Source organism: Urtica dioica, chromosome 5, assembly GCF_054948205.1.
Source record: "Urtica dioica subsp. dioica isolate 48M chromosome 5, U.dioica_male_clone48M_v1_H2, whole genome shotgun sequence".
Lineage (NCBI taxonomy): Eukaryota > Viridiplantae > Streptophyta > Magnoliopsida > Rosales > Urticaceae > Urtica > Urtica dioica.
Window position 1 is genome coordinate 4,185,770 of NC_142760.1, and position 72,089 is coordinate 4,257,858.

Sequence of the window (72,089 nt, forward strand, 5' to 3'; positions counted from 1 at the left end):
ACAACAAATAGAGCATTACCGACGACTTTTTTCGTCGGTAATAACCCCTTAATCGTCGCTAAATCTTTTTAGTGACGATATTAGCTACGATTTTTATCGTTGCTAAATGTTCGTGCCTAAATATATTTAGCGACGAATTAGTCGTCGCTAAATCTTTAGCGGCGACATTAGCGACGATAATGTCGTCTCGAAATGTATAAACGAAAACATTTTTTTAATTTTGTGAAATACATTTAGCGACGATTTAGTCGTCGCTAGTTCGCGCGGAAAAAATTCCCGCGCGAATTAGCGACGGAATATTCGTCGCTAATAATTCACTCATTACTATAATTCGCGACGACTTTGTCGTCGGTAATTATTAATTTTTTTTTATTTTTTTCGTTTATGAAATTCTATAATGAAAAATCAAATAAAAATAAAATTATATTATTGAAATCAACTTATATATAAAATCCAATTATGATTTCGATAAACGAGAAATATGTAAAAATACATGTAAATAATAATTTACTATACACAAAATATCTAATAAAAGACTAGCTGCGACCTTTGGGTCGTCGTCCTTTTTTTCCTCCGCTTCGATGTGAAATGCTCTGCTGGCGCTGATACTCTGCAAGGCTCGGCGGAATAATGTGCTCATCAGCTGACTGACTCGGACCGCCACGGTGGGAGGTCTGGCTACCGTCGGGAGTCGTCTGCTGGCCACCTGTCGTCCTCTGCTGGCCGCCCGTCGGAGTGTGGACGTCGGGCGTCGGAGTGTGGACGCCGGTCGTCGAAGTCTGCTGGTTGTGGGTCGAAGGAGCCTACTGCGAACTTTGCGGAAATTGGGGCATAAATGAGCTCAGGTTAAGGCCGGGCACCTGACTCTGTATTTCCTCGACGAACGAGGCGAGGGTCGACGTGAACACCTCCTGCGAGATATATCCTGGATCCGAAGTCCCAGCCTCCGAACCGTAGACTTCGGCGATTTCAGCCGCCATCCGCGCTCCCTGTGGCACCAAGCGTCTGACGCCGGTCAAGTGATCACTCTGCGAACCCATAATATCGTGGATTGCCTGCTGCTCTAGGACGGCAATATCAACGTTCGCTCCTTGTTGCTCAGCCTCCGCTCGCAACGTGTTGAACCTATCGACTGGTACCAGTCGATCCTGATATAATTAACTAGTTAGTATATATTAATAAAAAAAATAAGACAAAATAAATATAAACTTACATAACGTGCAGAGGCTTCATCAGTCAGCCATTCGGACTTGTCAGACTGATGTTGGCGCTTGTAGTTCGCAAACAAGCTCTCGAAAGCGCCTGTCTCGGCGCTCTTCTGCATGTAAATAAAATTTCAAGTGTTAGATAGTTTTAATGATTTGATGTATCATATAAACATAAAACTTACGTTTTTCATGCGGTGGGTCGAGAACCCAATCGTCCCCTATAGAGTCTTCGTCTTCTTCTTCGCGCGATTCGCCTTGTTCTTCCTTTGTAATTTAAATAAACGTACACGTAAATAATTAATTGTATAATAAAAGAGTAAACACATATTTAACGTAAATGATTTGATTACTCCCATTCGGTGTCGAGTTTAACGGTCCTCGGTTTCATCGACTGCGCCACATGTATGCTGCTCTTGCAGTCGATGTCGAACCATGACCGCAAGGTATGCTTCCAATCGCGAAGACGAGTCTTCGCGTCTCGAATGATTGCTGCATCGACAATCGCCTTCTTTTTCCCGGTTGCGTCACCATCGACTCGAATGCCGTACTTGTCTCGAATCGCTGCTCAGATCTCGGCCTCCTTCGCCGGTCCCACGTTCGCCTTCGTCCACCTTGGGACCGTAGGCGAGATCTTATCTCGGACGACCAACCCGACTTCCTTCACCCCAGGGCGCCGTGCACGCTCAGATCGAATCCCGAGCGTCGGCCCACGCACGGCATGTTCGATATCCTCGTCTTCTTCTTCGACGCCATCGCGTACGGGCGCCGACTTGCAATAATTCGGGAGATGGGATAAGTAGTCATCCCCGCCTCCGCTGCCTCCAGCTCCTGTAGCCGTAGCCATCTGAAATTCAAAACAAACGATCCTACCGAAATTTCGGCAGAACCTCCCCTATAAACTTAACAACCCGGCATCAAACCTTTAACTTTAAAACCTGCATAGAAACATCCTAAAACTAACAATAAATCGAACCTCAATGGTTCGATTATTAAAATACATAATCCATAACCAACTAATTAAATTCACATTTTTATTCATTTTTAAATCTGTAACCAACTAATTAATTTCACATTTTTATTCATTTCTAAATCCATAACCAACTAATTAATTTCACATTTTTATTCATTTTTAAATCCATAACCAATTAATTAATTTATTCATTTGTAACAAAAATTAAATATAATTTCAATTAATCCTAACAAAATTACATTTCTTAATTTAGTAATCTCTAATTTACTAATCCAAACAAAATTTCATTTCATAATATAAATATTTATATCTCTAATCCTAATTTATATTTTTATATATATATATATATATATATAAATAATTATACTTATACATAATTTAAATATTTATGTAAATATATATATATATATATATATATATATATAGACATATATACATACCTGTATATATCGTGACCGGAGGACTTCGGCATCGTCGGCGGAACGGCGGACTTCGGCGTCGTCGGCGGAACGACGGAGGACGGCGGCGGGACTCGGGTGACCTGCAAATGGGGAGAGAGAGACGTGAGGACCGGAGGAGAGAGAGCAATGAAAGGGAGAGAGAGAGAGAGAAGTGAAAGTGAGAGAGAGAGAGAGGGATAGGGAGATAAACTTACAAAAAATGGAGGAGGAGCGGCGGAGGACGGCGCAGCTTCACACGCGCGGCCGGAGAGAGAAAGCCGTGAGGGGAGAGAGAGAGGTTAGGAGAGAGAGAGAGACGTGAGGAGAGGATCGGTGGAGGACAGCGGCGGCGGAGGACAACTGAGGCGGAGGACAGCGGCGGCAGAGGGGATAAAATCGGTTTTTAATTTGGGGATTTAGGTCGAACAAAAATGGGGGAAACTGGTCGCGCGATCTGGTATTTAAAAACATTTACCGACGATTTTATCGTCGCTAAATGTTTAAATTTTGTACCTAAATGAACTTAGCTTTTCAGTTCATAACCAGGCATTTAGCGACGAATATATCGTCGCTAATATTTTTCCTATACATTTAGCGACGATAATATCGTCGCTAAATCCATTCGTTTTAATTAAATTGGAGGGATTTTTCCCTATTTAAAATTCGTTAAAATTCGAAATCATTTAGCGACGATATTATCGTCGCTAAATGTATAGCGACGACACAAAATAAATAGCGACGATAATATCGTCGCTAAATGATTTCGTTTTAATTAAATTGGAGGGATTTTTCGCTCTTTAAAATTCGAAATTCATTCTAAATTATTAGCGACGATATTATCTTCTCTAAATGAATTCAAAACAATTTAGCGACGATAATATCGTCGCTAAATATTTTCCCGCGAACTTAGCGACGACAATAAATAAGTAGCGACGATATTATCGTCGCTAATAATCCTTGCCGCCAAACTTTAAAAGTTTTGGCACCAAATAATTAGCGACGACAATATCGTCGCTAAAAGTATATTTATCGACGATATATTAGCGACGATTAAGTCGTCGCTAATAGTTTCGTAGCTAAATGTCATATTTCTTGTAGTGCCATTTATTAATCGTGTTTGAAGTTTAGATCTAAATCTGACTGTTTATTTTCTTACAGATCCATAACCATTTAAATTAAACAATTTAATTGTCGTGATAAATGATTTATTTAATGATGTTGTAATCGTGTTTAAACATTCAGACTCAATTAATTTCGATTAATCAAAACCATAGTAGTCAAAAAAGAAAAAAAAAATACTCTTAACAAAATATAAGTAAAATAATCTTCACACAAAGATTAGGCCAAATATCAAAGAGAACTTAATGGAAAGTGAGGTTGTCCTAGTAAGACAAAAATCGGTCTTAAAAGTTGCTTTGTGTATGATAGCTTTTTGGGTGTGTCATAGCTTTGTCATCTCCAATGGCTTGAAGAACAACATTATCACATGTACTACCATGCATAGTCCTAGAATAGAACATCCCTTTAGTGTATGAATGTGTAAAGTTTTGGGTGTGTTTCAATAAGGAAATAAAAAAAATAGAAGAGAGTGAGAGAGATAGACATGCACGGTTTCTTCGAGCCCTCTAACTTCATCACAAAATTTCTAGTCTATAGAGAGAACCAGTGAGTTAGAATGGAGAGAAACAATTAAAAGAATATAGAGTTCATTAGAATTCTTTCTAGAGATCAAAGTGAAGTATAATTATTGCCCTTTCTTTAAGTCTAAGATGTTAGCAATTTCCCGTCTTAATTCTTTATGATTATAGTTCCTTAGTATGCTCTTGTTCTAGTTTTATTTCTATGTTCCTATCAAACTCTAGAAACTAGGACATTACAATGCATGCATGAAATGTTTAATTTTCAAATCCGCCTTTTTATTTTATGTAATTTTGACAAATAGTTTTTATCACTTCTAAATACTCTACATATGTCTTCTTTTATACTTTGTTTTTATAAGTATTTACGTGTTTTATTTTGTTTATAAAAATCGTCTAAATGCACATTGCTCGGGAGATATTCTTAGGACCTGAGAAGTGATGTCATGCTATAGAGTATTTTTTTTTAACAGGTTGTTTTAATAGTTTTAATTTAAAAATAATTTTGTAATATATCTATTATGTCTTTTAAATATTCCAAAAAGAAAATTAAGAAAAGAAGTTTTAAATAGTTCTAACGAGTACTTTCAAGTGTGCCAAAATTGTTTTCTCATCCGGACAGATTTGTTCAATGGATTTCAAAATAATTCTGGGAACATTTTGCAGATTGTAAAATTAAATTTAATATGTCATTTTAAAGGTCCATATATTATTATTGTTTAAAAAGAATAACTGAATTCCAAGTCATGAACTATTTGTAATTAACAAAAGTGTGACTATAGATCATTCTGAAAGTAATTTTTCCTACAACGTTTTTACAAACTTTCAAATTATATTTTCGATATGCATCCTATTTTCCCGAGTCTTAGATCGTTCTTATAGATTTAATATTCTTATAGGTCTTTTATCCCTTAAACTTGAATTCGTAAGGATAGATTATAGATAGTCATAAGTTGATCTCTTATAGGTTCGAGAAAGAATCGGATTCTTAGCTCGAGTGCTAAGTATCATGAAACCGAGAGGTGAGTTCATCTCACTACAATGTGAATAAGTTCAAAATAATATTATGTATTAATGTTATTTATTTATATGACTTTGTATGATTTATGATTGTACGTATCATATTTATATTTATGTATGTGTGAAATACCAATTTTTTTAGCTTAATTAAAAGGCTAAAATTTTTGTGTTCGAGTGATGTTAGTATTTTTTTTGTTAGTAAAATAGTAGTGAATGATTTGTTTATGTGAAATCCCAAATTTTAAGTTTTATTAAAAAGCTAAAATTTTGGTGTTCGAGTTGTGAAATTCCAATTTTTTTAGCTTAATTAAAAAGCTAAACTTTTTGTGTTCGAGTTACGTTAGTTTTTTTTTAATAAAGTAGTAGTAAATGATTTATTTATGTGGTAATTTTTGAAGTTTTATTTTTATGTGTTCTTTAGAGTGTTTTTGAATTTAATATACTCTTTAGATTATAAAATGTGGATATAATATATATAAGTTATAAATAAGTTATTATATATACTTTATATATATATATATATATATTATAAGAAGTTAAAGTTAACGTAATATATATATATATATATATATATATTATTTTATATTAACATAATATATATTATTCATCTTATATTTATAAATATATATATATATATATATATATATATATATTTATATAAAGGTTATTGAATGTGATCAGCGTGTAGTGTTAGGTTATAATAATAATAATAATAACAATTAATATATTTATATTAGAAGTAGGATTAGGGTTTGGGCTTTTAGGGTTTATTTAAATCCTATTTAAACATCTCCTCCTCTTCTTTTAACGCTTCTTCTCTGCTCTCTCTCCCTCATCTCTCTCTTGGTTTGAAAAATTCGTAGCTCCAATTAGATATGCTTTCTTTTCTCTCTGGTTCGGATTCCCTGAAAACGGTTTCTTAAAACGCTTGTGCTGGTTTCAAAAAATTGTTTTTGCGTTGATTCTTTTTGGAAAAGTTAGTTTTAAGTTTCTTCTATCTAAAGCTGCAATCGAAAAATATTTTTATAAAATACAGAATATTTTTCGATTATTTTCAAATCAGCGCACAGACGTGAGACCTATTCCCGATTTTCAGACTTTAAACGCTTAATTTGGATTCAACAAATTTGGTTTTGCGTTGATTCTTTTTGGAAACTTTAGCTTTAAATGTCTTCTATCTAAACCTTTAATCGAAAATTCTTTTTATCAAATACTGAATATTTTCTGATTATTTTCAAAACGGTGCACAGACAGTTTTTGACAAAATCTTTAAAGTTAGATCTTAGCACTTCTTTTATTTTTAATAAATAGTTAAAATATTATTTTGGTCGTGATGCCTTTACAAAAAGTGCTCAAAATTATATTTTATACGTACTTGTTTTTTTTACAAAAGTTTTTCCAGAGTTTCAGTTTTCTCCGAAACCCTAATAGCCAAGGGTATTTTAGTAATTTCACGTCGGATCTCGTTTCTGAAAATTTCCAGAAACTAAGTCATGTATTAAATCCTTTTCTTACCTGATAAGTAATAGTCAACCTTTTCCGTTTAGGTTCCGAGTCATTAAGAGCATCCTTTTCCTTCGACGGTCTTCGATCGTAATTCCGATATCGAGGTGAGAATAATCTCACTGCAACACGGATTAGTTAAAAAAAAATATATAATACGTATTATGTGATATGAAGTATTTATGTATTGTGTGAATTTTTGTGTGTGCGTGTTTGTTCGGAATGTGCTTGTTATGATATGATATGACGATATGTGAGTTTATGTTATTATCTTATGCTGTGTGTTAGAATATCTATAACACGTCTTATGTTTCTAGCTATGTTATCATGTATGTTTTTATCTTATGTCGCTCATGCTTTTAACGTAATAAACACGATTAATAAGTTAAGTAAGCAAGAGAGTCGTACCGCCTCGAATTACGGAGGTACCTAGAGGAATTTCTCGAGCCGAACTACGGGCTCACATAGAGAGTTCCTCATATGTTTATGTATGTGACGGAGCGTACTATGGGAGGTCACAGCCCCATGGTTCGTTACCAAAGTGTACACTGAAATCGGTACGGCTACTCTAGGGGACCCCCGAACTAAAATACGATAGACTTTTAATAGGGTATCTCATGTCACGGTTAAAATTTAAAGTACTAATAACCGGTTCATGCATTTTTGTTTTATTGCTTATGTTTTGTGAGTTATAGTTATTCTCGCTGAGCGTTAGCTCACTCTATGTATTTACGTCCGTGTTATAGGTAAACAACATATGAACAAGTGAGGAGGGTGGATCAGCGGCGGCGATAGCGAGAGGGTTGGGTTATGGTTGCCGTTTTCTAAAATAAAAAGACTTCCGCTTTGCTTTCAGTTTTGCAATAATCCAAACCCAAGGTTTTATTGTTCATAGTTTAAGTTATGTTTTTCAATTTCGTTAAAGGTTATGACTTTATTTATGGTATTTATTTTACGATGGTATTTTGTTGGTTTTAAATTTCCATTATGCAACTTCGACTTTTTGGTTGTTTTCGTTCATCAAGTTTAAATGAAAATTTATTTTTAGGTTACGAGTTTTCAAACTTTATATTTTAAGTTATGTTTTAAAAAAAAAAATTTACCTCAAATTTTCTTAAGTTTTAAAAAGTAAGATAAGTAAGACGGTCTGAAAAGTCGGGTCGTCACACGAGTGACGTTAGTATTTTTTTTTTTTAATAAAGTAGTAGTGAATGATTTTATATATGTGGTAGTTTTTGAAGTTTTTCTTTTATGTATGCTTTATGTATTTTTTTTAATATACTCTTTAAATTACATATTATGGATATATATATATATATATATATATTGTATTTAAGTTATATATTATTTATATATATATATAGAAGATTAATGTGTTAAGTTATTATACTTATATATATAATTATGTTATATTTTATATTATATAATATAATATAAATAATATAATATTATACTATGTATATATTAGTCAGGTGTTAGTAGTGCACATATATATATATATATATATTTATATATATAATAATTATTATTAATATATTAAGTTTTGAAGTAGGATTATGGTTTGAGCTTTTAAAGTTTGGGTTTTTAGGGTTTAATTAAATCATATATAAGCATTCCATCATTTTTTTTCACGTTTCTTCTCTGCTCTCCCTCCCCCGTCCATCTCTTTGTTTGGAAATTCATAGCTCTAATTAGGTATGCTTTCTTCTCTATCTGGTTCGGATCGATTCCTTCAAAAAGGTTTCTTAAAACGCTTGCCCTGGTTTCAGAAAGTATGGTTTTGCGTTGATTCGTTTTGGAAAAGTTAGAATTAAATATCTTCTATATAAACCTTTAATCGAAAAATATTTTTATAAAATACAGAATATTTTCTGATTATTTTAAAAATGGTGCGCAGACAATTTTTGACAAAAATTTTAAATTTATATTTTAGCACTTCTTTTATTTTTAATAAATAGTTAAAAAATTATTTTGGCCATGGTGCCTTGACAAAAATTGATCAAAATTATTTTTTGTACGTACTGGAATTTTTACAGAAGTTTTCTCATAATTTTAGTTTTTCACCGAAACCCTAATAGTCAGGGGTATTTTGGTAATTTTCACTTTGAAAGTCGTTTCTGAAAATTTCCAGAATCAAAAGTTTGTCTTGAATCCTTTTTCTCAGCTGATCTCGGTAGTCTTTTATCCCGATTAAGTTCCAAGTCTTTTAGAGCGTCCAATTCCTTCAACGGTCTACGATCGTAACTTCCGATATCCAGGTGAGAATAATCTCAGTGCAACACAGATTAGTTCAAAAATATATTAAGTATTATATGATCTGAATTAGTTTATAATATTTTTTGAAATTGTTATTGTTTGATTGTTTGACATATGTGTGTTACGGTATGATATGATATGATAAATTATGAATGATATGTTATGCTATGCTGAGTTTATGATATAATATGGTATGGTATGTTATGCGATGATATGATATGGTATGGTATGTTATGTGATGATATGTTATAAATTAAAATACTTATATCATGTTCTTTTATAGTCATGTTATCATGTATATTTTATGTCATACGTCATTCGTGCATGTAACGAAAATAATAAAAGTGAAAAGATAAAGATAAGCAAGGGAGTCGTACCGCCTCGAGCCACGGATGTCTTAAGGAGAATTTCTCGAGCCGACTTACGGGTCCAAATGAGGAAATTTCTCGGGCCGAGGCCCTAATAAGTTTATAAGATAGAGCGAAGTGTGGGACCTTGCAACCCCATATCTTCGTCTCTAAAGTGTGTACTGAAATAGGTACGACTACCCTAGGGGCACCCCGAACTAAAAGTTGATAGAGTCAAGAAAAGAAAGATCAAGTCACGAATTAGTTTTAAAATACTAATAACCGGTTCATGCATTGCATTACACTTTTTTTGTGAGCTTTATATTATTCTCGCTGAGCGTAAGCTCATCTCTTCGAAAAAAATATACGTCTGTGTTGTAGGTAAACAACTTGCAAGGAACTGAGCAGGGCGGACTAACGGCGTCGATAGCGAGAGGGTTGGGTCATGGTTTCCATTCACGAAATAAGTCTTCCGCTACAAGTTATTAAGTAATAAAGTTTAAAGTTTTGTTTTCGTTATTAAGAAATACGTCTTCCGCTACAAGTCTTTTAGAAATAAACTTTTTTAAAGTTTTTATTTTCAATTATTTCAAAGTTATGAAGTTTCAAAGAGTTTTCTAATTTGGTTGAGATTTAGAATATGGATTATGATTTAGTATTATTGCCGCTATGTTTGGTTTAAAATTGGTTTCAGTTTTGGTTAAGTATTTTTCTAATTAATTTGTTTTAAATGCAATCTTAAGTTTTTCTTATTGTTTTGTTTCTTTTTAAGATCTTTCAAATTTTGGTTCGCCTTTATTCGATGTGTTTTTTTTATAAAAAAAAATTCCTCCAAGTTTTCTAAAGAATGTTATAAAGTTGAAAAAGTAAGATAAGTAAGACGGTCTGAAAATTAAGTCGGGTCGTCACAGTTTATGTGGTATGTATGTTTTAGGGTTTTTTAAAAAAAAAATTAATATACTCTTTATATTACAAAATATGGATATAATATATGTATAAAAGTTATATAAGGTGTGTGTATATATACATACTTTACATATATTATTATATATATATATATATATATATATATATATATATATATAGATTATAGCTATAAATTATAGTTAACGTGTACGATATAAATAGTATATATATATATATATATATATATATATATATATATATACTTATTACTTTATTTTATATAAAGTAATATAATATAAGTTATTATAAATTATATATATAAGTTAGTTATATATATGTAATCAACGTGTATGCATATATACATATATATATATATATATATATATATTAAAGTCAGTTATATATAGTTACGGTATGTATACTTTTATATATATATATATATATAAGTATATACATCGTATTAAAGTTAGTTATGTATAGTTATTTATATATCACCGTGTGTTTTTTTAATAATAATAATAATAATAATAATAATAATAATAATTAATATATTAATATTAGGAGCAGGATTATGGTTTGGGCTTATAGGGTTTGGGGTTTTAGGGTTTAATTAAGTCTTATATAAACATCTCATCCTTTTTTTTTCATGTTTCTTCTCTGCTCTCCCTCCCTCATCCCTCTCTTTGTTTGGAAATTCGTAACTCTAATTATGTATGATTTCTTTTCTATCTGGTTCGGATTCCTTGAAAACAGTTTCTTAAAATGCTTGCCCTGGTTTCAAAAAGTATGTTTTTGCGTTGATTCTTTTTGGAAAAGTTAGGTTTATGTGTTTTCTATCTAAATCTTTAATCGAAAAATATTTTTTTTAATGAAATACAGAATATTTTCCTATTATTTTCAAATCAGTGCGCAAACCTTAGACCTATTCCCGATTTTTAGTCTTTAAACGTTTACTGTGGATTCATAAAAATTGATTTTGCGTTGATTCATTTTGAAAAAGTTAGGTTTAAATGTCTTCTATCTAAACCTTTAATCGAAAAATAATTTTATGAAATACAGAACATTTTCTGATTATTTTAAAAACGGTGCGCAGACAGTTTTTGGCAAAAATTTTAAAGTTAGATTTTAGCACTTCTTTTATTTTTAATAAATAGTTAAAAAAAAAACTTATTTTGGCCGTGGTGCCTTTACAAAAAGTGATAAAAATTATGTTTTATATGTACTGGAATTTTTACAGAAGTTTTCTCAGAGTTTTAGTTTTTCACCGAAACCCTAATAGCCAAGGGTATTTTGGTAATTTCAATTTGAAAGTCGTTTTTCAAATTTCCAGAACCTGAGTTGTCTTTAGAACTTCTTCAACAGTAGCTTAATAATATTCTCCCATCGATTAGGTTCCGAGCCGCGTAGCTTTTCCGACCCGTTTAGTTTTTCCGAGCCGTCCTCGACCAACGGTCGTGATTTCTGAAGCGAAGGTGAGAATAAAATCACTACAACACAGATTTGTTCGAAAATAAGAATTTGTGACTATGCGATCTGTTTTAGTTGTGTTATGTGACTTTATATGTTGATTGTGTTGATATGTGTGATATGTTGATATGTTATTTTTCATGTGCTTATGATGTGTTATGATTCAATTATGCATGTTATCTACAATATGTTCTAATTCTAAGCATGTTATCAAGTATGTCAATAAATTATGTTGTTCTTGCATTTGACGTAATCAAGTAATAAGTTTAATAAGTAAATAAGAGGGTCGTACCGCCTCGATCCAAGGAGGTAACTAGAGGATCTTCTCGACCCGAATCAAGGGCTCACCTAGAGAATTTTCTCACAAGTTTTATCAGACAGATGAGAAGTTCTATGGGAGGTTGCAGCCCTATAGAGCAAGTGAGGAGGGTGGATCAGCGGCGATGATGGCGAGAGGGTTGAGTTAGGGTTGCCGCTTTCGAAAAGAAAACACTTCCGCTTTGCTTTAAGTTTTTTTTCAATAATCCAAACCCGAGGTTTTATTTTTCATGGTTTAAGTTATGCTTTTCAATTCCGATAAAGGTTACGACCTTATTTATGGTGTTTATTTACAATGGTATTTTTGGTTTTATATTTTGATCACGCAGCTTTGATTTATGGTTGTTTTCATTCATCAAGTTTTTAAATGAAAAATTTATTTTTAGGTCATGGTCTTTCAAACTTTATATTTTAAGTTATGTTTAAAAAAAAATTACCTCAAATTTTCTTAAGTTTTTAAAAAAAAAGTAAGATAAGTAAGACGGTCCAAAAAGTCGGGTCGTCACAATATGTCTATGTCTTCTTAAGTTAGCTTATGATATTTTTGAAATTATGAATTATTATGTAGAAAAGAACGTTTAATTTTTGTCACTTTTCTCTAAGAATTATCAAGCAAGTTTTAGACCTATTTTTATTTCATGAATTCTACCATGTAAATAATTTAATAAGTATGCAAGTGAAAACTAAAAGTAGGTGACGTATCGGCCTACGCTAGAGTAGGTTCTTGCAACCCACCTCGTAGACGTTTATGTCTCGATAAGGTGAGTCGTACATGTTCAGTGAGGGCGGTATCAATGTTTGGCCGCATTGTTTACACAAGCATCAGTGCGCACGATACGATACGATCACTAGGGGTCCCCAAAAATCATGAATCAAGTAACATGATATGTATCAGGTTGATAATAAGACTTAATAAAACTTTATAATGTTTATTTATTATTATGTAGAAAAATGTTTTGTGAGCTTTACATGAACTTCACTACTGAGCTTTAGCTCACTGTTTATATATGTATCTTCGCTCACATTGTAGGATCTTCACAAACAAAATTACTTCGAGTTGGGATCGTGGTGGAGACAAGAGTGAAGGGTGGGAATGGATACCGCTATGCTAAAAATATTTTCCGCTACCAAGTTATTGTTATAAATGTGTTAAGTATCTTTCTTTGTATTTAGAACCTCTCGAAGACAAATAATTATTCTAGTTATGAAGAAATATTTTTGTATTTATTTATATTATGATACTCTAGAGTTAAAAGTATTTAGTTGAAAATAAATATTTGTTTTAATTCTAGTTTTTTTTTTTAAAAAAGATTGAAAAGTATAAAGAGATATTTCAAGCTTTTATGATTGGATAGCGACTTAAAAAAATAGGGTCGTTACACCACGTCTTGAGGAGGAGGAGGCATGTTGTTGCCGGGCCGGTTGTGTCAAGATATGGTCTTGGGTATGGCTCATGAACTTCTCATTTTGAGCTTTCATTCGAGCCACGATTGGTTCTTGCTCGGAGCAGTTATCTTGAGGAGGAAGTGAGTGTGGTGGTAGTGGAGCTCTCTTTCTTGTAGGCACGGCGGAGGATGATAATATTGTCAATGATATTGTGGTATTCTCCACAAGTCTCTCGGTTGATCATGGCACGCCTTCGTGTAGTAGTGCTTAGAGGTTTGATAGGTCGGCCAATTGTAATTCATTGTAGGTCTTTAGATGCGCCCTCGAAACAAGAGAGTGAAAACATGATAAGCACAAAAGAAATAAAAGAACTAAAAAAAGCTAAACTAAACTAGTTAATCTAATCTAAAATAAATTTCCCGATAATGGCGCCAAAACCTTGACGGGTGAGTTCCTTAACGTAGAAAATCCTCACACGACGCAAGTGCACGTGTCGTCAAGTAGTACGCCCATGAGCACATATTATTGATCCCAAGATGAACTTGTATATTTTTCGATATTAAATAACTAAGAAATCTAAATGAGTTGCAAAAGAAGGGGTTTTTGATGGTTTTTATTTTTTATTTTTTTTTATTTAAACTTAATTACAATGCAAACTTGAACAAAAGCAATAAAATAAAGACTTGACAAATGATATGTAGAGTGAAGGGGCGCTTGTTGGGTTCTTCGATTCAGTTGGTTCTAAGGATTCTAGCAATGGTATGTGTTTGTGTAAACCTAGTCTAATTCTTTCTTAAATACCCATTAATCTCTCTCGAGTAGAAACATGTCTAATTGGTTGACGAACTTACACCTCTAGGCTTGAGTCCTATTAAAATAAACCATTGCATTTGTCACGGGAATTCAAACAACTACACAAACCCCTTAGTCTTTCTATAGATCTAGGTAGTCGGATAAGAGAACGGGTTGGGCACATTCAATTACCATCTCTCGGTGTCTAAACGGGTCTAGAGACTCACTAACTAGTTTGTCAAGCCAAGCAATGATATTAACCACCCGAATTTCTCTTGATCACCACAAACAAATCACATTCAAGCATAAACCTAGACTAATATACTAACCGAATCAAATCACCCAATCATATCACACCCATCCTATGTGTTTAGCCACTCATGATTATGAATAAACACAACAATATAGAAATGAGCACATGCATAGTCATAAAGAGAGACATATTCATTCACCAAATAAAAATCAAATCCAAATCAACAAGAAATCCAAAGTCTAAATCAAGATCAATTAAATTTATGTCAAATCAACTACACAAAATTCAAGCTAAATGGAAAAGATAAACGAAATGGAGTTCAAGCAAGGAAATGAGAAAGAGTAAGGGATAAAATGATAACACTATGGAGAATATGGTGGTGATGAATAGGTTGGAGAGATTTTCACTATTTCTGACTTTCTTCTTCGTCTTCTTCTTCTCCAAAAGCTTCGATGGCTTCTTTTCCCAACTCTTCTCCTTGCTCTCTCTATCCTCTTCAAATATCAAGTCTAATAAGAGATAATGACAACTAACCTAATAAAGTGTATTTAGTATTTCCACGGGTATTTTCGGATAATTATGAGCCATTAGATGTGATCCAAGGGGCAAGATAAGCTCAAAATCGTGAAAATTAGAATTCTTGTAGCAACATCACACGCGTCGCGTCTCCTTGCGCAACAAATTTGAATTTGTCATAACTCCTTGCTCCGGACTCCGGTTTTGACAAATAAACATGCGTTAGAAAGTTAAGAGAAAGATCTATTAATTTTGGAATAAATGATCTAAAATCGTCAATTATGAATCTCCAAATCTTGGAGAAGAGAGCGGTATGTTTCTTATTTTGCTATAACTTGTTCGAGAAGCCTTGGAATCACCATGAAATTACTCAATTGCCCTCGTAACTTCTAGCTCCTTAATAACCTATAAAATAAAAAGAATCTACAAAAATAAAATCAAAAGTTTAAGAATAAGCCTCGATTCTTACTTGAAAAACATTGATAAATGTGAATGAATCGCACTTATTAAATGCCCCCAAACTTGGATCGTTACTTGTCCTCAAGTAACAAAGCAAAACTAAAAACTCTAACAAAGCTATCAAACACACAAGATAAAAAAGTTATACTATCATGCGTTATGACGATGTAACACAGAGAGAGCACGGGTGACAAACTGAGAGAGAGAGAGAGAGAGAGAGAGAGAGAGAGAGAGAGAGAGTAAACCAAATGAGAATAAAAGAGAAATAAAAAGAAATAAGATAATATCTACTAACAACTATTATCTTCTAGAATACACGTTTACAATAGTTATACAATAATTATTTTGTACAGAATTTAAAAAAATAATTCCGTACAGGATCTCATAGATGATAAAAAAAATAAAGAGAAAATTGAATTATGTAATGAAATCATTGTAATATTTTTTTTATAGTCATTAACTATTACTTATTTAATTAATTAAGTTTTAATTTTAATTTTAAAAGTATGTATATATCTACAGTTTATGTATTTCCATACTTGTATTTACATTTATACAATAATATTAAAAATAAACAACTTCAATAATATTGCATGTGTATATATAATATATTATTACGAAATATATGATATGTATATATGTGATACGATGATAAATCCGTATGTGTTTGTGTGTGAGAGGAGAGATGAGCTCGATAGGTATGAGCTCGCTTAACCTAAAATACATTGTTAATGAATATAGAAATTAACATGTCACTAGTGTTGAAAGAAACTTAAAGAGATTAGTAATAAAATGCAATAATTATTTTATAACACAAGTTATGAATCAAATTAGTGAATGATGTACTGTAGAAAGTGCAAAAAAAAAAGATTAAAAAACTATATGAATTTAAAAAAGTCATAAAATTCCATACAGAATCTCATAGTTGATAAAAAAAAAAAAACATAAAAGAAAAAATTGAATTATGTAATGAAATCATTGTAAAAAAATTTAGTCATTAACTATCATTGATTTAATTAATTAACTATTTATTTTTATTCTAAAAGAATGTATGTATCTACAGTATATATAAATACATCCATAATTGTATTTACATTTATACAATAATATTCAAATTAAAAAGCTACAGTACTACACTACTACAAACTGAGGCTTCAGACACGAAAGGTTTCAGACGCGAGAAGTCGTGTCTATTTAGACGCGACTTTTAGTGTTTCAGACGCGCAAAAGTCGAGTTTGATACAAAATTTCAGCAAAATTTTGACCGGGACATATATCCCGCTTTTTATTAATTTCGTTTGGCAACAGACGCGACGTATCGCGTCAAAAACTTAAAGTCGCGTCTATATTGAATTGGGGAAATAAAAAGGAAAGTAGTTGCGCTGAAAAAAAATTACTCAAGATTCATACGCGATTTCTCGCGTCTGTAGGTAAAAAAGCAATCACAACTGATTACTGAAGTATCCGCTGAAAATTTTATATCCTCTTTTCTCTATTATAAAGAAAAAACACAGTAGTATAACCTCCCCGCGTTAATTTCCAATCTCCCAAGTTTCCCGGTCTATTCTCCCAGAAATTGACAGCCGCTCCCTGCCGCCGTGGATTTTGGTGAGTGATCTCTCGTCCTTTCTCTCTTCCTCTGACACTCTCTCACTCTTTGCTTCCGAACCCAAGTTTTACTCCCAAACCCAGGTGCGGCGATTCCCAAAAATCCAAATTGCGCGATTTTGGCCCCCGCTCCGCCGCTCTTCGAGGTGAGTCGATCTCTCGTTCTTTGTCTGTGTCGCTCACTCCCCCACTCTCTCACTATGTCTCAGAAGTCTCAGGTTAGCCACGTTCAGGTCCACCGCGTCCGTTCCGCCGCTCAAGAATTTGCCAATCGATCGTTATCTCAAGACCCGCCCAGAAATCCGCCAATCCTCACCCAGGTAATGGTTCGGTAAAGTATTGGTTACATAAATGCCTTCTCAATATTTGCCGGAGTGGTATGATACAAATATTCACTTTCTTTACATGCATGCCTTCGTAAAATTTGCAATTTCCTCTGTTGCTATGTTCTGTGCTATGACGGTTTTCTATAATCCTTCACTGAAAAAGTAAAAAGAAATATGGATAAATGTGTGGTGCATTGGCACATCCTCATTCGTTGTGGTCTGAAATTGATTTTGCTCAGAAAACATAAAATTAAATATATCTTTATTACAATGATGAAGTTTTAACAGCGGCAATAACTCGATTCGAGTTTCTGACTTGTGTAATCTGCTCTAGTTTCTCGGGGTGCTATTTGAAGCTCAATACTTGATGGTATTGTCCTCTGATTACTTGTGTGTTGATGGTCTTTGTTGTGTGTTATTTATTTTTTACTTGTGTGCAATTGCCTCTGATTACAATTTTGTGTCAAGTTAGTCATTTTGTTGAGGCATGTGAAAAGATTGATTATCAGTGCAGGCAAACATTCAATGGCGTGTTTGCGAAGAACCGAGAAACCGAAGTCGGCAGCACCGCTCGAGAAATCAGCCCTGAAATCGCCCTGAAATCAGCCAATCCTCAGGTACAATCTTTCACCCGAAATTATCTCTTTTCTTTGTTCAATATTGGATTTGATCTGATCAGCCGAAATAAATTTTGAGTTTTTTTTTTCCTCTCCGTTGTTGTGGTTCGCTGATGATTTAGCTTCCTTTGTTATGGTTGGCTGATGGTTAGTTTGATCTCTGTTATATGAATTGTATATGTGGTTAGTTTGTTGTTGTTGTTGTTGAAACCAGTTACATCATAATATTACTTATCACAAAGATGAAATATACAATATGGTATTGTGAAACTAAGATTCACAAAAAAAGTGATATACATAAACTGTGACTTATGCAATACCAAGCTTTTTTTTTAGTAAATTAGTGTGTTATCGTAGGTCTAATTAGTTAATAATTTCTGTAATTAATTAAATATATAAACTATTATGTAAATAAACCAACTTCTTTGTATGACTATATAATGAAGCAACTTCAAATGCTCCATTCCATTGACAGTAAGAAAAATGACAATACATAGCTATTGCATGTTTATTTATGATATGCATATAATATATTATTACGGAATATATGATATATATATATATATATATATATATATATATATATATATATGATAGGATGATAAATATGCATGTTTTTGCATGTGAGACGAAAATTGGGGAAAGATGAACCTAATAAGTATGAGCGCACTTAGCCTAAAATCTAGATCATCTCCAACCGTAAGCGGTTAACACTGTTACGCTACTTGGAGTAGATTTTCGTTGAACCTGAAGAAGATCGAGCATGATTTGTTCGCTAGAAAAACCAAGGCCATGACGCCAGGAGGTCATGTAAAATCTATGATGAGAAGCGCATCAACATATCATCTCGAGAAGCTCGTGTCAGTCACAAAATAGGCGACGCCCCAACCCCAAGAGGTGCCAGCGAGCTTAGCTGAAAGAGTGACTAACTTGAGCTACAAGAGATTCAGATTGCTGCACTACTCAAAGTATACTTCGCCTGACGCCAAGAAAGTTGGGTCAAAGTCGAGCTTATGAGTCCTCCTCCCCAACCACCTACGACCCATATCAAATCCACTTCAACGATTCAGAGACAACTTAAAGTCAAATCTCTTGCGGTTCAGACGAGCATATCTCCAAAAACTCAAAGTCAGTTCTCTTGCAATCCAGACGAGCAAGCCAAAAAGCTCAAAGTCAGATCTCCCCGCGATCAAGACGAACACATCTCCAACAAGTTCAAAGCCAGATCCATCGTGGTCCGGAAGATCACACATCAAGGCCATCGACGAAAAATACAAAGAAAGAACTCCCTCGAGACAGTTAAATTTATCGCACGATAAGTTACACGAGAAATTGTGGGTTAATGTTGGCTGGTACTTTTCCACCTACCAAAAAATCCCAAAAGCCCATACCTACAAGGCCGAAGACCCCTCCAACCATCCTTTTTTTTTTCTAATCACACGCACGCCACACTGTTTCCGTGCGCGTGACTCCCACGCTCCCGCTTGGAGCTAATAACTCTTGCCCAAATGGACTTGGTTGACCTTCCGCCAACTTTTCTCCTCGCCTGGGGCAATATCTCTTCGTCTAAGATTTTTTTTCCTTCTGTCCAAGACTATTTCTACTCGCCCAAGTACATCAAAACATCAAAACTTCGGCTGGGACCCACCAAGATTGTTCTCCCACTCAACACACCTCCAAAATCTCTATAAAATACCCACTTCACTCAACCATTTTCTCTCAAGGAAGAAAAAAACTAGGCAAACCCGGCCAAATATTTATCTCTCACTTCTCTCTTGATTTTTTTCTCACAAACACATTTGAGATAAATAAATAAATAAAAAACAAAGAGAAAAACCACTCCACTCACACAATAAAAACACAAAAAAGAGAAATAATTCACTTTCATTCTCTCTAGAATGGGAGAGAAAATATTTACTCTCTTGCAAACACTTTCTCTCACGAATCAAGGCTAACCAAACCAAATTACATTTTCCTCTGTAAAAGTGTCCAAGAGGTTGAGAAATCAATTTTCATGCTCTTTACTTAGTAAGAGGAAAATCTCATCGACCCACTATACGATTCAATGATCCTCTGAATCTCTTGGACGCGTTGAGCCTTGTCCTAACCTTTCTCGGGCCGTTTGAAATCTTGAAGGGTGATTTCTCCTCCCAAAACACGTTTCAAAGATTCTTTTGAATTTTTCGGATGTTTTGGGCCTTGTGCTAAACTTCTTTGAGCCATTTGGAATTTTCGAAGAGTGATTATGGGCACATCCAAAACTAGGCACATGATTATTCTAAGCACACAACGTGTTTACGAGTGTTAAATCCAAAAAATGACTTAAACAGCAATGCCATAAGTTAGTACTCTTTTGGTTTAGGCATCTTATAATATACAGATTCTGCAATATTCATCGAAAATTATTAACACTTACAAAAATCTTATATAAAAATGAAATTATTATAACGAAAATATATTCGAAATAATTGTCTTGCATGGACTGCTAGATAATAGAGAGGATTTGATGGATTCGGATAGAGTTAGATAAATTTCTTCAGATATCATTGAAGTGTTATAAACATATACGACGTACTTCGAAGATGAATTTAGAAGAAAGAAGATAAAATGAGAATAGAAAAATATAAAAACTAGAATATGAGCATGTATGAACTACTGAAAGTGGTAAATTTGTCCCTATAAAAAAAAGTGCAATTTCTTAGTCAAAGTATTTTTGTTTAAAACAAAATTTAAAAAGTTGTAGTGGATAAAACAAAATTGAAAAAGTTGTAGTAGATAAAACAAAATTTAAAAAGTTGTAGTAGACAGATAGCCAAAAGTTGTAACATATATTAACAACAGTACATCTAATCTAATGGAAAATATTATAATATATTAGGGAGTCATGCGAATGCGATAGATGATCACAAAGTAATAATAATGATATTTGGTGCCGAACGTGAGCAATGATTCCTCTTTGTGACCAGTAACCACACACAATCCTACCATTACTTTGAACATTAAAAAAAAAAAAAAATTATACTTTAAGAGATAGTTTGACCGTGGACAAAACTTGGCCTTGAATTATGAGAGCCAGCCGATATCTTTATAGATTATTTTGTGTTTGTACTCTAGTGTAGTTTTCTCTAAAACATGTTCTCATTATATATTGTAGATAAAAAGATCGTAATAAAGAGCATCTAAAAAAGAAAAGGAAAAAAAAAAAAAAAAAAGCGGACACAGACACAAACACACTCCGAATTGGACTTTGGTATTGCTTTGGTCAAAAGCGTTTATAAACTCCGCATCCGGGTTTTGAGGCTCTCCTCACTATCTGCCCACTTTTTAAAGCTTAAATACTCATTTTTGTAGTCGTATATAGTTTTTGTTATATGTTCATCCACGTGAACTTTGGTTTTTTCATCTACATTTGGGTTTAGGTTTAGAATTGGTATCTTGTCCCTAGTCACTATGAGACAGCCTCTTCTGTTAACGATTGGGACTCTGTCGGAGGATTATTCTGAGACTTTATGTATCTTCTATTTACAATTATAAGATTTGTTGCACTGTTTTTCTCTTATACTTGCTTCTTTATCCCCATATATATCAAGCTTTCGATTAATTTGGATGGACATTTTCGGAGTTTTACCAATACCTTTTCTCGCAGTTTTAAATTTTTTTTAGAGTTAAAAACTTGTTATTAACAAAAAGTTGTGATCACCGGCTACGATATTGATATTGAGATACAAAAAAAGTCTTGTCAAACCAATAAGGATTGGGTTTCCTTTGAATGGTAAAAAAAAAGCGTGAGACAAACGAAATTTGTTATGATTAGAAGTGGGTTGAAAATCACATTTTTGTCTTTTTTTTTTTTAATCGAAACAAATCAAAGAAAAACACAGCGGATTCACGTTTTTTTTCTCTCAAATTTTTCCGATTTCAAGAAAAAAAGCTTCCCGAATCAGCGAAATAACCGCTCGATTGCCCGCACGGAAAACAAAATGACAGGCCCAACATTGAGCTCATATAGGAGATGCCAAATATCCGATCAGATCTCTGCTGAAATGGTCGTTGAACGAGCACCGATAAGAGTGTTGTCGCTCGTTATCGGACAATTATTTAGAGACTCGAACGGTTCGGCCCAGGGCGACACCAAGTGATTGCGTTCGAGCTTCAGTGTCTTGAACTCGGTATCTCGATTCCTTCTCTAACCAAGGATCATTCTTTGTGTTCTCCAAAGTACCCTGAAAGTAAGAAGAGATAAAGAACTACCAAAGAGAAACAGAGGCTCAAGTGAGCTGTGACGTGGTTCGTTGCTCCACTGTCGAGATATTAATCAGAATCTTATGACTAATCTTGGTTTGCTGAGACATAGGCTTGAGCTCCACCTCTTTTTCTTTGGTTGCTTGCAGGACTTTCTTAACTTGCGCTTTGTGCTCCTTGAAAGTATGGATCAAAACGATTAAAGCACTTGATTAGAGATGGCCAACGTGCCACATATCTGACAAATAGGTCTGTTGTTGTTGTTGTTGTTGTTGTTGTTGTTGTGACCTCCTCCGCGTCCTCGTGGCTAAAACGAGTTTTTGCCTCGATTTTCGCCACCGCCACGTTGTGAGAAGTGCGCCATTGAAGCTGAGTACGGATCGTTGAGATTGGTTGAGTTTTGACTCTCAATCCTCATTTCTTGTGACTGAGAGCGAATTAAACTTCTTGCAGAGACTGATTGTCAGATCTGCTTGTCAGATTCACAAAGACTGACTCGTACTCAGGCCAAGACCTCCAAGAACGTAGAGCACTAGATCGTCATCGTTCATGACATTCTTCATCTTGAGGATGTACTCGTCAACGCTTAGACTTCTTTTCTTCATTGTTTGAAGAGAGAATCTAAGTTGTAGAACTCTTGGTTTTGAAGAAGTTCCAAAGATTTGCTTGAGCATTGTCCACACTTAAGTCGAGGTTTCGCACCGATTGAGATTGCTAAGCATCGATTGAGAATGTATAGGAACAACCATCTCAACACGAATTGATCGTGCCTCATCCCCATGATGTACTCTGAGTGCTGACTTCGAATGACCTCACCATTTCCACATGTGGATTCCGGAAATTGAGGAGGACAAGTGATGGTACCTACCAAGAAATCATCGATACCGTGAGCTCTAGTAGTTGAGAGAATTTGCGAGGTCCAGAATTGGAAGTTGTTGCACTCGAGCCTCAGACTGAGAGGATTAATGTGTGGAACATAGTTTTTATTGAAGTGGGAAAGTCTCACATTGGTTGTGTGTGTGAATGAACATGTTTTATATATCAGTTGAGCATCTTTACTTAATACCAATTGGTTTTAAGATTGAATTCAACATGGTATCGGTATTAAGATGGAATTCAACATGGTATCAAAGCCTTGCACATTCACACAACTTGAATTTGGCCCGGCCCACGCGAAGCGTGAGAGAGATTGTTACTCGGCCTGATCACGCTACACGTGGGGAGGAGTATTGAAGTGCAAAAGTCCCACATTAGTTGTGTGTGTGAATGAACATGTGTTTATATATCAGTTGAGCATCTCAACTTAGTAACAATTGATTTTAAGATGGAATTCAACAATTTTGATACATTCGATCTCTGCTTTCAGGCAAGCTTGAACGATTTGCTTGTGATGCCATTGATGAGGACGAAAGCTTGAGTATAACTAGGCTATGATATAATGATGAAGCTCAATAAAGTTATAGAGGAATCAGATATCGAGAGGAAGAAGTGGCGAGAGAGACTGAGAGATTAGTTGAAAGTTTATTATGATTCAACTAAGTTTGACTGGTCATGAATTTAGATTTAAATACATTGTGAGGATTGAATCTGAGGCCGTTAATTGTATAACAATCTTTCTCACAATTTGATGGCTCAGAATCTATCCTGAGATATAACTCTAATAGTGAATGTTAAGGCATAATATAATAGAAAGTTTTACGTGTCATATTTAGTTATTTTAACAAATAAAAAATATATATTTGGTCTTAAAACAGTTTGATCTGAGTATTGAGTGGAAGACGGGGACCACGTATTGCTATCATATTTTAAATAAATTATAGCTCCATGCCTCCATCTATCTCTAACAATATAAATTTACAATCTTGTCTCCATAAAATGAATATTCATTTGTTAGAATCAGAATCACAAAAAAAAAAAAAAAAAAAAAAAATAATAACAAAAAGATGTGAGATTTTGAAACAGGCATACAATAAAGACCAAAGAAGGGAACACGTGGCGATTGTAGGGGACAAGTGATATTTATTAGAGAAGTTGCGTTCTTTCCTATAGTTCCTTGAAACTTTGTCGATCCATTATGCTTTCCTTGGTTTTGGTGTTTGCTTTCGCTATTTTCACACTCACACATACTCTCGTAGATCAATTTAATTAATTGGACTTAATAAGCCATTAAATATCTAATTTGAACCTTAACTTAATGAAATATCTTAAAATGGAGAACATAATTCCTATACCAAAAATGATAAAAAACTATTATAAAACCAAGAAAATTAATAATGTCATCAATTCATACTCTCCTTGCTTTATTTTTCATTCATTTATCAGCGACATGAAACCATCTTTCTTCTTTAACATTTTCATTTGGTAAACAAATGCTTTTCTTTTGGTCAAAGACTCAAAGCCAAAAGGGGGAGATAAAATGATCGATGAGCACCGCTTGGGCATCCCATAAAATGCTTACACTTTGCTCTCTCTCTCTCTCTCTCTCTCTCTCTCTCTCTCTCTCTCTCTCCATGGGATTTAAATAATATTAAATTATCTAGACTAAATACTCAGTACGTCAGTGTATATATAATTTCTATTACTTTTTAGCTCTCTGAAATATACTTAGATCCTCGTGCAAACCACAGTGTCTTTCTTCAGTGTTTTGAGCTAAATCTCTCAATCCATTTCGTTCTTCTCCTTTATTGCTCATGATATTTTCACGCTGTTAATCACTCTCTCATCTTTCTAACTTCAACAAAAACAAAATAAAACAATGGTTTGATATTTCCGAAGACAACTCCAAATTCCAAACCCATCACTGACCTCTCTCTCGATTTTAATATTTATATAAAGCAAAGCCGTACGTGAAAGAAACGACATGGAATATTCATCGTCGTCGCACGAGAACTCGTCACCATGGCTCGCTGTCTCTCTTTTCGAGGCCTTCTCTTCTTCCAACACCGGTAACACCAACAAACATTTCAACTCTCTCTCTCTCTCACTCACTTTTTGTATTATTTTATATATTTTATTTTCACTGTCGTTCAACAGCCTTGGCGATTGACAGTACTTCGACCATCACCACTACCACCGGATTTCAACACGAACACCATGTGCCCATCTTCACCGGAGGACCGAAGCTCGAGAACTTTCTCGGCGGCGCTCAGTTCTCGGCGATCAACAACACCACCATTGCATGCACAAACCCTAACTCCAACGGCGCGGCAACTCCGGCGACTGAGATCAGTCAAACCGCCGCAAAGAAGTCCGTCGACAATTTCGGCCAACGCACCTCTATTTACCGTGGGGTCACTCGGTGGGTGCTTTTCATCTTCTCGCCTACACATTATTTTATTATCATTTAATTATTTTTGTTATTGGTCAAAATATTCAGTAATTTTAAATACATGTTAAAAACATGATACTCATGGTAATAGTTTAATGGATATTTAGGCATAGATGGACTGGAAGATACGAAGCTCATCTGTGGGACAATAGTTGCCGGAGAGAAGGACAGAGCAGAAAAGGAAGACAAGGTCACCATTTTTTTTTATTCATCCTCATTTTTGTGTGCATTCATGATCTAGACTGTAAACCAGACCTTTAATTGATAGTTTTAGAAAGAAAAAAAAAAATTAAAATTTGCAGAAAATCTGAAAATTAAAATATAATTACAAAAAGATCGAACGAAATTGCAAATATTATATAAATAGTGGTAGAATATAATTATACTTTTTTAGTGACATATTATAATTATACAATATATATATATATATATATATATATATATATATATATATTATATTTTAGCAAATTGCTTGGCGGTGATTCGTAAATATCTTATCCTTGAAGCCCTGATGTTCATTGTATTAGTCCCCTCGTCATTATAAACAAAATATTAGAATGGTATTTTGTATATAAATTGACATTGATATATATGATAATATATCTTATCCTTGAATCCCTGATGTTCTTTTAATTAAGTTTAAGTTGTTTTAGTATACTGTAAACCAGACCTTTTTTATTTTTAATTCTATAACATGATGATAAAAAAAAATCAAATCTATAAAATGTTAGCCTTTAAAAACAATTATTGTTTTATTTTTGGAAAAAACCTGAATATTTGTACATTTATTTAGTAAGATATTAAATTTATAAAATAATTAAAACATGATAAGTAAATGTCAAATCAAAATATACGTATGTTTAGTGAAATATTCAAAATTATAAATTAAAACATGATAATGAAATCAAATTTGGGTTATAAATTGTCATTTTGATATATATATCTTATCCTTGATGGGTAGTTTCTAATGTGCGCCTGGGTGTTATTTATTTTCCCTTCGTCGACGATTATATGATTGGTTGAATCATCGGCGCAAAGTTACTCTTATCTTCTTGTCCCACCTTATGTTTCTCTATCTTTTTCTAACGGTGACCACGTGCACGCTTTTAGATACGCAGAGCTTGAGTGCTATCATGTGCGAGCTTTTAATATTATATTAATTTGTTTAGATTTTAAATAATGATGTTGAAGAAAATACGTTTGTGACCCCCTTTTTTTTCTGTTATTTTCTTTGTAAACTCTCTTTTGATGCTGGCGTTTGAACATTGGACGACCATTATCATTTGCTGCTATGGAATTATAATACTCATCATCAGTTTATTTGGGTGAGTCTGCTATTTTTATCTCATATTATCATTAATGCAAATATACTTGATAATGATCATAATCTGGTGCAATAAATAATGTTCTTTGCAATGGAGGCAGTATGGGCATCAATTTATTTTATATTTTACATTTTTTTACTAACAGTCTACTAATATTTATATTTCACATAATATTTCATACTAAATCATTTACAAAATAGCCAAATTTCTAGCAAAATAGTCAAAAGCTACATTGTCCAAATGTTTTTGTTGACATTAATTGTCAATAAAACGTTGACCCTTGTGTATATAACCAAGTTAGCATTGTAAATAAAAAATAATTGGAATCTAATACTTATATATTTTATGAATTTGGAATATGTTTTACTAATTTTAGACAAATTTTCGTTATTTCGCAAATCTATGTTAGTTTCTTTTATTTTTCAATTAATGATTCAGCTATAACACTTTTACACCAAAAAAAGAAAAAAAAATGGCCCCTGAATAAATTTTCATATTCTACTGTGATTCTCATTATGGAGAATAAATAATACTGATTTCTCTATAATAATAAAAATAAATGATTAGGAGGATATGATAAAGAAGAGAAAGCTGCGAGGGCTTATGATTTGGCTGCTCTGAAGTACTGGGGCCTGAAAACCTTAACTAATTTACCGGTGAGTTTCGCAACTTAGTTATCTATGATAAAAGTAATTAAATTCCGTTATAAAATAGTTCGGATCCGAGTTTATATTTTATATTTTCTAGGTATCGAACTATGAGAAGGAACTGGAAGCTATGAAGAACATGACCAGGCAGGAGTTTGTTGCTTCTCTACGAAGGTAAAAAAAAAGAATAAAACGATTTAATGAATATTACAGTAGATCAATATATATTTGGTTATCGAGTAAAAACGGTTTTATTTTTTTTCCTTTGTAATAAATTACTGGGCTCATAGGTGATTTTGTTTATTACGACTCTGTAGGAAAAGTAGCGGGTTTTCTAGAGGAGCCTCAATGTACAGAGGCGTCACGAGGTATTATTATTATGTGCTGTAAGTTATTGATTTTATTTTTCATATCATGTATTAATAAAGATATTAATAATTCTTGATGTCTCGCTTGATTAATATAGGCATCATCAACATGGTCGATGGCAGGCAAGAATAGGGAGGGTCGCAGGCAATAAAGACCTCTATCTTGGCACATTCAGTGAGTCCGTTACACTTTCTTTATGATCACTAAATTACCATGTTACATTATTTACTAATTTTGGCATTGATATGTGAAGTAAATATCAACCAGTAACCACACACAATATAAATTGAAAAATTGCACAAACTAGGCCACTTCAAACTAACTCAATTGAGAAATAGCCCATCTTTCATTTTATTTTAAATAACTAGCCATTCTCAATAATTTAGGCAGTTTTTAATAACTCATTTTACTGTTCTATCCTTTTGGTATAATCTATTGTTTTATTAGAAATCTCATAATTTATTTTTCCTCTCTGGTTGGAAATACTATTTTGGTGTTGACTTTCCTAGTTTTTGGGTCATAAAGTTTTAAACATTTTTTTTTAAAAATAATACGTTCATAGTATCAGAAGATATTGATAGTGTTATTAGTATTTCCTTTCTTGGCTATTCCTTTTAGTATTTCCTTTCTTGGCTATTCCTTTTATACGTTCAAACTGAAATAAATTCAAAATTTGGGCATGACTTAATGTCTCATTTATTTTGGGCTTCTTTTTTTTTTCCACTGGAACCTAAAGAAAAAAAAAAAATTTATCTTGTATTATTCGTTTGTTAAAAAATAGATTTTTTTTTTGTTCATTTTAATTTGGGTTTTGATTTTTGAGTCGTTTGTTTGTTTAATTACATAGTATCTTGTTTTTTTTGTTAATTTGTTTGTTAATGTTATTCACTTTGTGGATGTTTGTTAAATTTAAGTAAATAAAATCGTTTAAAAAGTTAATGACCTATAAATTAGAAAAGTCGAAAATAATAATTTGTGTTGTAGAATAAATTTAATAAAAAATAGAGAATAATAAATAATTAACAAAAATTCAAACTAGATACTCTATATTTAAACTAACAAACGACTAAAGAACACTCAATTTTTAAACAAACAAACTAGTAATAATCCACACAAACAAAAATTCTGATTTTTCACAAATCAAGACACTATTAACATTATAAACAAACAATTTCCATAGATCAAGACACTATTGACATTTTTTTAAATAAAATAACAATTGCTTAAACAAATAAACAACAAATCAATAAATCAGAAAACCTATTTTTTTAATTATTAAAAACCGTGTTCATACATTTATAAAAAGTAATTCTTATAAATGTATCAAAATTGGTCAATTAATTCTTACATTTATCCTGTAGGTTTGTATCAACACAGTTTTGGATTTTCAATGATGTGTTTTTTTTATTCTTTCCTAAATAAGTGGTCAATTAATTAATCATTAATATCTAACTCCGCAAATCTCACATTTAATGTGTAATAAATAATTTATTTTTGTAATCTTCATTGTAAATATTTATTTACGTAACAAACAAATCAGAAGATTTTTTTAGTTTAATATTTTTTTATCGAACCGAAATTATAAAGGGTAAATTATTCATCTTATCCATAATTAATGAGGCTATTGGCTACTTATTTAAAAATAAAGAAACTTTAGCTATTTTACTATAGACCAAAACTTAAGAAGTCTAGTATGCTCTTCTGCCCATATAAATTAGCCAGAATCCCTGTGGTATAAATATATCAAAATTCAAAATTAATAGATTTTATAGTGTGTTCAACTGCATAGTTTATACAAAAAATAAAAAAATAAAAAATCCTTTTGCTCAATATTAATTGCCAAAGTGTAGTGAATATTAAATTTTAAATTTATTTATTTATTGGCTTAGCTTTTTATTCATTTTAACACATTTTGTTTATTAAAAAATATATTATAATAGCATCATTCCTGATAGAACTCTTTTCTGGAGATCAAACAGTCCTCCACGCTCCGTAGAGAATGGTTTCTCTCATGTGTGTGTTAACATTATTTTGATCTTTTTTTATCACTTTTGTTTTCATTCTGACTCTAACTCGCTCGTCATTTGGAAGGCGATGGCACTTAATGCCGAGGTAGTCCCTCCAGTCCGTGTTTGTTAATATTTGTTTACACAGTTACATATTTTTTCTTCTTTTAATTTAATTTTCTTTTTAAAAAAATAAAATAAAATAGAATCAAGAAACCCATTATAAAATAAAAATAGTACATAACCATAAAGCTCTCTAATTATGTAAATCAAATTTATAGGTACCCAAGAGGAAGCAGCCGAGGCGTACGACATCGCAGCCATAAAATTCCGCGGCCTAAACGCCGTAACAAACTTCGATATGAACCGATATGATATCAAGAGCATTGCAACAAACAATCTCCCCATCGGAGGAATCTCAAACCCCAAACCAATAAGCCATTCCTTTTCTGAAATCGTTGACCATAATTTGGATGCCGAATCATCGGTCTCCATGCTGAGCTTCTCGATCCCAATCCCGATCATCAAACAAAACCCCAGTAACAATAATAATTCACCGGACTGTTGGTCTGAAATCTTCGGTTGCCATAACCCCAATGTCGTTATCACCAAATCCGATGCAGTCCCTGCGAGCAAGACTCGGTTGACGGTGTCTGATCATCACGATCCTCATCAACGGTTACTAGAAAACAGTGGTTATGATCAAAGCTCTAGCGTTACTTCTTCCGGGTACAACGTGAATGGATTTGAGAAGAATAATAATATCAACAGCGTTGGACCGAGTCTTCAATCGTTTCAGGATCATAGTCGTCACACTCAAATGAAATCCGTTGCGCTTTTTCAGGCTCCAATTTTTGGCATGGAATGAGTAATTATGGGCTCCGAGACCTGTGAGTGAGGACGAGGAATCTAGGCAGTACTAGTTGATGAAGATTATTCTTAAGAGATTTTGCATGTAATAGTATAATAAAGAAAAGATGTTAGGACTCGAACTTTAGGGGTGTAATATAAGTTGGTGGAAGCTGATAGTTATAATTCACACTCGACTAGAGAGATGACATTGTACTAACTGAAGTTCCATTGACTATGGTATTCTTTTTCAATTTTTATTTTGTTGTCCTTTTGTGTTTTGAAAATTCTAAATTAAATTCGTCAGTCTAGCAACGTTTCCTGCCCATTTCAAACGTGATTTTAAAGATTTAGTTAACGTTCAAAATTTATAATCTAGCCAATAAACAATAACTATTATATAAATAAATAAATAAACAAAATAAAAAATTGACAAAATATAACTCTTATTATAAATTACAAAAAGTTTTAAAAATTTGAGAATATATATAGAGATTTTGCCGATCAAACAGGCCACAAAATATATGTGGTGTAGTCTCATAAATGTATTTATGTTGATATATGCGTTGTACTCTCATAAATGTATTTATGTTGCGTTTTTGTAACAAATTTATCAACATTAACACGAAATAAACACAAATATACATACAAAATTTGATATCAACAAAAAAATAAAAATATGCATAAAAATTTACTCAAATAAACACAAATATGCTGATAAGCTTGGTCGCCAAATCTTCGACGAATGACGACGAGTGCCGGTCATAACCAACGTTGGTCATCCATCGAAGAAGAGAGACGGCGTCAATCTCGGGTAGGGTGAACCCTCGTTGATCGGAGAAGAATATGGGGCGTCCGTTGTCTCTTTCCGACGTGGACTGGAGGAGTAAAGGCACGCCGGCAGATATAGATCGGACCCTCCTCCATCACGCGGCTCCGGGAAGCACGAGCCATTAATTTTAATTGGGTTTTAATTTCATCGGGTTTTAATGAGACGGTTTAAAAAAAGTGCGATTTGGTTTGGATGATCGTGTTGTTCTGTTCGGCGGTTTTGATGAACACTCCTACTTTTTATTTATTTATTTATATAAAAGGCCTCAATTTTAATTGTTGTCAAAGGCCATAATTTATATTGGGTCGGGCCCTTACGCCCTGTCAGCTATAACTTGTCATTTGTCTGAAATTGTTTGACATTTGTATCGTTTAAATATATTCTTTTGTTTCACTTGTCGTTTTATTTTGGGTGCTCAAGCATCATTATTGGTTATTTTAAAAAGGCTTCAACAATATAATATATGTGTGGAATGCTAATAAACAAGTGTAAATTGGTTTTGGTAGCCGTTTTTAATAGTTTATCAGGAAATCAGCACTTTTATTGAATTTTTTTTTTTTTTTTTTTTTTTTATGTTTACAATTTTTTGTTAACAAACTTGTTTACTGTTTTGGACTCTATTTAACATTATTTACTTATTTACTGTTTAAAATTTAATCTATAAGAAAAACAATTACTTATTAGTTGAAAAATCTATATTTTAAAGATTTGAAAAGCGGCTATTTTTGAAATATTAAACTTAAAAAGTGTTATTTTTGTAATTTCCCCTATAAATAAAGGGGATTTCTAGGCATACTCTATTATCTTATAGTTTGTCTGTTCTTGTTGATGTATTTATGTGTAATTCCTAGTCTTTAGGCATTCGATATTATCTCTTCCGATAGTTTAATGTTATGGTTAGAGTTATTGTTATTTCCTTCCTTATTTCATTCCTTGTATTTAGGAGTTGTTGGTTATGATAACCTTGTATATATACTCTACCGTTCATTAATAAAGATTAGATCAATTTTCTCCTTCCTTCTCTGATCTCAATTACGTTCATGGTATCAGAGCATGACCAAATACGGTAAAAACATGCAAGGCCTCACCTCTACCTCCACAGAAATCACCACAATTCCCCAACCATCGCCCACCATAAACACTGACCACTTCTCTACTCAAATCACTAACCACAAACTGAATGGCCAAAATTACCTTCAATGGTCACAATCAGTTCTTATGTTCATCTGTGGAAAGAGCAAAGACGAGTTCCTCATATCACTGCTATCCCGAAGGAAGATGATCCAGTGTTTAAATCCTGGAAAGCCAACAACAATATGGTGATGTCATGGCTAATTAATTCAATGACCCCTGATATTGGTGAGAATTTTTTGCTATACTCCCCAGCCGCCGAGATTTGGGAAGCAGCTAAGATCACCTTCTCTAGCTCGGAGAATACATCAGAAGTATTTGAAACCGAGAGTATTCTCTATGAACTAAAGCAAGGTGATATGTCTGTTACTCAATTCTTTACTTCCCTCACCAAACATTGGCAGAAAATAGACCTCATTGATACTCACAGTTGGAAGTGTCCTGAGGATGGAAAGTTGTTCAGGTCTATTGTAGAGACAAAAAGAGTTTTTAAATTCTTATCAGGTCTCAACAAAGATCTGGATGATGCAAGAGGAAGAGTTCTCAGCACCAAACCTCTACCATCAATCAGAGAAGCATTTTCAGCAATAAGACATGAAGAGAGCAAAAGAAAGTTCATGATGGGAGATGCCTCATCAACTGCAGTAAACTCAGACGTCTCAGTATTATCAGTGTCAAGTGAAGGTCAAAGTCAAGCTGCCAAAGTCTACACCGACAGAAAAGCCAGCAGGAGACCATACTGTGATCATTGTCACAAGCCAGGACACTCCAAAGATACATGTTGGCAGATCCATGGAAAACCTACAAATTGGAAGCCTCGGAAGTCCTCATCAAATCAAGAACACAAGAGCAATCTGGTCTCCACTCCACTCTTCAGCAAAGATCAGCTAGAACTTCTTCAGTCCTTGATCAGTCAATCAAAACTGAATTCTCAAAGTTCAACTGGAAATGCACTCGTGGTAACAAAATGTAATATTTCACTGGTACTGGTTTTTCACTCCAAAACTGATGATTCTTCCTCATGGATTGTTGATTCTGGAGCTATTGATCATATGACTGGTAACCGTGAATTATTTACCTCATACCATGAGAGTGACAGCTTAATATCAGTAATCATAGCAGACGGCTCAGTCTCATATGTGAAGGGCATTTGAACAGTAAAAATCTCATCTTCTTTGAGACTCAACTCAGTGTTCTATGTACCTAAGTTGAACTGCAATTTACTGTCTGTGCGCAAGCTGAATAAAGATCTGAAATGTATCACTCACTTCACAGATGACTCTTGTGTTTTTCAAGACAAGGCCTCGGGGAAGATGATTGGCAGTGCTGAAGTCAAAGCTGGGCTATACCTTCTCAAAAAGCCTCCATGTTCTAGTTCTGCTTTGGTGTCAAATAAGAGATCAACAAATGAAGAAATCATGTTGCTACATTATCAACTTGGTCATCTAAATTTCTTGTATCTCTCAAAACTCTTTCATTCATTATTCAGTAATAAGAATGTGAAATCTTTGCAATGTGATATTTGCCATCTCTCTAAGCATACTAGAAAGTCATATCTACCCAACTCATACAAACCGTCAAAACCATTCTCAATGATTCATAGTGATATATGGGGGCCTTCTAAATTTTCCAATATTCTGGTGCAAAATGGTTCTTACTGCTCATTGATGATCACACTAGGCTCACATGGATTTATTTGATGAAAAACAAGTCAGAAGCATAATCACTAATCAAACAGTTTCACAAAATGATTCTCACTCAATTCAATGCCAAAATTCAGACTTTTCACTCAGATAATGGCACATAATTTTTCAATTCCATACTGAATGAATATTTTGTGTCCCAAGGCATTGTACATACAAGTTCCTGTGTCAAAACACCCCAGCAAAATGGAATCTCAGAAAGAAAAAATAGGCACTTATTAGAAGTAGCTAGATCACTCATGTTTACTACTAATATGCCTAAACAATACTGGGGAGAGGCAGTACTCACTGCTGCTTACCTAATAAATAGAATGCCTTCAAGAGTCCTAAATTTCTCAACTCCATGTCAGAAATTACTAGAAAGCTTTCCAAATTCAAAACTCATGTCCACCATACCTCCTAAATTGTTTGGTTGTTCAGCTTACATTCACCTTTATGACCAAAATAAGCTAGATCCTAGATCCTTGAAGTGTGTTTTCATAGGCTACTCTCCATAAAAAAAAGGGTACAAATGTTATTCACCATCATTAAGAAAATATTTCCATACCATGGATATCACATTCCTTGAAAATAGCCCTTTCTACACTTCAATTCAGGGGGGAGAACTATCAGGTAGAATCTCAGGATAAAGGTCAGCCTATAATCACCACCACTCTCATTCAACCTGTTCACAACCAGAACCATACATCAGACTCAATCACTCCATCCAGTCCACCACCAGATGTGACTCAAATCTGCCAATCATCATCACCAAGTGCAATGTCTCCTGACAACCATGGTCAAGGTATTACTGATAACCCTTCTTCTCAGACTGATAATGAAATACCTGCTGATGATATGCTAATTGCATTAAGAAAGAGTGCCAGAACTTACACTCCTTATCAGATGGAGGACTTCATCTACTATGGTAACCTATCAGCTAGTTACAAAGCTTATGTCACACAGATTGATCAGTATCAGGTGCCCTCAACAGTTCAGGAAGCCTTGTCAAATCCAGAATGGAAGAAAGTCACTTATGAGGAGATCAGGGCCTTAGAGAAGAATGACACATGGGATATCACAACACTGCCTCCTGGAAAAAAAGACTGTTGGATGTCGATGGCTGTTCACAATGAAGCATAAGGCTGATGGATCAGTTGAGAGGTTCAAGGCCATGTTAGTTGCAAGAGGTTTTACTCAAACTTATGGTATTGAATACCAAGAAACCTTTGCTCCTGTGGCTAAGCAAAACACTATCAGAGTAGTACTTACCCTTGCAGCTAATCTTGACTGGCCCTTACACCAGTTAGATATTAAGAATGCATTTCTTAATGGAGAATTGTTAGAAGAAGTCTACATGGACATTCCTCCTGGATTTGAAGATCATCACTCTCTAGGGAAAGTCTGCAAACTAAAGAAAAGTCTATATGGCCTCAAGCAAAGTCCTCGAGCTTGGTTTAATAGATTTTCTTTAGTTCTAAAGCAAGCTAGCTACTCTCAGAGTGAAGCTGATCACACTCTCTTCTCAAAGCATGGAACTGATGGAAGAATTACAGTACTAAGTGTCTATGTTGATGACATTGTAATTACAGGTGACCATGAAGAAGAGATTGCTAGATTGAAACAAATGCTAGCAACAGAATTTGAAGTCAAAGATTTGGGTAAGCTGAAGTATTTTCTAGGAATGGAGGTGCTCAGGTCTCATAAGGGTATCTGCATGTCACAAAGAAAGTATACACTTGACCTGCTCAAGGAAACAGGAATGTTAGGATGCAAACCAGCAGACACACCTATGGAGCCTAAACTCAAGCTAGATTCAGCTGACTCTGAAGAAGCAGTGGACAAAGGAAGATATCAAAGGCTGGTAGGTAAGCTGATTTACTTAGCTAATACAAGACCAGATATTGGCTTTGCTGTCAGCTTGGTTAGCTGATTCATGAGCAACCCAAATGAGTCACACATGGAAGCAGTATTCAGGATCCTAAGTGTTGGAATCGATCTAGGGTTTAAGAAAATAATTAACGCTTCGGTAAGCGGCGGACTTTTAAAAATTTTCTTTTACAAGTAAAACCAGTTTTTACTAACCTAGACAAAAGAGCAAGTACACGTAATTAAAAACTATTATGAGCTAAGAAGTTTACTAACCTTTCTTGAAGCTTGATCTTTGAGAAGCTCTTAGAAAGTTGCAACGCTCGTCTCCCCTCGCAGCACGTCCCTCTTTCTTTCCTCGGCACCTCGAGCAACCACGAAAGTTTCTATCACTAAATCACTCGAGAGAAAAGGAATTAGTGAGTGGGCACTTTTAAACACTACGACTTAAGAACGAGTCTTGAAGTCGCAGAGCTAAACTCTAGGTCAAATGAGGACCTAGGTGCCAAAACAAAATCGAAAATAAACTAGAGAGAGAGAGAGGAGTTCGGCCACAATGTCTAGAGAGAGAGTCTCTCAATCTCTAACTTGTGTGGAATGAGAAAACAATGAGAATGGAGGCCCCTATTTATAGGAGAAGGGTTAGCCTTAGAAATGGGAGTTTCCTCTTTTTTCCAAGCATTCATGATCAATCTCTTATTGCCCTTTTTCTCCATATGCGCCCAACATCTCATTCCCTTAAGGGATTTGTTTCCTAATTTGTTCCTTCTCTAGGTTGGCCGAAATTTCCTATACAAGTATGGGAAATTTGTTTCCTCTTTTTCTTTTGGCAAGTATCTTCATACATTAATGCACAAAAGGAACTCTCTTTCTCTTGGGTATTTGGGCGCCCATTTCTCATCTAGAAGGAGCTTCTAGAAGCTTCTTCTTTTGTTCATGACAACATGAGAAAGACCCATTAAGAATTTTCAATAAAATTCTTATGAAATGAAATTAATCCACAAGGCCCAATAAGACTAATATTGGCCGAGTGAAACATGTCATAAAATGACCTTGTCAAAAAATTTATTGACATTCATTTCATCCTATGTCTCAAAAGACAAAAATACCCTTTTGACTATTTTCGTTCTTGTTTTGACTTAGCTTTCAGTTTAACTATTCCTACTCGATGTGATTCGTGACAGTGACCTCATGGACCCAAATGAACAAAGCTTGAGCTAAACACTTGGACTCAAAAGTCCACAAACCTTTTCCAAGTTTAGCTTAATGCCAACTGACTCCACTAAAGAGTTGACACTGAAAATCTTTCGGTTCAAATGAATTTATTTTCTACTCAAGAATTCAACGTAATTATGATGAGCGGATCCACTGAATATTATCTATGTTTACCCTTCATGAATGTCATCAGCTAGTCGGGATTTACTAAATTACCATTTTACCTTTCTAGCTGTTATTTCCTCAACTCCTTTGTCGCTTGTGAATAAGTTAGAAACAATGTATTGACGAGGAGCTAACAAGTCACATTGTTTCATCCAAAAGAGTCAGGACTCAATTTGGACACTGGCCAGTTCATTTATTCACACTCCACAGAACAAAGCATGAGGTGACATACATTGCATTTCAGCAATCTTGTACATGAATTCCATATCTATGAGAACTTCACAAAGTTACTCATGACATTCTCACAACTTAGTATTTCACCAATAGGCCCTGTTCGGAATCACATAGTGAGTCCGAACTCTGACTTTCTCAAATGAGAATACTAAGCTGTGAAATAGCATGTCTCATTTCAGGATTAAGGTAAGCATGATGCAATTCATACGTAGTGACTTCGAGACATAAGAGGTTAAATGGTTTGTTCTTATCTTGTCTCTAGAAGTGCACTGGTCAATTCAGTACCTTCGGAAGATACCTAGAAGAACTATAGAGTCTCCAACTCTCAATGCCTCATAACCAGACATCATAGATTCTTCTAACAATCGTACTGAGGTCAATAGTCCTTTGACCCTAAGATTGCGAATATATCGTTTTAAGCAAACTACGAAGAGTTTGTTCATGCAAATCTACATTTGTCTCTTCGTAAGTTGTTAAGTTTGTTTATGGACTAAAAGACTAAGGTTTTATCATAAAGCTTCAAACAAAGAAAGAATGAATGAACGTTTCAACTTTATTATTAAATGAATAGGAAATTACAAGCAAGAGTCTTCATGAGACTTTATTACATCAAATGTACAAAATAAAGACTACAACTCTTCTTGTGGGCACCATTGACAACACTAAGGTATCTCAAGGGAGCTCCAGGAATAGGCTTATTCTTCAAGAAGAACTCTAGTCGACGTATTGAAGTGTTTACTGATGCTGATTATGGAGGCTCCCAGACAGATAGGCGATCCACATCAGGGTATTGTACATTTGTCTATGGGAATTTGGTGACATGGAAGAGCAAAAAGCAGTCAGTCGTCTCTCGTAGCAGTGCTGAAGCTGAATACCGATCACTTGCTCAGGGAATTTGCGAATGCATTTGGCTCAGAAGATTGCTTAACAGCCTAAAGATCCCATGTGAAGATCAGATCCATCTCTACTGCGATAATGAAGCTGCCATTAGTATTGTGAAGAATCTTGTGCATCACGATCGCACTAAGCACATCGAGATAGATAAGCACTTCATCAGCGAGAAGATTGACAATGAAGACATCAAATTATATCATGTTCCTTCAAGAGGACAGATAGCCGACATCTTAACAAAGGCTCTCCCGCCACCATTGTTCAGAGACTTGACTCGCAAGCTAAACCTTATTAATGTATATAGTTTAGCTTGATAGGGAGTGTTGAAGTATTTACGTGTAATTCCTAGTCTTTAGGCATTCGATATTATCTCTTCCGGTAGTTTAATGTTATGGTTAGAGTTATTGTTATTTCTTCCTTATTTCATTTCTTGTACTTTGGAGTTGTTGGTTATGATAACCTTGTATATATACTCTACCGTTCATTAATAAAGATTAGATCAATTTTCTCCTTCCTTCTCTGATCTCAATTACGTTAAGTTCTCATTGCATTTGTCCATAATTTAAGAAAAATGAAATGGAAAAAAAAAAATAATGCTTTTTTATTTTTATTTTTATTTTTATTTTTTATGATCATGAAATTTAGGGCCGCTTAAAACACGCACGCATTCAATAGCTTGAAGAACAGATTATATCTAATAGTTTTTGGGATATTTAACTATCACAAATAACAATATAATTTACATATATATAGATGGTCATACAAAAGTTTTATAGGATCTTAATCAAGTTTATATTGCACAAGACAAGAAAGACCAAATGAAACACAATCTTAATTTTTTTTTTTCTTTACTCAATTCACTTTTCATTCGAGGAATTGAAAACTAGAAAAAAACGAAAACAACATATAGTTCGTTTTCCTAGTGAAATATTTAGAGAGGTCATATTTTTGCCTACGTGGCAATTTCTTCTGCAACCTTTTCTCTCAAGCCTTTCCTCAATATTTTACCCGTTGGAGATTTGGGGATTCTGTCTGTGAAGAAAACCCGGCCAATTCTTTTGTAATATATCACCTGGAAAAAAGTACCACAAAATTAGTACATAAGTTAAGTTTTTCAAAATGGGTATTTAGGGATTTAGTCAGGTCAACAAAATATACAATGTTTACCGCAAAATTTAATATATAACAATTACCTGGTCCGAAATGTATTTTTTAATAGCCTCTTCGGTAATCTTAGAACCATTTGATCTAACCACAAATGCTACTGGAATTTCCCCAGCACTTTCATCTTTCATTCTGAAATGTTGAAAACAATTTATTAGCCTGGCCTTAAATAATTAATCGAAAAGTGCTATCATTTAATTTTTATTAAATGTAAATGAATACAGAGCTTAATAAAATTATGTTCAAAATGCAAAAAAAAAAAAAAAAAAAAAAAAAAAAAAAAAAGCTGGATTATAAAAATTGACATGACCACAAAGCTGAGCTGAGTGTTTTGTGACAATATTTTCTTACAAAAAACTTAATTTATTTAGTCACAAAACTCTCAACTTTGTGATAACAGTATCACAAGTGATCATAGTTGTGTTTTCTTTTTTTAACTCATAAATTCGACAAAATCTACTCATAAATATATCTATGTTATGTTCGTCTCAAAATAATATTTTATTCATTAATATTATCCTTCCAAACAATTTATTATAGTACTAACTACCAAGTCAGCAAAAGATAGAATAACGATAATAATAATAATATAAAAAGGTACTTACGGCACAACGGCAGCGTCGGAGATGTCTGGATGGGCAATGAGCATGGCTTCAAGCTCAGCCGGAGCGACTTGGAATCCTTTGAATTTGATGAGTTCTTTTAATCGGTCAACGATGAAGACCTCATCGTCATCATCGACAAAACCAATATCTCCGGTGTGTAACCATCCTTCTTCGTCAATGGTCTCCTTTGTTGCATTTGGATCATTAAGATAACCTGAAATTATTCATAAATCAACTCAGTCAACAACATTATTAGAATTTAAAAGTAAACAAATAAGTTAATTGGTCATAACAATATGTTTCTTAAAGTCAATAAATTTAATTTATTCTGCAAAATATTATCCATCATTGCTTACCTGAAAATGATGTGTTCTTTCAATATTATTATTTATTTGTCAAAACTCTAGCTATTTTATTTATTTATTCTAAATTAAAGAATTACAATTAGGGTGTGTTACAATCAAGCTGATAAACTTCTTTCTTATTAGAGATTCATTTATCTTCAATTTTTAAAACTTCCCTTTTGTCGAAGATTACAATTTATTATACGCAACCAATTAGTAATGAACAGCTCAATTCGTCTGATAAAAAGAGAGATTACGTGCGATCAACAAAATATGGATGTGATGTTATTCCCGGCAAGTTTTCTTTCAGGAGTTGGTTGTCCAATAATTAAGTAATGACGGAACGAAAATATTAAATGAGTATAAAAATGTAACAGATACCTAGCTAGGTGATAAACAATGTCATATATTTAGCCATTTAATTATAAAACTCGCAAGACGCGTGAATTCCATAATAATATAACTAAACACTCAGCACGTCGAAGACTTTGGAGAAAAAAAAAAACTAATATCTAGAAAGAAGTTTTATTTGAGTTTCCACAAGTAGTTGACCTAGTTGTCACTTCATTATATAATTTGTGTTGCAAACTTTCTGTTCAATTATCTGTTTCTACAATGGTCTATTTTAGTGACGCTAACGCTAACGTTAACTAGCTAAATTTTACCAACTTCACCTAATTAGAAGATTTATCTTTTTAAAACTTGTGGAGTGGTTGTATTTTGACATCTAACTCCTTTTTTCCATTATTGTGTTAACTATTTTGAGCATTTTAAATATGCATTAAATTGTTTAAACTATGTGTTCAACAAGTGAACAAATTATATAAAATAGTAAGGGATGTCAATGATTAGGCTAATTATTATTATTCATATTCTGAAAATTGCACTTTATAGTGACTTTTTTTTAAAACTAATCATAAGAATTACTTGCCTAAAATTTTTATCGCAAGAGTAATGTTTTTCAAGTTATAAACAATTATTTGTCTTGGTATTTACATAATTTTTTAAAACAAAGAAAATAATCACAAATCAAATAATGTTACAATTTGAAAAAAATATAATTTTAAAATAATTTAAAAGAACTACTACTTTAGAAATATTTCACCCTAATTAAAAAGACTAATTCTGTAACTTTTTCGTTATTAGTTACCTTTCATGATTTGACTTCCTCTTATGCAAATCTCGCCGGATTTATTTCTCGGCAATGATGCGCCGGTAATAGGGTCAACAACCTTCATCTCGGCGTTCCTTAGGACAGTCCCACAAGCACCGGACTTTATCGGAAACGGTTCTTTGGCGAACGCTAAACACATTGACAACACCGGTCCCGCTTCCGTCATCCCATAGCCCTAATAAGAAATTAACATAATTATTAATTACAAAATATTTAGTAAGAAATAAATGACAAGTCATTTCTTACTAATACTTTAATTTCTTTTCCATGTTATTATGTTTTATTTTGCAGAGTTATGAAGTTACTTTTTCAGCTGATTTTGCCTCATAATTGATTCATTTGAAGCAGTGATATAATCTATTATAGAGAAGAAGAAAAAAAAAGACAGGAAAAGTAGTCACTTTATGTGGAAACCGTACATATTGGTGGAGAAAGTTGTCAAGTCTTTTAGGTATGTATATATAGTGATTAGCACGTGACTTTTTAAGCATATATAGGCAAATAATGTGTTTTAATTAAGCATATACATGCAAATACGAACATATTGCACAGTTGCTATAAGATCATCTGGGCCACTTGGGAATTATTCAAACGGTTGGTGCAACTTTTAATTATTTGGTTCAACAGCTGAATCATTGCATATTGACACAATTATTATTAGGATAAATTACATAAATGCCCCATGAACTTTTGACCATTTAACAACGTAGTCCATACTTTTATTTTTCTTACAGCGTCACCCTTGAACTTTGACAATCTTACAAACTTAGTCCTTCCGTCTATTTTTCTCAACAATCCATCCATTTTTGCCCATGTGATTGGCATGTGGCTATTTAAACAGGGACAAAATTATAAAATAACAAAAAAATATTGATTTTATAATTATTTAATATTATTAAAAATTATTATTTATTATATAAAAAAATAAATAAAAATAAAATAATTATGTAAAATATGAATTTTTAATAAAAATGAATTATTATTTATTATTAATTTTCTATTATCGTGAAAAAAAAAAGTATAATGGAAATGTATAAAAAAAAGTATTAAAAAAGACAACAAACAAAATGAAAAATGAAATTTTTTAATTTTAATTTATTAATTTTAAATATAAAATAATTAAATAAAGGATATATATGTAATTTTAAATATTCAAGTTATTACACAAGTTAAAATAGACGGAATATACTCCCAAAATTTGACGGAAGGACTAAGTTTGTAAGAATATGAAAGTTTAAGGGCGACCCTGTAAGAAAAATAAAAGTAGGGACCACGTTGTTAAATGGTCAAAAGTTCAGGGGACATTTATGTAATTTATTTTTAACAATATATTGACACAATTAATAATCAAACTTTTTCATTTCTTGGGACAACCTTTAAACACTATTAATTGACCTACCAATAATAATTTTGTGTACACAATCTCAAGATAGTATCTCGTTATTAGGTGACACAGTAATATGCATTAAATAAAATATACGCCAACTTTTAAAATATCTTGGAAAACATTTAAAGCACAAATTTTGCCATAACTATTTGAAACGTAATCATATATATTTTTTTAACAAAAAAATTAGGTAAATAACTAAAACTTTTGAAATTGTTAAATAAAATCTTAGGTAAATAGTCATAAAGATTACAGGCTTAATAAATGAAAGTGATTATTTACCTAAGATTTACGTCTGTAAATATATAAAAGTGACTATTTACTTAAGATTTACAAAACGTTGTCTATTTAGTAGTGTCAAATTGTAAATTGTTACGGATTTTATCACTTGTGTTGTGCTACCAAGTTTTTTGTCATTAGTTTTGTATATATTATTTTTCCTTCTGTAGACGAATCTTTTTCATTGGTGTCATTGACACGCTGTGTTACAATTCAATACTCAACAACACAATAAACTAATTATAAATAACAAAACAAAGACAGGTAGCAACAAAAAACGACACAAGTATAAGCATTTAAAACGTAATTAATATTGATGTTTTTTTTTTCAACTCTTACGGATTTTGTCACTAGTGCTACCAAGATTTTTGTCATTAGTTTTGTGTATTATTTTTCCTTTCCTTGACGAATCTTTTTTCTTTGGTCTCATTGACACGCTTTGTTTGTTATAATTCAATGCCAAAAAAAACGTCAGGTAACAACAAAAACGACACAAATATAACTATTTAAAAACGTAATTAATGGTGTTTATTTTTTTCAACTTTTACGGAAGATTTTCGTCACTAGTGTTGTATATTTATTTTTCTTTCTGTAGAGGAATCTTTTCTCCTTGATCTCATTTGACACGCTGTCTTATAATTTAATACTCAACAACAAAAAACGACAGGTAACAGCAAAAAACGACAACAAACTCAATACCTGTCCGAGCTTAACATGTGGAAGCTTCTCCTTGACGGTGTCCTCAAGCTCTTTCCCCATCGGAGCACCACCGGACATAATGGTCCGAATCGACGACAAGTCGTACTTTCCAAGATCAGGGCTCTTCGCGATCGCTAAGACGATCGGAGGAACGAACGGCGCGATCGTGACTCGGTGCCTCTCAATGAGCTCCAAAAGCTTCAAAATGTCGAATCGCGGCACGATGAGGATCGCGGCCCCAACGCGGAGCCCACATAGGAGGATCGCGTTGAGGGAGTATATGTGGAACAACGGAAGCATGCAGAGGATCACGTCCCCGTTGTGGAAGTAGAGGTTCGGATTCTCTCCGTCCACTTGTTGCGCGACACTTGTCACGAGACCCTTGTGGGTCAACATCACGCCTTTTGGGAGCCCCGTTGTGCCCGAAGAGTACGGTAGAGCCACCACGTCGTCGGGGCTTATCTTCACCGCCGGGACATCTCTCTCGTCCGCGCTCATTAGCTCCGAGAATTGTACAATGTCCTAAGGACACGATAGACGACGAAAATAAATAAATAAAAATTGAATTTATAGGTGTAAAATTCAAAACTAAATTTTTGAGGATATTTAAATAATTTTTTGGTGTAATAATTCAATTTTAGAAAGGGCCAAAATGTCTATGTGTTCAGAAAGTGAAAATATACATATACGAAAGAGTTTAAAACTCATTAGAGGAGCTAGTTCAATGTTAATAGTAAATGAGTAGATTGGTTCGAATCACGTAAAATAATGATAGAATAAAAAAATTAAAATTTTATTTTGAGAAAACTCTACTGGATAAATTTATTTATGACGATAAATTATTTTGAAGACAAATAAGGCTATTTGTTAAGAATGAACTTTATAAAGTTTTAACTCTAACCCGCCATGCTTGGAAGATTCTTTATGTTTTTTTTTCCCTCACTACCAAATTAAGGCTATATTAAAACTATGAAAATCATCATCTTTTCATTCTTCTCTTTTTCATTTTCTTTTTATCTTTAAAGAAAGTGATCGCTGGATAAAATATCAAATTAAAAACAAAAGCTAAACAACAAAAAAATGGAGTTGAACATACATCATCGGCGTGATCGTCGATGCAGACAATCCTCACTTGGGCCTCATCGGCAAAAGGCTTGACCTTCGCGACGAAAGCCGAGAGCGTAATTACGATCTTAGCCTTCGAAGCCGAGGCCTGCTTGGCGATCTCGGCGGGGGTGTAGAGCGGGTTCGCGGTGGTGCTAATCGCTCCGAGCCGCGAAGCCGCCAAGAACCCGAAAAAGAACTCCGGGCAGTTGTGGAGAAGGAGCATGATGACGTCACCCTGCCGGATTCCCATGCCGGCGAGCCCGGCGGCGACGCGGAGGGTCGCGAGCTCCACGTCAGCGTAGGTGAAGGTGTCGCCGGTGGGCCCGTCGATGAGGCACGGCTTGTCGCGGAACTCAGCGATGTTCTCGAAGCAGTACGTGTGGAGTGGAAGGTGGTTTGGGATGTAAATATCCGGTAGTTTTGATCGGAATATGAATTCCTGGCCGCCGTGGTGGTGATCGGTTTGTTTTTGGTCCACCATTGTCTTTTTCTTTGTTTTGGTTAGGGAGAGAGTGGGTGGGATATGAAAGAAAATATAATGGGAATGATTTTTTTTTTTTTTTTTTTGTGTGCGCGAGAGTGAAATCTTCGCTGGTTTGGATGGGATTTTCGTGGGAGTAATATAGTAGTTGGATTTGGGCACACGTTGGTCAGGTTTGGAAGGAGCTGGTAAAGAGGGACTTGTTTGGTATTATCGTTGACTCCTAGGGTAAAACTGACTTTATAATTTGGTAATTTTTGGTGTACGAGTATGAGTAAGTCTGTGGGTTTATGACACGTGGGATTAGGATGTTGTTGTTGAGGTTTTTTAAGTGTTGAATGTTGATTTTGGGACTTTTCTTACTGGGGTAGAGCTTGAGTCACTTTTTGTGATAGATGTGAACGTAATAAAGATATTTATATGGTATTTATTGACGGCATAATTTTGTAATGGTTGTATTTTGGTCCTTAACATATATTTTCTCTTATTATTATTTAACTAGTTTTATTTAATTTGTTACTATATATTAAGTTGTTTCAAGTTAAATTTTACAAAAAAAGATTTCTTTGACAAATTACCAAAAAGCTACACAGTAAAAAAAATAACTCATCAAAATGATACAAGAAAAATTAGGGACCAAAAATACTACAACCTAAAAAGCATATGAACTACTTACAAAAAATATTGATTAACTATCCGTGCATAATTGTTTTTTTTTTTTTTTTTATTTATTTACGATAGCGTGGTATAGTAAAAGTAAATTGCCTAATAGAACGAGTATCATATACATATTTTTAATAATGCAATGTGAGATATTTAGACAATAAAGGTGCACGCTAGCATCATCGATTAAAGTATTATATGGGCTTCCGATAAACAAAATATTCATCGCACCAAATTTTGAGCCCTTCAATGTCTCATTCAACATACCTTTACATATCAATGGATGAACTAATTAAACGCTTGAGAATAAACGAATATGATGAAAGATGATCGAGGGCCTATATTAGGAGTATAAGTCTATACATAATAAAATGAACTCCGAGCTTACACAAAAGAAATGTTTAATTTAATAATGAAATTTTAATAAGACATTTATTATGAATGAAGTAGAAGATATTAAGAATCCATACACATTGCTCCAATATTTAGTTAATTATCTCAGAGTCTATGAGAGAACCTCTAGTCACACTACAAATTTGGATAAGTCTCAATTGTTTTTCTTACTAAATATTCAACAAGCGGATAAAAAATTTATTTTTAGATACTCGGGATGACGATAATTGATGATTTCACCCTCTACTTGGGGCTTCCCACCTTTCTGACCCGGGCAAAACGAATCCAATTCGGCTATTTGCGAATAAGGGTATTCAAGAAAATACACTATATGAATAATGAATTATGCTCAATGGGGTGCAAAGAGAATCTACTAAAATCGGTAATTTAATCGATTTCTACCTAAACTACCGATTTGGATTTCTCAAGAAATCTAAGTCTACCGTTGGATACCAAGGCCACTACCTTCAAAAACCAATCCCTTAGAATGCTGCATATTGACACTAAGATTAGCACACTACTTAATACGCTTGAATGTTTGTCATTTGAAGCCAAAACAATCGCGCGCTTTGGGCATTCGACGTTTCCAAGCAAATCTACATTGACACCACATCACATCTATCGTGTAGTGTCCGCTTTGCGGGTATGAATTTTACTCAATAAGCCATCTGGTATTTTGATCCCGCTCGGGTGCGTGAAGGTAGGTTGATACATTGTTCCAGGCTCTGGACACATTCGATTCACGAACATGTTTCTAGGACATTCTCAACTCTATCTAGGTATATTATGGAAATAAATTCTTGAGTATATTTTCTCCTCTATGCTGGGATATTTTGAATTAGAGGACTAAAATACTTCATTATCTGGCTTTTCGGTAAGATAAAGGAGGCGTTTGAATGGGCGACTTGTAGACGACTATAGTTTCTACAATTAGGTCATTTAATTTTAAAAACCACCAATTTGTATCTATGATATTTTTGAGACCAAGTATTCAAATTCTAATACTCGTTGAATAAAAGCCTTGCTTTGCTTAATAAAAACCTTTATCGAGCTAAAATTAACCCAAGGCATTGATCTATGTTGATAAACATCGTTCTCTTATGAGCTAAATTATTTGCTATAACGATATCGAATTGCAAAAATGGCCCGATTATAAAGTTCTCCAATGAATCACTGGTATTGTTATTTCTTATGCCGCAAATTCGTGCTCAACATATTCCACACAGCTCTAACTATTACCACAGTCATAATCCTAAACACATTCAACAATTTGTTGCATATAACTTAGAATCTACTTTCCCGTTTCCTATAATTTAGAGCGGAGCTCCTGAATTATCAAATTTAATCGTGATTTATTGCGTAACTTTTGTGTGAGCATGATTTTCATACAAATACCTTATATTTAATAAAGATTTTCTATTATTCTATTTGATAGTTTTTCTTACAACCTTTATCCACTCTAAGCAAAATACATGCATGTAATAAACAACTAATATGTAGCTTGAATGGTTATCTTGTTATCATATACCAATCTTACAACTTTTTTTTTTTGTTACCTTTCTTTAGGTTACATTTTAAATTAATTAGTAGTTAGGTTGAACGTTTTTTATATTTATAAATTATATTTTATGATTCTCAACTTTGACAAAATCCATGCATGTAATAAACAACTAATATGTAGCTTGAATGGTTATCTTGTTATCATATACCAATCTTACAACTTTTTTTTTTTTGTTACCTTTCTTTAGGTTACATTTTAAATTAATTAGTAGTAAGGTTGAACGTTTTTTATATTTATAAATTATATTTTATGATTCTCAACTTTGACAAAATCCAAATGAACCGGGTCTCGTGTGATCAGAGCACCACAATATAGCAAATATGGGGTTGGTGAGGCATTTTCTAAGTAGTGGGAAATTAGTTTGTGGGGCCCACTTTTGACCTTGAGCTACTAATGTTGTGCCACGTAGGATGACTCACCAACCCCAAAGGGCTTTCTTCTGCGGTTGATCGGTTTGAGCTGGTAAAGTGTCGTGTATAGTAGACGACAAAATTCACCAACCCTATAGACACTTACTACGATGACGACGGTTTTAAAATACCCGGTGTTAACATTAGTGATGTCATCTTAACGTCATAAAAACCTGCTTCTTTTTCGGTTTTGGATTTACAGAGTAATCATTAATCAAATTTGTCAACAGAGAGGTTATTGGTCTCCACACCAAAAGTTGGTTTGATTAAGGTAGAAAACGGCGGAGAAAAAATGATGAACTCAACCACATTGGAATTTTTATAGAGAAATTTCGTTAATTGGGCTTAATAATTGAACTAATATTAAGATTAGACTTTAATTTAAAAAATATACAAAAATGGACTTTTGTACCATAATCGGACAAAAATACCCTTCTGATTCTCTATACCTCATCCACTCATAAAAATTAATTCATTTTAACACTTCAATCTTCTCCCCCTCTCTCAAATCCTCTCTACTTAAGTGGATTTCAAGCAATCATGGGTAAGATTACTAACTTAATCATTTTAAATAATTTTTTATTGTATATGATAGAATGTAGTGATGAACATTGATTAGATCTGAAAAACGTAGTCAAAACTCTGGGTTTTAACTTTTTTGTACAATGGTATACGATATAGTAGGATGAGATTTAACTTTTTTGTATGATGAAATTTGGAAGAAAAAAAATTATGATCTGTACGATGATGTACGATGCCGTACGAGCTGTACGATGTTGTATGATGCAATGATGTACGATGTTGTACGATGGATAAGCTAATTTTGCATAGTTTGGCTGTTTTTTGCAATTTTTATCATGGTTAACGATACTTGGGAGAATGAATGACACCTATGGAGGTTCACCAATGCAGATACACGTGCATTCGCAGTTCCGAAAGAGATAACATACACAAAGTTAGTGGATTTTATATATGAGAAGATCGGGTTAGACAGATTCGCGTTCGACTTAAAACTCGAAGTCCCATACACAATGGGTACAATTCCGATGGTTCCTGCTGTTTTGATGGACAATGGTGACGTTTCATATTTTATGAAGCACATATATCGTAATAGATTTCCACTTTGTGTAAGTTTGGTACCGAAACAGATCATTGCGCCTATTGCGTATCGATGAGTATGCTAGAGAAATATGTGAAAGTGGGAAAGGTGTCTCACAATGAACCGAAGAAGAGACAGAATACTCTTGTTATCGAGGATCGACAAAATGATCCTATAATTGAAAACGAAGACGGTGGCTGTGACGATGACTTGTTTAACAAGTACAAGGGTGCCAAAAACGGTGACGAAATATACAGGCATGATAGAGATTATAATAACAACAGTGATGAATATTGTTAATCGCGTTTTTGGATTAGCACTAAGAACCGTCCGTGGTTCGATCTGGGGCCGGACCCTATGACCGCACGTAGGTTGAGTTTGGTGAAGTTCTTCTATTCTCGTCATCCTTGCCACTTCGGAAAGTGGTTTCCGGTTCCTTGTCACTTCGCCAATAGTTGGCCTTCGTGTTCTTCACGTTCTTCGTGTTCGTCGTGTTCTTCAATCTGAGAATCAAGAAACATGAACTAGGGGACGCGGAGGGTTTTCTCCCGACGCGCACTCCGACGCTCAACATTAGTAGATGTGGGGGGTCTCATCTCATCTCTAGAGGGTAGACAGATGAAATATTTCTATAGTGAGAGAGAGGCAGAGCATTTTCAAGTCCCCTGAGAACTCCCTTTGAGAGAGAGTTGAGAGGGGTATTTATAGAGGCTTAAAACTTGTTTTGATTATGAGTTCAAGGAAAGAGAGGCTGGAGGCAAGTTTTACCTTGTGGCAAGTGAGGTTGGCGGCAAGAGACTTTGGGCAGGTCGGCGACAAGAAGCCCTTGGCAAGTTGGCGACAAGGAGCCTTGGGAAGGTTGGCGGCATCATAGCTAGAGGAGTTGGCGACAATTGCCTCTAGGTGGATTTTTGGGGTTGGCGGCAACCTGGAGTAGGCGGCATTTTGGGTTGGCGCCGTCAGGTTGGCGTCACCTCAGGTTGGTGCGTCATCAGATTGGCGCCATCAGGTTGGCGTCACCTCAAATTGGTGTCACCATCAAGTTGACGGCGTGACAGGTTGGCGACACTATCAGTTTGACGACGTCATCAAGTTAGTGCCACCATCAGGTTGACGACACCATCAGGTAAAGACGTACCTAATTTGGCGTTCATATACGATCGCCACGTTAGCATCATACTGGTGTCGAGGTTGTGTTTCCTGGTATCCCTCATGGAGCATGTTACCATCATTTACAACTGAATGTCCAACACAAGTTCAACACAGATCATTGTCGCTTTGACTGTACGATGCTGCTTACGCCTTCAATAAAACAACATTCAAAGCTAATTTTAGACAGTTGAGACGGAAAGATGTCGAGATGGCAAAGTATCTTGAAGAAGTTGGTGTCGATCGGTGGGTTAAAGCTTTCTTTCCTGGAAAACGGTAAAAGTCTAGAACTTCTTGTGTACTGAATTTTAATGTTGTTGATTATATAAACGTTGTTGTTTTTATATAGGTATGACCTAATAACGAGCAACAACGCATAAAGCTTTAACAACAAAACAAGGAATGCTATGACGTTTCTCATTATGACGTTGCTCGAGTTTATTCGATTCAAACTCCAAACTTAGTTTTTCGATCGATAAGAGATAGCGCACAAGTTGAACACAAAATTGACACCAACGTGGCAAAATGATCTCGCACAGCTAAATAATAAGGCACAGTTCGTCAATGCGTACGGGCTTGGTCTATTTGAATGTCATGTCAAAGATGCAAGAGGTGATTTCGATGTAGACCTCATGGCGAAGACATGCACTTGCTGACTACCTCAACAATTGAATATCTCGTGCTAGCATTCCATCGCAGTAGCCCAACATTGAAGTGTCAACGTGTACTCATTATGCAGTGACTTTTATTTGAAGGAGACATGGATTGAAATGTACAAGGAAGCCATATATCCGGTTGGCAATGAAGATCAATGGAATGTCCCGGATGAGATAAAAAACATGAAAGTTGCAGAACCAGTTGAAAAGAAGCAAGCCGGTCGACCGAAAAAAGTAAACAAGGAAGAAGAAGGATTAATCGATACCCATCTCAAGGTGAAAATGTTGTTATCCAACGAAAATGCGGGAAATGTGGTGGTAGGGGACATAACAGAAAGACATGCACTTCGAGGGATTGAAACTTTAGACATGGTGTTATTTTTATTTTTAAGTTTAAAACTTTAACGTTTATAATGTTTATTTTTTTAAAAACTTAAGACGTGGTGTTATTTTTATTTTTTAGTTTAAAACTTTAACGTTTATTTGACTTACATGTTTATTTTCTTTAAAACCTTTAGACGTGGTGTTATTTTTATTTTTTAGTTTAAAACTTTAACGTTTATTTGAGTTATATGTTTATAAGGTACTATTAAAAACACATTCAATCAATACTCAACAAACCATCTCGATAATATGTTTATAAGGTACTGTTACATACAATACCAAAAAGATTAAAAAAAACATCCAAAATCACGGGATAAGCCTTCCGTAGAATAAGTCGACACACCATTTCTTCTGTAACGTTCTCATATGCACACTTTGGAGTATGTCAAACGATTCGTTCAGTAGTAAGTGCTCGACATACTTCGCTGTGAACATCCCGCAATCACCGCTACAAAACAAAAATAACTTGAAGTTAATATACAAACTTGTACAAAATAACTTGTAAAAAAAAACTTGTATAAAATAACTTGTAAAAAAAAAATTAATAATAACTTGTTAAAAATAACTTGTCAAAAAAACTTGTATAAAATAACTTGTAAAAAAAAACTTGTATAAAATAATTTGTGTAAAAAAAAAAACTTGTATAAAACAACTTGTCAAAAAAAAAACTTGTATAAAAGAACTTGTAAAAAAAAACTTGTATAAAATAACTTGTCAAAAAAAAGCTTGTATAAAATAACTTGTCAAAAAAAACCTTGTATAAAATAACTTGTCAAAAAAAACTTGTATAAAATAACTTGTAAGAAAAAACTTGTATAAAATAACTTGTCAAAAAAAACTTTGATAAAATAACTTGTAAAAAAAAACGTAAAAAAGTTTACATGTTTACTTGTAAGCACGTTGTGGGACCGTTTGATCGACTAGCCATGTCAGATAATGGAATAAAATTTTGCCCTCGTTCAGCTCCCGGTACGACATGCGATGGTCACTGAAGAAACCACCTATGACCATAATCCTAGGCAGTGCTCGAGTTCAACTCTGCGTCGTCTTCTGTCGCACCTACCACTCTACACGTGTCGAAGTTTTTTGTGCCTCTTCTCTTTTCAATTTAAGCGGAGTCCAAGCGGGAGTTGCTTCTCTGGAATGTCTGAACGAAGAGAACTCAAAGACGGTGTAGAAGGCCTCGGGGAAGACACCGACCTTTTAGAAGAATGCTTCGATGAAGACGTCTCGGTTTGAGATGAAGAAGCAGGCGGCTTCGTCGACGACTGACGCTGCGAAGAAGACGACGCGTGTGATGAAGACTCCGACTTTTTAGAAGACGAAGGACGAGGAGGATGAGGAGGGCTTCGGCGACGATGACGACCTTGAGCTTGAGTCGTGGGAATGTCACCCCCAGTCAAGCCCGTAACGTCCGTGAAGACGACATTCAGCCTCTCCCACATGCGAATTTGCAAGTACAAGTCACCAAATATAAACATCTAAACTTGTCAAAAAATTTAGACATGTTTTGAACTTAAATTAAATTTTTACAAATCTAAGCATATACGTTTAAATTTCTTAAAACTTAATTTCAAACTTAAAACTAAAATTAAATTTAAAAATCTAACTTAAAAATTTAATTTTAAAATCTAACTTAAACCTTTAAACTTAAATTAAATTTAAACTTAACTTAAAACTCAAATTAAATTTAAACTTAACTTAAAACGTAAATTAAATTTTAAAATTTAATTAAACTTAAGTTCAAACTTAAATTAAATTTTATACCTGGTCCCGCCTGATTCGCTCGATTCTACGCCCGTCGTGTTCAGAGCATGTAAGACCATCCCCTGCTATTGCCGTAGTTCTTTCCACATTTTCCGCGTTATTACAAATGGCTCGGGAACTTCGGGCCGAGGAGCCGCTGCGGGCCGAGGGGCCGCTTAAGGAGTGGGATACTCGGCGAAATCGACACGAGGAAAAGGTGAAGGGCGAGCATTCGAACTGACACGACCAACGCGTGGAATGTCTAACACGTGTTCATCGTCGGAGTCTTCGACGAGGACATTGGCCTCCTCCATGGCAGTCGCAACTCGATCTATTTCTTCATCGATAATGCGCGGCTCTGTCGCTTCTTCTCCCTCGACATCTATCGGATACACACATTTGCTCGTCTGCGTCTCGAGGAGAGTGAAAAATTCTTTCTATGTTGTCCTTGGTCTCAGCATCTTAAGAACGCCCACCTAAAAAACCAAAAAAAATTAATATTCCAAAATAATTTAAAATAAATTTTATAAATGTTAACATAAAAGAAGTTACAGTTTTTTTTTTATTAAGGACAGCCTCGATGTCTTTTACCATTATGACCACGAATGCATCCTGGGCACTCGAATACCTTGGCTTGCCCCTAATCTCATCCATATCTCTGGGATAGCTTCGTATGCCTAGTAATGAAGGGTATGCAGATTACCCGTCAACGTGTACTTCGCCTCTTTCTGAGCCACGTCCGGCTTGTCCTTCAACTTCTTCAGCAACGCCTCGTGATAGTGCTTCAAGTTCAGCGAGAGGCTTGAATACGTCTCCGACTAACTGATATTTCCCCACGGCATCTTGAAAAAGAAGGGGAGGTCTTTAATGATGTACATAAGTTTATGCCACCTTTTTTTCAATAACTTTGTTCCCCGGCTGCCCCAGTAGATAGAGCTTCAACGCATAATCCTTGCTCTGACATATGTTGAACACCATGACCAACGCGCTCAACTTGCAACCGACAACGCCGTTCTGGTGCTCTGTGATCAACCTGTCGCTCTTGTGCTCGTCTTGTTCGGATTTCGACGGACCGTCTTCGTAACTCAATCCACAGATGAGGGAGTATTCGAGGCGTCCGAATTTGACTCGTTTACCGCCTATTTCAAACTGTATCTCCCCGCGTGTCGTCGCCTCGATTTTACGCTGAAGAAGTGTATGTACGAGCACCGGAGAGAAACCGACTTCGTGTTGTCAATGGTGCCCACAAGAAGAGTTGTAGTCTTTATTTTGTACATTTGATGTAATAAAGTCTCGCGAAGACTCTTGCTTGTAATTGCTTATTCATTAATAAAAAGTTGAAACGTTCATTCATTCTTCTGTGTCTGTTTGAAGCTTTATGATAAAACATTAGTCTTTAGTCCATAAACAAACTTAACAACTTACGAAGAGACAAATGTAGATTTGCATGAACAAACTCTTCGCAGTTTGCTTAAAATGATATATTCGCAATCTAAGGGTCAAATGACTATTCACCTCAGTACGATTGTTAGGAGAATCTATGATGTCTGGTTATGGGGCATTGAGAGTTGAAGACTCTATAGTGTTGGAATTGATCTAGGGTTTAAGAAAAAGATTAAACGCTTCGGGAAGCGGCGGAATTTTAAAAAATTTCTTTTCAAGTAAAAACAGTTTTTACTAACCTAGACAAAGAAGCAAGTACACGTAATTAAAAACCAATATGAGCTAAGAGTTTACTAACCTTTCTTGAAGCTTGAACTTTGAAGAAGCTTTTGGAAAGTTTGCAACGCTCGTCTCCCCTCGCAGCACGTCTCTCTTCCTTTCCTCGGCACCTCGAGCAACCACGAAAGTTTCTATCACTAAATCACTCGAAAAGAAGGAATCAGTGAATGGGCACTTTTAAACACTACGACTTAAGAACGAGTCTCGAAGTCGCAGAGCTAAACACTAGGTCGAGTGAGGACCTAGGTGCCAAGACAAGAAAAAATCAAAAATAAACTAGAGAGAGAGAGAGAGAGGATTTTCGGCCAAAGTTCTAGAGAGAGAGTCTCTCAAATCTCTTAAACTTGGATGAATGAAATGTGAGGAAATGAGGCTCCTATATATAGGAGAGGTCTCACCTTCAATAAGGTAGTTTCCTCTTCTATAGAATATCACATATTCATGAGCAATTTCCTCTTTTTTCCCTTTGAGACACTCGGCCAACTCAAGGCTTCTAGAAGCCTTGATTTGTTTCCTATTTTGTTCAAGGCCTTGCCTTGTCTCTCACTTGGCCGATTCCCACTTTCCTCTTGGAGGAAATTTGTTTCCTCTTTTTCTTTTGGCAAGTATCTAAATACATTTATGCACAAAATAAACTCTCTTTCTCTTAGGTATTTGGGCGCCCATTCTCATCTAGAAGGAGCTTCTAGAAGCTTCTTCATTTGTTCATGACAACATGAGAAAAGCCCATTAAGAATTTTCAATAAAATTCTTATGAAATGAAAATAATTCACAAGGCCCAATAATCAAGTTATGGCCGAGTGACATTAAGTCATCAAATGAACTTGTCAAAAAATTTATTGACATTCATTCATCATATGTCTCAAAAGACAAAAATACCCTTTTGACTATTTTCGTTCTTGTTTTGACTTAGCTTCCAGTTTAACTATTCCTATCGATGTGATTCGTGACAGTGACCTCATGGACCCAAATGAACAAAGCTTGAGCTAAACACTTGGACTCAAAAGTTCACAAACCTTTTCCAAGTTTAGCTTAATGCCAACTGACTCCACTAAAGAGCTGACACTGAAAATCTCTCGGTTCAAATGAATTTGTTTTCTACTCAAGAATTCGACCTAATTATAATGAGCGGATCCACTGAATATTATCTATGTTTACCCTTCATGAATGTCATCAGCTAGTCGGGATTTACTAAATTACCATTTTACCCTTCTAGCTGTTATTTCCTCAACTCCTTTGTCGCTTGTGAATAAGTTAGAAACAATGTATTGACGAGGAGCTAACAAGTCACATTGTTTCATCCAAAAGAGTCAGGACTCAATTTGGACACTGGCCAGTTCATTTATTCACACTCCAAGGAACAAAGCATGAGGTGACATACATTGCATTTCAGCAATCTTGTACATGAATTTCATATCTATGAGAACTTCACAAAGTTACTCATGACAGACTCACAACTTAGTACTTCACCAATAGGCCTTGTTCGGAATCACATAGTGAGTTCGAACTTTGACTTTCTCAAATGAGAATACTAAGGTGTGAAATGGCATGTCTCATTTCAGGATTAAGGTAAGCATGATGCAATTCATACATAGTGACTTCGAGACATAAGAGGTTAAATGGTTTGTTCTTATATTGTCTCTAGAAGTGCACTGGTCAATTCAGTATCTTCGGAAGATACCTAGAAGAACTATAGAGTCCCAAACTCTCAATGCCTCATAACCAGACATCATAGATTCTTCTAACAATCATACTGAGGTCAATAGTCCTTTGACCCTAAGATTGCGAATATATCGTTTTAAGCAAACTACGAAGAGTTTGTTCATGCAAATCTACATTTGTCTCTTCGTAAGTTGTTAAGTTTGTTTATGGACTAAAAGACTAAGGTTTTATCATAAAGCTTCAAACAAAGAAAGAATGAATGAACGTTTCAACTTTATTAATGAATAGATAGGCAATTACAAGCAAGAGTCTTCATGAGACTTTATTACATCAAATGTACAAAATAAAGACTACAACTCTTCTTGTGGGCACCATTGACAACAAACTCCCACTTGACTCAAAGAAGGTGTGTGTAGTCCTTCATGCCTAATCCCTCACGATGTTGGTCGAAGACCTTGTTCGCTAGGGCCTTGGTGAATGGATCTGCGAGGTTGTCCACCGTTGAGATCTTCTTCACTTCCACGTCTTCGCGCTGCACGATCTCTCGAATCAAATGGTATTTCCTCTCAATATGCTTAGAGCGCTTATGGCTTCTAGGTTCCTTTGAGTTAGCGACAGCCCCACTATTATCACAATAAAGGGTCATGGGCTCGTCGACGTTTGGAACAACTTCCAAATACTTAAGGAACTTTCTAAGCCATACGGCCTCTTTGGATGCTTCACAAGCAGCCACATATTCTGCTTCCATTGTGGAGTCAGCAATGCAAGATTGCTTAATACTTCTCCACACAACAGCTCCACCATTAAGGATGAACACAGATCCCGAAGTGGATTTCCTGGAATCCTTATCCGCTTGAAAATCGGAGTCTGTATATCCCGTCATAGTCAGGTCAGTACCTGAGTATGTAAGCATCAAGTTCCTAGTTCTTCGAAGATACTTAAGAATATGCTTAACAACAATCCAGTGCTTGGGTCCAGGGTTGGATTGGAAACGGCTAACTACGCCAACGGCGAAACATATATCAGGTCTAGTGCAAAGCATAGCATATATGAGGCTTCCTACGGCAGAGGCATAAGGAATCTTCCTCATGTCTTCAATCTCTTGTGCAGTCTTGGGAGACTGGTCCTTAGAGAGTGAAACTCCATGCCTAAAGGGTGTTTGACCCCTCTTGCAGTCTTGCATCGAGAAACGATCCATCACCTTATCAATATAAGATGCTTGAGAGAGCGACAGGGTCCGGTTTTTCCTATCTCGAAAGATTTGGATTCCCAGAATGTACGCGGCTTCTCCTAGATCCTTCATATCAAATTGCTTTGCCAGCCAGACCTTAACCTCAGATAACTTACCCACGTCATTGCCAATGAGCAGTATATCATCGACATATAGTACCAGAAACACAACTTTGCCTTCGTGTATTAACTTGTAAACACAAGGCTCATCTATTGACTGTTCAAAGCCGAAGCTCTTTATAGTTTCATCGAATCTAATATTCCATGACCTAGATGCTTGCTTTAGTCCATAAATGGATTTAAGCAACTCACAAACCTTGGTCTCTTGACCTTTATCCACGAAACCGTCTGGTTGAGCCATGTAAATGCGCTCGTCAAGATTGCCATTTAGAAAGGCTGTCTTGACATCCATTTGCCAGATCTCATAGTCGAGAGATGCAGCTATGGATAGGAGTATGCGGATGGATTTAAGCATCGCGACTGGCGAGAAGGTTTCTTCATAGTCAATCCCTTCTTGTTGGGTATAACCCTTCGCCACAAGTCGTGCTTTGAACGTCTCAACGTTCCCATCAGGACCCCTTTTCTTCTTGTATATCCACTTACACCCTACGGGTTTAATCCCTTCAGGAAGGTCTACAAGTTTCCAGACATTGTTGACATACATCGAGTGCATTTCAACTTTCATGGCGTCAAGCCAAAGGTTTGATTCAGAACAAGCCATCGCTTGGCTATAGGAAACAGGGTCATCCATGTCGGAGACGGCTACAAGAGAGTCTCCATAAGACATGTACCTGTCAGGCTTTTGAGTAGCTCTCCCACTACGTCTAAGTACTACTTGACGAGATTCTGATGAGTTAGGTTGTGTTTCAGTTGGGGTAAGAATAGTTCTTACAGATGAGGTAGAAGCTTCCTCACCCAACTTTTCTTCAAGCACAATTTTGCTTCTAGGTTTCGCATCCTTCATAAAGTCCTCCTCAAGGAAATGAGCATTCGTGCTAACAAAAGTCTTATCGTCCTCTGGACTATAGAAAGTAAAACCTTTGGTTTCCTTCGGATATCCTACAAACAGGCACAATTCTGACCTACTAGCCAACTTGCTAGTCTTTTGCCTCAGCACGTGTGCAGGGCAACCCCAAATTCGGATGCGGCCAAGATTCACTTTACGGCCAGTCCATCGTTCATAAGGAGTACCAGGAACCGTTTTGGACGGAACTTGGTTCAGAATGTAGGCGGTTGTTTCGAGGGCATATCCCCAAAAGGAAAGCGAGAGTGATGAGTAACTCATCATTGATCTAACCATCTCCATAAGAGTTTGGTTTCTTCTCTCTGACACTCCGTTTTGTTGAGGTGTGCCAGGTGCGGTAAGCTGAGAAGCGATACCTTCTTCTTTAAGAAAGTCATCGAACTCTCCAGACATATACTCACCACCTCGATCAGATCGAAGGGTTTTGATCACTTTGCCAGTTTGCTTTTCCACTAAAGCCCTAAAGACCTTAAATACGTTAAAGGTCTCGGATTTGTGTTTGAGCAAATAGACAAACCCATATCTTGAGTAATCATCAGTGAAGGTAACGAAGTATTCGTATCCTCCACGTGCCTGTTGGTTGAGCGGACCACATACATCAGAATGTATTAGTTCCAGCAACTCAGTGGCTCTTCGACCCTTATCGGAGAAAGGTCGCTTAGTCATTTTTCCTTCTATACAGGATTCACAAGTAGGTAGTGAACCTATTGCAGAGGCTTGGAGTGGACCATCCCTCACAAGTCTCTTAATCCTATCTAGACTGATATGACCAAGTCTTAAGTGCCATAGGTGTGTTGATTTTGTTAGATCGGAGGATTCAGAAAGTTTGATCCTCTTTGGCTCCCTAAGTAGATCATTATCTATTTCGGTGTCTAAAAGAGAAGGTTGAGTGGGGTAGATGTAAAAAAAGAGCATTCTTCATACATGCATCAGTGACAAAAGAATTATCAGGAAACGAAATACGAATTCCATTCTTAATGAACTTTAAACAATAATCTTGCTCACAAAGACGAGCAACGGATATTAAGTTCTTCCCAAAGGTAGGAACAAAATAAACATCATTCAAGTTTAAAGTGCGGTCTTCAAAAGACAGTGTCACGGATCCCACAGCCTTCGCAGACACCAGGCTCCCATCACCCCATTTGAAACAGAACTCGCCATCCTCTAAGCTTTTGGTTTTCTTGAAACCATTCAAGGAACAACAAATATGGTTAGTAGCAGCGGAGTCAAGAATCCACGTTGATACATTATCAGCTACTAAGCATGCTTCGGTAACTAGTACAATACTATGTTCCTTTGCTTTGAGATAGGCGGGACAATTCTTTTTATCGGCCTTGTGAGGTCTCTTCTTAGTTCCAGAGGCGGAGGCTTTTTGCTCAGTAGCATGTGCCTCTCCTTGATTCCTCTTTCTCTTAGTGAGACCTACAGCAGTGTGAAGTTCCTCCATAAGCTTGGTAACAGTGTACTCTAGCTTGTTAATGGAGTAGTTCATCTTGGAGGTATCAAGAGATGCGGGGAGAGTTTCTAAGATCATATCTATGACATTCTTCCCATCAATCTCAGATCCTAGGATTTCCATTCTATTCAGAAAACTAATGATCAGTATCATAAAGTCTCTAACAGGAGTCCTAGCCTTCATATGACAGTTCATAAACTGTCGGACTCCTTGTTGCCTTGTTTGACGCCTTTGCCCTCCAAACATCTCATGGAGATTGGTGAGCATGTCGGCGGCAGTCTCGATGTCACGATGTTGTTGTTGCAACACATTGTTCATTGATGCTAAGATATAGCACCTCACAATCTCATCGGAGCAGAGCCAGGCCGCCAAGGCGTCTTTGTCCTCTTGAGTTGAATCATCATTCGTCAGAGGAGGACACGGGGTGGTGAGTACCCATTTGTGCTTGTTAACGGTAGGTTTTATGTCGAGGTTACGTTTCGAATCTACGTAGTTTTCGTTTTCGAGTTTGATCGAGGAAAGAAAGATAGAGAGATGGTTGAGAGACATATTGCCTATATAAGTTGAAACAAGTTTATGATTAGTCTTTGGTTTAGGATTTAAGTTTTATTAAGACTTTTATAAAATCCAAAGGTGTTATAAACCAAACGATAATTTACTCCCTCAAGAGAAGGCCGCAAAAAATCTCCTTTTATAAGTAAATGACACATCATTAATGCTAAGCCAAGATGTCAATACATCTATTTTGACTAGCCACCTTTTAAAATGGTTTGATCACTCACATCCTTTCGCAGAGCCTCAAGGGAGGATTACTAGGGATTGAGCCTAAGTGTGTAACCAACCACTTAGTCCAAAAGATCAGCTTTGAAAAACAATCCCCCAAGGGGAGGCCTTGCCATCATTGCATCACTCTCGGACGTAGCTCTTTGAGCAATGATCGAAGCAATAACGCCTTGGAGTACTCACATTTAAGTGAGGGTCGCAAGAGCGGCTCTTAGTCCCACGTTATTGCATCTTTCACTAGTGTTGGGGATCGCGGGTTACAAACAACGAATATAACCCTCCCACTTAGTTTTTGGAGTTGGTTCATCGACTCTTATAAGTTCGGAAACAAATTTCCTAGTTAGAGAGCGACAGAGCGGACAACTAGAAAAGAATCCTAGATCGACATGTTCAGAGCAGTATTAGTGCATAAAGGTACAAGGTACATACTCGATCTTTTCCTATTTTCTATTTCGGGAAAGTGCGTGAGGGAAGTGTGAACTTCAACTCACTCGAACACTTGAAAGTTTGAGATTACACATCTTTTATTTTTCGGCTTGTCTACAAGGAGACCTCCCACTCAAAATTTCAAGAGCATATAGATTTTGAACATATGCGATATAGATATAGTTTTGAAAACATTTTGAAAATTTATTTGATTTGGATGACAAAATATTTTTCAAGTTTGAAAGTGAAAACGGTTTTTCAAAATTCAAACTAGTTTTGTAAAAATTCAATTTCAATTAATCTTTCAAAAATCAAAACTTTTAATCTTATACATCATGTTTATAATCATATGAAAAACATTTTTTCTCAAGAAAGTTTTCTCATTAGAGTTCTATAACTCATGGTAGTGGGGTTTGAAAATCCGGATTTCTAAAAAACTGGAGTTTCAGACAGCCGCGCACCTCGGAGTAAAATCGCCATATCTGGTGGCTCCGATGTCCTTTTCAACCGAAACCGGTGGCATTGGACAGAGGACAGACAGAGCTTTAATTTGATTCAAGAATCATTAAATTTCGATTTCTGAGCAGAGAGTTATGCCACTTTTAATGCGGGTTTACTCCAGCTCAAAGAAAAAGAAATAAATTAAAACTTTGGTCCTTTTTAGGTGCGAAAAAGAATCAAGTGTAACGGAACGTTTTAAGATGTTGTTTAAAGCTTTTATTTTTGTTTTATTAGCAGGGTAATAACATAGAATAAAAGAAATAACAACAAGCATAAAACGAATACGGTAAATAAAAGAAACTAGAAAGACAAAGTAACTAGTCACAAAATTTACCGAAATTTCTCAAACCTTTAAAACACGTTTTTCAATATAAAAAATTAAAAACTTTTAGAACTGATTCTAATGTGTTTTAAAAACATCCCAAACTCATAGAAAATCAACATGCTTTTTAATTTAAAGACATGAGCAATAAATTAAAAAAAAATCTAAGATAACAATTCTAACTTGTCACAAAATTAGTAAACTTTCGAAAACGATTTTCAAGCTCATAATTTTAAAAACATGTACATGCTAATCTTTGACCATAGCTCTGATACCATTTGTTGGAATTGATCTAGGGTTTAAGAAAAAGATTAAACGCTTCGGGAAGCGGCGGAATTTTAAAAAATTTCTTTTCAAGTAAAAACAGTTTTTACTAACCTAGACAAAGAAGCAAGTACATGTAATTAAAAACCAATAGGAGCTAAGAGTTTACTAACCTTTCTTGAAGCTTGAACTTTGAAGAGCTTGAACTTTGAAGAAGCTTTTGGAAAGTTTGCAACGCTCGTCTCCCCTCACAGCACGTCTCTCTTCCTTTCCTCGGCACCTCGAGCAACCACGAAAGTTTCTATCACTAAATCACTCGAAAAGAAGGAATCAGTGAGTGGACACTTTTAAATACTACGACTTAAGAACGAGTCTCGAAGTCGCAAAGCTAAACACTAGGTCGAGTGAGGACCTAGGTGCCAAGATAAGAAAAAATCGAAAATAAACTAGAGAGAGAGAGAAAGAGGATTTTCGGCCAAAGTTCTAGAGAGAGAGTCTCTCAAATCTCTTAAACTTGGATGAATGAAATGTGAGGAAATGAGGCTCCTATTTATAGGAGAGGTCTCACCTTCAATAAGGTAGTTTCCTCTTCTATAGAATATCACATATTCATGAGCAATTTTCTCTTTTTTCCCTTTGAGACACTCGGCCAACTCAAGGCTTCTAGAAGCCTTGATTTGTTTCCTATTTTGTTCAAGGCCTTGCCTTGTCTCTCACTTGGCCGATTCCCACTTTCCTCTTGGAGGAAATTTGTTTCCTCTTTTTCTTTTGGCAAGTATCTAAATACATTTATGCACAAAATAAACTCTCTTTCTCTTAGGTATTTGGGCGCCCATTCTCATCTAGAAGGAGCTTCTAGAAGCTTCTTCATTTGTTCATGACAACATGAGAAAAACCCATTAAGAATTTTCAATAAAATTCTTATGAAATGAAAATAATTCACAAGGCCCAATAATCAAGTTATGGCCGAGTGACATTAAGTCATCAAATGAACTTGTCAAAAAATTTATTGACATTCATTTCATCATATGTCTCAAAAGACAAAAATACCCTTTTGACTATTTTCGTTCTTGTTTTGACTTAGCTTCCAGTTTAACTATTCCTATCGATGTGATTCGTGACAGTGACCTCATGGACCCAAATGAACAAATCTTGAGCTAAACACTTGGACTCAAAAGTTCACAAACCTTTTCCAAGTTTAGCTTAATGCCAACTGACTCCACTAAAGAGCTGACACTGAAAATCTCTCGGTTCAAATGAATTTGTTTTCTACTCAAGAATTCGACCTAATTATAATGAGCGGATCCACTGAATATTATCTATGTTTACCCTTCATGAATGTCATCAGCTAGTCGGGATTTACTAAATTACCATTTTACCCTTCTAGCTGTTATTTCCTCAACTCCTTTGTCGCTTGTGAATAAGTTAGAAACAATGTATTGACGAGGAGCTAACAAGTCACATTGTTTCATCCAAAAGAGTCAGGACTCAATTTGGACACTGGCCAGTTCATTTATTCACACTCCAAGGAACAAAGCATGAGGTGACATACATTGCATTTCAGCAATCTTGTACATGAATTTCATATCTATGAGAACTTCACAAAGTTACTCATGACAGACTCACAACTTAGTACTTCACCAATAGGCCTTGTTCGGAATCACATAGTGAGTTCGAACTTTGACTTTCTCAAATGAGAATACTAAGGTGTGAAATGGCATGTCTCATTTCAGGATTAAGGTAAGCATGATGCAATTCATACATAGTGACTTCGAGACATAAGAGGTTAAATGGTTTGTTCTTATATTGTCTCTAGAAGTGCACTGGTCAATTCAGTATCTTCGGAAGATACCTAGAAGAACTATAGAGTCCCAAACTCTCAATGCCTCATAACCAGACATCATAGATTCTTCTAACAATCATACTGAGGTCAATAGTCCTTTGACCCTAAGATTGCGAATATATCGTTTTAAGCAAACTACGAAGAGTTTGTTCATGCAAATCTACATTTGTCTCTTCGTAAGTTGTTAAGTTTGTTTATGGACTAAAAGACTAAGGTTTTATCATAAAGCTTCAAACAAAGAAAGAATGAATGAACGTTTCAACTTTATTAATGAATAGATAGGCAATTACAAGCAAGAGTCTTCAAGAGACTTTATTACATCAAATGTACAAAATAAAGACTACAACTCTTCTTGTGGGCACCATTGACAACATATAGTTCTTCTAGGTATCTTCAGAAGATACTGAATTGACCAGTGCACTTCTAGAGACAAGATAAGAACAAACCATTTAACCTCTTATGTCTCGAAGTCACTACGTATAAATTGCATCGTGCTTACCTTAATCTTGAAATGAGACATGCCATTTCACAGCTTACGTATTCTCATTTGAGAAAGTCAGAGTTCGGACTCACTATGTGATTCTGAACAGGACCTATTGGTGAAGTACTAAGTTGTGAAGATGTCATGAGTAACTTTGTGAAGTTCTCATAGATATGGAATTCATGTACAAGATTGCTGAAATGCAATGTATATCACCTCATGCTTTGTTCCTTGGAATGTGAATAAATGAACTGGTCAGTGTCCAAATTGAGTCTTGACTCTTTTGGATGAAACAATGTGACTTGTTAGCTCCTCGTCAATACATTGTTTCTAACTTATTCACAAGCGACAAAGGAGTTGAGGAAATAACAGCTAGAAGGGTAAAATGGTAATTTTGTAAATCCCGACTAGCTGATGATATTCATGAAGGGTAAACACTGATAATATTCTGTGGATCCATTCATTACAATTAGGTTGAATTCTTGAGTAGAAAATAAATTCATTTGAACCGAGAGATTTTTAGTGTCAACTCTTTAATGGAGTCAGTTGACATTAAGCTAAACTTGAAAAAGGTCTGTGAACTTTTGAGTCCAAGTATTTAGCTCAAGCTTTGTTCATTTGGATCCATGAGGTCACTGTCACAAATTATATCGAGTAGGAATAGTTAAACTAGAAGCTAAGTCAAAACAAGAACGAGACAAGTTTTACGAAAATGGTCAAAAGGGTAATTTTGTCTTTTTGGACATAGGATGAAATGAATGTCAATAAATTTTTTGACATGGTCATTTGATGACTTGCATCCACTCGACCAAGTTAGTTTGTTTGGGCCTTGTTGGTTAATTTAATTTCATAAGAGTTTTATTTAAAATTCTTAATGGGCCTTTCTGATGTTGTCATGAACAAATGAAGAAGCTTCTAGAGAGACTTGGCCGCCCACCCTATAGAGAAATATGATGGATTAGTTTGTGCATAAATGTATCAAGATACTTTCCAAAAGAAAAAGAGGAAACAAATTTCCTCCATGCGCAAAGAAGGAATTCGGCCAAGACAAGTCAAGGGAGAAGAAAACATAAAAGGAAACAAATCCAAGGCCTTCTAGAAGGCATCTTGGCCGTGTGGAATAAAAGGGAAAGAGGGAATATTTTTCTCATGAATATGTGATATTCTATAGAAGAGGAAACTACGTTATTGAAGGTGACACCTCTCCTATAAATAGAACCCTCATTCTTCTCATTTTATTCATCCAAAGTTTTAGAGATTGAGAGCTTCTCTCTCTAGACTTGGCGGACTTCTCCTCTCTCTCTCTCTAATTTTCTTTCGCTTTTGTTTTGGCACCTAGGTCCTCATTTGACCTAGCATTTTTAGCTCTTCGACTTTGAGACTTGTTCTCGAGCCGTCGTGGTTGCTCGTGTTGCCGACGAAAGAAGAGAGACGTGCTGCGAGGGGAGACGAACGTTGCAACTTTCCAAAACCTTCTCAATGTTCAAACTTCTAAAAAGGTTAGTAAATTTATAATGCTCATAGTAGTTTTTATTTACGTGTACTTGCTCTTTGTCTAGGTTAGTAAAATCGTTTTACTTGTCAAAAGAAAATTTTTAAAATTCCGCCGCTTACCGGAAGCGTTAAATTTTTTCTTAAACCCTAGATCAATTCCAACAAATGGTATCAGAGCTATGGTCAAAATATGCATGTCCATGTAATTAAAATTCTGAGCTTGAAAATCGTTTTCGAAAGTTTACTAATTTTGTGAGAAGTTATAATTGTTTTCTTAATTTTTTTTTTAATTTATTGCTCTTGCCTTTAAATTAAAAGTCATGTTGATTTTCTATGAGTTTGGGATGTTATTAAAACACATTAGTATAAGTTCTAAATTTTTTTAATTTTATATATTGAAAAACGTGTTTTTAAGTTTGAGAAAATTTCGAGTAAATTTTGTGACTAGTTTTCTTGTCTTACTAGTTTCTTTTATTTGCTTGAATCGTTTTATGCTTGTTGTTATTTCTTTTATACCATGTTATTACCATGTTAATAAAACACAAATAAAAGCATTAACAACTTCCTAAAACGTTCCGTTACAGTCGATTCTTTTTACGTACTCAAAGACCGAACTTTAATTATTTCTGTTTTCTTTGAGCTGGAGTAAAACCCACAGTACAAGTGACATAACTCTCTGCTCAGAATTTTAAATTTAATGATTCTTGAATCAAATTAAAGGTCTGTCTGTCCTCTTTCCAATGCCACTGGTTTTAGGTCAAAAGGACATTGGAGCCGCCAGTTATGGCGATTTTACTCCGAGGTGCGTGGCTGTTTCAAAAGTCCAATTTTTTTAGAAATCCGGATTTTCAGCCCCACTACCATGAGTTATAGAACTCTAATGAGAAAATTTTCTTGAGCAATAATGTTTTTTATAAGATTATAAACATAATGTGAAAGATTAAAATGTTTTGATTTTTGAAAGTTTAATTGAAATTGAATTTTTACAAAACTAGTTTGAATTTTGAAAAACCGTTTTCGCTTTCAAACTTGAAAATATTTTGTCATCCAAATCAAATAAGTTTTCAAAATGCTTTCAAAACTATATCTATATCACATATGTTCAAAATCTATATGCTCTTGAAAATTTGAGTGGGAGGTTTCTTCGTAGACAAGCCGAAAAATAAAAAGATGTGTAATCTCAAACTTTCAAGTGTTCGAGTGAGTTGAAGTTCACACTTCTCTCATGCACTTTCCCCGAATAGAAAATAGGAAAAGATCCGAGTATGTACCTTGTGCCTTTATGCACTAACACTGCTCTGAACATGAACCTCTAGGATTCTTTTCTAGTTGTCCGCTCTATCGCTCTATAACTAGGAAATCCGTTTCCGAACTTACAAGAGTCGATGTACCAACTCCAAAAACTAAGTGGGAGGGTTATACTTGTTGTTTGTAACCCACGATCCCCAACACTAATGAAAGAAGCAATTAACGTGAGACTAAGAGTCACTCTTGTGACCCTCTCTTCAATGTGAGTACTCTATGGCGTTTTTGCTTCGATCATTGCTCAATGAGCTACGTCCGAGAGTGAGACGATGAAGACAAGGCCTCCTCTTGGGGGATTGTTTTTTCAAAGTTGATCTTTTGGACTAAGTGGTTGGTTGCACACTTAGACTCAATCCCTAGTAATCCTCCCTTGAGGCTCTGCGAAAGGATGTGAGTGATCAAACCAATTTAAAAGGTGGCTAGTCAAAATTGGTGTATTGACATCTTGGCTAAGCATTAATGATGTGTCATTTACTTATAAATGGAGATTTTTTGCGGCCTTATCTTAAGGGAGTAAATTATCGTTTGGTTTATAACACCTTTGGATTTTATCAAGTCTTATACAAACTTAAACCCTAAACCAAAGACTAAATCATAAACTTGTTTCAACTTAATTAGGCAATATGTCTCTCAAACCTCTCTCGATCATCCTTTCCTCAAACAAACTCGAAACCAAAAACTACGTTTATTGGATACGTAACCTCGACATCATCCTTACCATTAACAAGCACAAATGGGTACTCACCACCCCGTGTCCTCCTCAAACGAATAATGATTCGACTCGAAAGGACAAAGACGCCTTGGCGGCCTGGCTCCGATCCGATGAGATTGTGAGGTGCTTAGCATCTATGAACAATGTGCTGAAAAAGCAACATCGTGACATGGAGACAACCGCCAACATGCTCTACAATCTCCTTGAGATGTTTGGAGGGCAAAGGCGTCAAGCAAGGCAAAAAGCAGTCTGACAGTTTATGAACTGTCGCATGAAGGTTGGGACTCCTGTCAGGGACCATATGACGCTGATCATTAGTTACCTGAATGAAATGGAAATCCTAGGATTTAAGATTAACGAGGAGACCAAAATAGATATGATCTTGGCAATTCTCCCCGAACCTTTTGATACCTTCAAGCTAAACTACTCCAGGAACAAGCTAGAGTACACTGTTACCGAGCTTATGAAGGAGCTTCACACTGCTGAAGGTCTCACTAAGAGAAAGATGAATCAAGGAGAGGCACATGCTACTGAGCACAAAGCCTCCGCCTCTGGATCTAAGAAGAGACCTCACAAGGCCGAGAAGAAGAACTGTCATGTCTATCTCAAAGCAAAGGAACATAGTATTACTAGTTACCGAAGCATGCTTAGTAGCTGATAATGTATCAACGTGGATTCTTGACTCCGCTGCTACTAACCATATTTGTTGTTCCTTGACTGGTTTCAAGAAAACCAAAAGCTTAGAAGAAGGCGACTTCTGTTTCAAATGGGGTGATGGGAGCCTGGAGTCTACGAAGGCTGTGGGATCTGTGATGCTGTCTTTTGAAGACCGCACTTTAACCTTGAATAATGTTTATTTTGTTCCTACCTTTGGGAAGAACTTAATATCTGTTGCTCGCCTTCGTGAACAAGATTATTGTTTAAAGATTATAAAGAATGGAATTCCTATTTTTTTTTTCAAATTCTTTTGTCACTAATGCATGTATGAAGAATGGTCTTTTTTACATTTATCCCACTCAACCTTCTCTTTTAGACACCGAAATAGATAACGATCTAATTAGGGAGCCAAAGAGGATCAAACTCTCTGAATCCTCCGAGCTAACAAAATCAACATATCTCTGGCACTTAAGACTTGGTCATATCAGTCTAGACAGGATTAAGAGACTTGTGAGGGACGGTCCACTCCAAGCCTTTACAATAGGTTCACTACCTACTTGTGAATCTTGCATAGAAGGAAAAATGACTAAGCGACCTTTCTCCGATAAGGGTCGAAGAGCCACTGAGCTGCTGGAACTAGTACATTCTGATGTATGTGGTCCGCTCAGTCAACAGGCACGTGGTGGATACGAATACTTCGTTACATTCACCGACGATTACTCAAGATACGGTTTTGTCTATTTGCTCAAACACAAATCCGAGACCTTTAACGTATTTAAGGTCTTTAGGGCTTTAGTGGAAAAGTAAACCGGCAAAGTGATCAAAACCCTTCGATCCGATCGAGGTGGTGAATATATGTCTGGAGAGTTCGATGACTTTTTTACAGAAGAAGCTATCGCTTCTCAGCTTACCGCACCTAGCACACCTCAACAAACGGAGTTTCAGAGAGAAGAAATCGAACTCTTATGGAGATGGTTAGATCAATGATGAGTTACTCATCACTCCCTTTTTCCTTTTGGGGATATGCCCTCGAAACAGCCGCTTACATTCTGAACCAAGTTCCGTCCAAAACGGTTCCTGGTACTCCTTATGAACGATGTACTGGCCGTAAAGTAAATCTTGGCCGCATCAAAATTTGGGGTTGCCTTGCACACGTGCTGAGGCAAAAGACTAGCAAGTTGGCTAGTAGGTCAGAATTGTGTCTGTTCGTTGGATATCCAAAGGAAACCAAAGGTTTTACTTTCTATAGTCCCGAGGACGATAAGACTTTTGTTAGCACGAATGCTCGTTTCCTTGAGGAGGACTTTATGAAGGATGCAAAACCTAGAAGCAAAATTGTGCTTGAAGAAAAGTTGGGTGAGGAAGCTTCTACCTCATTTGTAAGAACTGTTCTTACCCTAACTGAAACACAACTTAACTATTCAGAATCTCGTCAAGTAGTACTTCGACGTAGTGGGAGGGCTAGTCAAAAGCCTGACATGTACATGTCCTATGGAGGCTCTCTCGTAGCCGTCTCCGACATGGATGACCCTGTTTCCTATAGCCAAGCGATGGCTTGTTATGAATCAAACCTTTGGCTTGACGCCATGAAAGTTGAAATGCACTCGATGTATGTCAACAAAGTCTGGAAACTTGTAGACCTTCCTGAAGGGATTAAACCCGTAAGGTGTAAGTGGATATACAAGAAGAAAAAGGGTCCGGATGGAAACGTCGAGACGTTCAAAGCACGACTTGTGGCTAAGGGTTATACCCAATAATAAGGGATTGACTATGAAGAAACCTTCTCGTCAGTCGCGATGCTTAAATCCATCCGCATACTTCTATCCATAGCTGCAGCTCTCGACTATGAGATCTGGCAATATGGATGTCAAGACGGCCTTCCTGAATGGCAATCTTGACGAGCGCATTTACATGGCTCAACCAGACGGTTTTGTGGTAGTAGGTCAAGAGACCAAGGTTTGTGAGTTGCTTAAGTCCATTTATGGATTAAAGCAAGCATCTAGGTCATGAAATATTAGATTCGATGAAACTGTAAAGAGCTTCGGCTTTGAGCAGTCAATAGATGAGCCGTGCGTTTACAAGTTAATGCACG

General features: G+C 35.2%; 2 protein-coding genes and 1 pseudogene across 2 annotated transcripts; 2 read left to right on the plus strand and 1 right to left on the minus strand.

Annotated features, from left to right (window-relative positions):
• Positions 1-24,862: 24,862 nt before the first annotated feature.
• Positions 24,863-31,065, plus strand: LOC149394913 (AP2-like ethylene-responsive transcription factor AIL5). The gene is made up of 9 exons (XM_089615263.1): positions 24,863-25,216; positions 25,305-25,569; positions 25,707-25,789; positions 26,916-26,924; positions 27,492-27,580; positions 27,672-27,745; positions 27,889-27,939; positions 28,038-28,114; positions 30,228-31,065. Exons 1-9 carry the CDS (start codon positions 25,132-25,134, stop codon positions 30,812-30,814), a joined length of 1,320 nt encoding a protein of 439 aa, XP_089471389.1. The 5' UTR covers positions 24,863-25,131; the 3' UTR covers positions 30,815-31,065.
• A 1,636-nt stretch (positions 31,066-32,701) lies between these two features.
• Positions 32,702-33,912, plus strand: LOC149394914 (uncharacterized; annotated as a pseudogene).
• A 5,622-nt stretch (positions 33,913-39,534) lies between these two features.
• Positions 39,535-46,180, minus strand: LOC149394915 (4-coumarate--CoA ligase CCL1-like). The gene is made up of 6 exons (XM_089615698.1): positions 45,563-46,180; positions 44,467-44,988; positions 42,078-42,276; positions 40,584-40,797; positions 40,008-40,110; positions 39,535-39,886 (listed from the first exon to the last, which is right to left on the minus strand). The coding sequence occupies exons 1-6, from the start codon at positions 46,052-46,054 to the stop codon at positions 39,767-39,769; spliced, it is 1,650 nt and encodes a 549-aa protein (XP_089471824.1). The 5' UTR covers positions 46,055-46,180; the 3' UTR covers positions 39,535-39,766.
• Positions 46,181-72,089: the final 25,909 nt, after the last annotated feature.

Bases quoted from the DNA above. Each gene is read 5' to 3' on its own strand.
- LOC149394913 (XM_089615263.1), top strand. From the start codon at position 25,132: ATGGAATATTCATCGTCGTCGCACGAGAACTCGTCACCATGGCTCGCT. The intron at 25,570-25,706 runs GTGGGTGCTTTT...ATGGATATTTAG, and splicing joins ATTTACCGTGGGGTCACTCG to GCATAGATGGACTGGAAGAT. The intron at 27,746-27,888 runs GTAAAAAAAAAG...ACGACTCTGTAG, and splicing joins TTTGTTGCTTCTCTACGAAG to GAAAAGTAGCGGGTTTTCTA.
- LOC149394915 (XM_089615698.1), bottom strand. From the start codon at position 46,054: ATGGTGGACCAAAAACAAACCGATCACCACCACGGCGGCCAGGAATTC. The intron at 40,798-42,077 runs GTAACTAATAAC...GAATAATTTCAG, and splicing joins AGGAAGTCAAATCATGAAAG to GTTATCTTAATGATCCAAAT. The intron at 40,111-40,583 runs GTAAGTACCTTT...TCAACATTTCAG, and splicing joins TCCGACGCTGCCGTTGTGCC to AATGAAAGATGAAAGTGCTG.